At 39.7% G+C, this 65,734-nt stretch overlaps 4 protein-coding genes across 4 annotated transcripts; all 4 read left to right on the plus strand.

Annotated features, from left to right (window-relative positions):
- The first annotated feature begins 5,497 nt into the window (after positions 1-5,497).
- Positions 5,498-7,132, plus strand: LOC106430429 (protein GID8 homolog). The gene is made up of 7 exons (XM_048776954.1): positions 5,498-5,592; positions 5,660-5,728; positions 5,804-5,963; positions 6,033-6,139; positions 6,199-6,330; positions 6,408-6,564; positions 6,719-7,132. The coding sequence occupies exons 2-7, from the start codon at positions 5,726-5,728 to the stop codon at positions 6,838-6,840; spliced, it is 681 nt and encodes a 226-aa protein (XP_048632911.1). The 5' UTR covers positions 5,498-5,592; positions 5,660-5,725; the 3' UTR covers positions 6,841-7,132.
- Positions 7,133-30,213: 23,081 nt separating this feature from the next.
- BNAA03G60090D lies at positions 30,214-31,667 on the plus strand. Its single transcript, XM_013871214.3, has one exon. It carries the CDS (start codon positions 30,784-30,786, stop codon positions 31,519-31,521), a length of 738 nt encoding a protein of 245 aa, XP_013726668.1. The 5' UTR covers positions 30,214-30,783; the 3' UTR covers positions 31,522-31,667.
- Positions 31,668-41,582: 9,915 nt separating this feature from the next.
- LOC106430408 lies at positions 41,583-42,368 on the plus strand. Its single transcript, XM_013871199.1, has 4 exons — positions 41,583-41,620; positions 41,738-41,861; positions 41,930-42,145; positions 42,213-42,368. Exons 1-4 carry the CDS (start codon positions 41,583-41,585, stop codon positions 42,366-42,368), a joined length of 534 nt encoding a protein of 177 aa, XP_013726653.1.
- A 1,011-nt stretch (positions 42,369-43,379) lies between these two features.
- On the plus strand, positions 43,380-48,421 carry LOC106430407. The gene is made up of 11 exons (XM_013871198.1): positions 43,380-43,431; positions 43,536-43,643; positions 44,324-44,452; positions 44,547-44,601; positions 44,718-44,955; positions 45,075-45,996; positions 46,077-46,231; positions 46,315-46,676; positions 46,759-47,315; positions 47,518-47,637; positions 47,730-48,421. Exons 1-11 carry the CDS (start codon positions 43,380-43,382, stop codon positions 48,419-48,421), a joined length of 3,390 nt encoding a protein of 1,129 aa, XP_013726652.1.
- Positions 48,422-65,734: the final 17,313 nt, after the last annotated feature.

Here is a 65,734-nt window from a genome sequence, read left to right on the forward strand (position 1 = left end):
AATTAATCGTAGATTAATTAGAATATAATTTTAAGTGTTTTATTATATATTAGTATTTGTATGAAAATCTAATAAGTGTAATGTAGTCTGTGGTTAGTGCGCCTACAAAAACCTTCAGTAACGTACGTTCGAGGGCCCGTGTTTTGATTTTTATTTGTTTTTTTTTTCTTTAATGAATACATAATTACTAAAATAACTTCATCTTTTCCAATTTTGACATGCAAACTCTGGTTACTGCCTTTCACCATTTTCTCCACGATTTCAACCTATTTTCTTGTGTTTTCTTTGTTCAACTGTAATAGGATTTCAACTATAAATAAGATTTTAGCCTCAAAATAAAAAGTAAAAGAAAAAATCTAAAAATCAGAGTTTATGACCGAATTGATTCAATCCGCCACGGTTCATACCGAGCACCGATTAAACATCCGAGTTGCATTCATTTTAGAACAGTGCTTAAACTAATCATCTACTAAGTTAAGTTCATGAAGTTACTTCATATGAAAAGTAAATAAATTTAACAATACGTAGTAAAAAAGCGGTAACATTGACTAGTTATGTTCATCTCTTTCCCTTCCTTTAGCTACTTAGATGTTTCAGTTCGCTAAGTTTTCAAATCCAAAGAGCGCAGACTAGCCACGGAGCTTGGATACACCCCTTATATACTAAACAATAATCATTACATTATAAATTCAAATGTGTAAAAATATTTTTGACTGATTGTATTTTTGAAAAGTGGTAGATAAGGTATGTTAAACAGTTTCTTAAAATTCTCTTTTTTTTTTAACTGGAAAGGATTAAACCCGAGTCTATTAAAGACACATACCTAACTCACGGGTGGAAGGTGCAGCTCACGGATATATTCTCTCTCGGATATTCAAATGAGCCGAAATGCAGTAGCCCATATCCGTGTAAAGTGACCAGAAAAAATTTTACTTAGTTTCACATGGAAGGTGGATCGAACCTGAAATATGGTGACATCCCAAGCCCTTCACCTTACCCCTTGACCACAAGCTCTCAGTCGAGTTTCTTAAAAAAAAAATTTTTTTTTTGAAACTGGCTTTCTATTAAATTTTTTTTGTATTCTTTGGATTTATATAAAACACCCTTACAGAGACCCAGGATTGGACTCGAATATACGGCCCAAACCAAAACAATATTTCCATTAACCCAAACCAGACCAAAAATTGCAGGAAAATCCCAAGGGCAAGAAAGGCCCAAATGGGAGCTGAAAACCCTAGATACCAAAACAGACGCGCCACCGCCACTTTGACAAGAAGAGCTCCCCTACAAAAAAACTCCGGAAGCACGAATGCCAACCAGTGCCGAAGAGATACTGACCATCTCCTCGAGCCTAGACCTCGAATTGGGACCGACATGCGAAGGAGCCACCATGTCGGCACAGAGAGCCACCAACAAACCACCACACCAGATCAGAACTACATAAAAACGACGAGATCCACCACAATAGAGTGAAGAAGGTTCAAACTTACTCCATGCATGCAAAAGCGAGGGTCAAGGGAAAGAGGACCAAATAGAGGAAGGGTTGACACTGGGAGAACTCCTACGGGGCAGATCCACAGTCCCCAACACAGATCTACGACCCAAAGGCGACATCCGGCGAGCTTCCTCCACAGCCCACAAGCCTCCGCCCCACACACTCGACTTCAGGGCCACCATACCACCTCCACACGCAGCGTCAAACACCACTATAAGACCCGATCCTGGATTCCTCAATCCAACCAGACCGCAGCTTACCTAACCGTTCTACCTAGTTTGAATCCTTTACTTCTAAATTCAAGCGGAACATTATTATTATAAATTATCAAAGATTTGAGGTTTATCAATTTCATACTTAGACAATCAGATTCAAATAAAGGCAAATCGTTTCTTTCATAGATAGTAAATGAGATCCATACATCATCCATTCGTTCATACTAATAGATTACACACTTAATCAATCATAAGTTCACAAGTTGCACAATAGGCTATCAATACTTCACACTTATCAACAATGATCCAATACCCACACATCTTCCCATGGCTGGAGCCCTCACGGTGCCTTTCCTTTACCACGGTCCATGTTTGTACCTGAAACCGAGACAACACAAACACACAAGCATAAGATCAGTAACATAGCGGACGGTTCTATCAATGCATGGTTTGGTTCCTAGAATTCCCTAAACAATCATCTATCCAATCAGTTCATCAATCAAGCGGCCCTACTCAGATCTAGATCATCGAATCAACCCTTGGTGTGTCCGATCATATCTAAGGCCATCTGAGAGCCTAAGTCTTGATTCCAGACCGGCCAAAGGCCAATGTTCAGTCTATCCTTATCAGATCAATCCAATTCCACATAATTTACAGAGAGAACACAGTTTGAAAAAGAAGGGATAGAGAGGATGCAACCGGTTACACGATCAGCCCTATGGCTCGATCGGATCATCCATTGGCTAGGGCCGATGGTTCACGGTCACACCACTAACCTTAGGCGTGCGGTCTCCTTGTGCCGCCTCCTTCTCCTTCTCTTTCTCCTTCTACCTTGTATCCATCTTCACCAGTCTTGTCTCTCACGGCCAAGCCTTCGCCGGAATAGATCAAGCCTCCACACGGTTACTCCTTAGCCGACGGTTCTCTCTCTTTTGGTCTCTCTCTTTCTCACGATCTGGACAAAGTTTCCCTCAGGAATTCTGATGCCAAAATCGACCCCAGAGCCTCTTATTTATAGAGAGAGGAACCGGTAACGGCTTGGGGTGTCGGTTACAAGGGATTGGCCGAAATGGTGCCACTTGTCCCCTTGCACCTTTTCGCCCAAAACCGCTCCAAAACCGACCACAACCGGTCAACTGCTCCTTTGGCAGTTTCCTCCATCGAAAACCAACCCCTAGGCCCTTGCCCAAGCCCTGGTCCAAACCTGAATGCACCCATCCCCATCGTCCCACTTGAGCCACCGGCATGGTCTGGTAACCGCTCAGACCTGGCCACACTGGCCCAGACCGGAACACCAAGACTGAATGAGCTGGATTCACACTCTATCCAGCTGTTTGAGCTTGAACCAGAACTCGTCCAGCTCCCTAATCACTCGTCTAACTCCTTTAAACTTGTCTCCATCGTTTCCTGGTTAAGTCTCAGCTGCTAACCTTCCTTAACCTTCAGTTTGGCTATGATACGCTTGTCTTAAGGTCTTTTAGACCTGACTAGTGTGTCTCCTCGCACCATGGCCTGTCCGGACGATCCTATCTAGGATCGGGGACATGACAACCACCTTCGAGAGCACAATACGCCAAGAGGAGAGATAGAGATAACAGGAGCAACCAGAGCCGTCCTCAAGCCACCGGAGAGCCAACCAAGCCTCCTCACTCCTCTGACGCCAAACCAATCACCACCGCCTAAAGTTGATATTATACATGTTTAGACTTTCGATTCGCAGATGAAGAACCTAAGGAGAGCAAAAGAGGCGGAGGCAACAGGCTTCTCACACCGTCGGAGATGATCCATCTTGCCACAACGGGTACAAGCTCCCATGGCTTTCCAGCACTCGCCCCCGTGACGACGACCACTTTTGGAACACTCCGACTTGCCACTGGAGGATCGCCCCTCCTCAGCCGAGTCTCGTTTCCTCTTCCGGTCACTGTTGGATCCACTAGAAGCCGTGTGGCTCCTAGACTTCAACTTGGCCTCCTCAGCAAGGTTGGTCTCTACCAAGGCCTTCTTCTCAACTAACTCAGACCCGGTGTGAAAGGTACCAACGAAACAGTAGCGTCTGAGCCGATTGAACTTTTCCTCATACTCACGAACTGTCTTGCGACCCTGGGCCAGGTCCAAGAACTCCGATTCCAAACGATCCCAAGCCTCCGCTGGAAAGTATATGTGGTTGAACTCAACCTTAAAGTCCGAGAACCTCTCAATGGAACTGTTGGTGCGTTTATCCAGAGCCAACCACCAGTTGTGTGCGTCCCCTTCCAGGAAGTTAACCGCAATGTCTTTCTTGTACTCATCTGGACAACGAGTTGAGCTAAAGTTCCGAGTCAACCTGCTTATCCACTCATCGGCCTCAATGGGATCGACACTACCAGAAAAGTGCTTTGTGCCTAGCTTGGAAATGTGAGCTAACACGCTCAGGTCGATCTCCATAACCTCTAGCTCGACCCTCGACTGTCTGTGAGGCTGTCCCAGCTGCACGAGCTGCTGTCTGAGCCACCCGATGTGGGAACCGAAATTTGCACTGTCGATTTCCGTTTAAATAAGGAAAGTAGGAGAACCCTAATTTTCCAGAGATCCCGGATATCTGCTAATGCTATACGCCAAACAATCAAAACACGCAATAAAGACGAGAAAAGATAATAAATCGAAAGGAGAGCAAAGTAGATCTTATTCCGAATTCGAGTTTGAGCGTTACAACAAGGTAAGAGCCTGGGCTGCGAGAGCTGTCGGCGAAATTCCTAGTTCTAAAACCCTAAGACGGCAACAACCTAATTGAGTCGCAGCTCGAATAACAAAAACGGAAAATTGCCTAAACTGCTCTAAGTGCTAAGTTTGCTGTGAAAAAATTCTCTTCCCATGCCTCTCGCCTAGGACTCCTTATATACTCCCTCCTAGGTCGGTTTACGCTTTTCCCCTTCTGCCCGTAAGCCGTCATAGCCTAAAAATGGAGATGTTCCATTTTCCCGATCTTCGTAATTATCTTCAAAATTTCATATTTATCCGCGGAAACTTGACATTTATCTTTCCTTGCGAACCAAGCGTAAACCGCCCTACGGTTTACAGGCTGTTGGTTAAGAAATCGTAAAGTGGGCTTCGAGTCATGTCTTAAGTCCCTTTGGGCCGTCTTCTGGCTCGAAGCGTTTATTACGGCTTCTTTCGATAAAACAAACTTTCTGTGATTTTTATCGTAATGTTTGATTGATGACCTCGAATGTCGAGAAACATGAAATGGATTTGCTACGATCTTCGGAAGATAGCGTCAAAGGGTAGACGAGAATGCATGGATTCGTGTCGCATTCGATGTTTCGGAAAAGCTCGGTCGCTACATAGCGACCGAACGGTACGCATGCTCGGTTACTACGTAGCGACCGAGCTTGGCTCATAAGTTCACAAGTTGCACAATAGGCTATCAATACTTAATACTTATCAACAATGATCCAATCACCACACATCTTCCCATAGCTGGAGCCCTCATAGTGCCTTTCCTTTACCACGGTCCATGTTTGTACCTGAAACCGAGATAAGACAAACACACAAGCATAAGGTCAGATAACCTAGCGGACGATTCTATCAATGCATGGTTTGAAAAATTTAGGTATTTCAGTTAGTTTAGCTTGTTTTAAATTCAAAATTTTGGATATGATTTTAGTTTGGTTAGAGGAATGATAACTGATAATTAAACGGAATCAATAACCCATTAATTTTGTAAACCTCCCGGTGGGTTCACAATCCGTAACAAATGTTTACCGGTTTAGAAATAACCAAAGAAAGAAAACCGAGCCCCTTAATAGTATAAACCGGATGGGTTCATAATCGGTTGTTCGTCAACCTATCGTCTGAAGATACTCCATCTCCGGCTTTTGTTTCCCAGAGTCGCCTCTTCTCCAGGTACTCTTTCCCGGATAATTCGATTCGATCGCAATAGCGAATTGAATAACTCTGATCGGAGTGACAGGTAAGAAGTTGTTGAATTGAGTGGATTATATTCATCAACCAGGGTGAAGAAGACGACCCCAAGCATATGGTATAGAGATTCCTCCTCCTTCTTCTTCTCCACCTCTTGTTGTGTTCTTTGATCCAACTCTGTTCTACTGATCAGGCTACTTCAAAGAAAGTGATCACACGTGACGAGTGGGAGAAGAAGCTAAACGCTGTAAAGCTCAGGAAAGAAGACATGAACACTCTCGTCATGAATTTTCTTGTCACTGAAGGTTTTGTTGAAGCTGCTGACAAGTTCCAAAGGGAATCTGGAACCAAACGTATCCTTTGATAGTTTACTCTTCTTTGTGGTGTTAAAGGTTTCTTTCTTTTTCCTTATGGAGAAACAGCAGAGATAGATCTTGCCACCATCACAGATCGAATGGCTGTTAAAAAGGCTGTTCAAAACGGAAACGTCGAGGATGCTATTGAAAAAGTTAATGACTTAAATCCTGAGGTATACAACAACAATGCTTCTCTCTTCCTGTAAGAATCGAAAACTGATTGTGCTTGCAGATACTAGACACAAATCCAGAGCTCTTCTTTCATCTCCAGCAGCAAAGGTTGATTGAACTTATTCGACAAGGGAAGACTGAAGAAGCCTTGGAGTTTGCTCAGGAGGAGCTTGCACCACGTGGCGAAGAAAACGTAATTCTCTCTGTATATTTATTATATACACCTCTGAAACAACAACATTCATGCAATTTTGTTGGTTCTTTCTGCAGCAAGCGTTTCTTCAAGAACTGGAAAAAACTGTAGCCCTGCTTGTTTTTGAAGATGCATCTAACTGCCCTGTTAAAGATCTTCTTGACATTTCCCACCGCCTTAAGACAGCAAGTGAAGTTAATGCAGCCATTCTTACTAGCCAGAGTCATGAAAAAGGTAACTGTCTCCATGTTATACTGGTTTTGTTTTCTTAAGCATCATTGAATTCCAATCTACAGATTCTTCTCTAAGTAAGAAGACACAGCATCATTAAGTCATTAATTCTCTAGCCAATGGTTGATGTACCGACTTAATGTTTGTGAACAAACAGATCCAAAACTGCCAAGCTTGTTGAAGATGCTGATTTGGGCTCAGAATCAACTGGATGAGAAAGCAGTGTATCCACACATCAATGATTTGTCTACTGGCCAGCTCCAAAACCCGTCAGAATAATTCAAGCAAGTGGGGAAAAGCTGCAAAAGGGAACAATCAATGATGCTCTTCTCTTCCCTTCAATCTCAATAACACAAGATGATTCGTATGTTTTAGCTTTCTGCTTTTCCCTTTTTCTTCTGCATCGGAACTTGTTGGACCCGGAATTCTTTAATTACGATATGTGGAAGTATAAAGCTGTCTGTGGGCAATGAATTATCCTAGTCAAACGTTGTGATTGTCAACACATTCCATGGGTCATTGCATGTGCACATTTGTTTTGAATGAAGTTATCGATCTTCCCTTGTTTTAAGGAACTTGCGTTCCATATGGTCCTGAATTTGTAAACCAGAGAGATGGCTTGTTCCACTTAACATGTGGATATCGATCAACTTGGTAAGGTTGGTCCTGTTTCTGCTTCTGGCGGACAGGTTTGAGTCTTATAGAATGAAGAGAAAGTTCACATTTGCTGTGAATGTGGGGATTCTTCTGAGTCATTGATATTTTCTTGACAATTCTTGGAGTCCAATATGAAGTCTTGCGTTATTCCAAACCTTACAATTCCAGTTTCTTTGTTTCTCCAGAATTTCTCTTCTGCTTACACAAACCGAAACATAACTCTTTAGGTCGCTGCTCACTGCCCAAGGAACACCCCCATGCTCTTTCTTCCTCTGTTCATTGTGTATATATATGGACATTAAAGCCGTTGATATAGATAAAAAGATGATTGACCCACATCGGTTAATTTGCATGTCGATGGAACATAAACAGTTGGATATTACAACAGATTGTCAATTGGTGGGAGGATGGGAATTTGTGAGCAAACATATAAGTTAATTGATTTCTAATGCTTTTCACGCTGTCACCCATTTGGAAAATTGAAGGATTTAATAAAAATTATGAATAAATATATTTAAACTGAATAAATAAATGATGCTTTTTGTTTTATATTTTTCTAAATAACCTTGATTTTCAATAGAAACTAGATCTTTGACACGTGCTTATAAAACGTGGAATTTGTTTTTGTTCGTCAAAAATATATCAAATACACAGAAAAAATTATACATGTTATATTCCGATATGCATTTTATATTTCTGCCAACAAATAAATAGAAAATTAATATTTATGTAATTATATTTTGATTGTTTTGATTTTTATTGTAATATTATTTTATCTATCAACCAGCACTTAATGTGCTCATTATTTTTAAATAAATTATTTAAATTAGATAATATCAATATTTTCATATCTATTTTGGACATGCGGTTTCACCGATGAATTTGGTAACTAGTATATAAGCCGATTTAGAATAACAAAAATTGTTAATTAAAATTCTGTTAAGATTTAAAAATATTGTTATAAACTCTAATATGGTTAACCTTGTAAAATTATTAGAAAACACCTATAGTAATTTAAAAATATTCAATTGAACTTTTGATTTTTTTTATCAAATAAGGAAATAAGAATAATTTCTGAAAGTAAATTTATTAAATTCCAAAAGACTTTTATATAATATATGATTTAGTTTATTGTAATTCTAGAGAAAGGTATATTATTAATGGAGTTGAGCTTATCAAATTTTGAATTATTTCCATTTATCATATACTAATTTGGGCATTTTAGGCGTTGAGTGATATCTTTTTACAGAATATTCCTTTTGTATAGAAATTAAATATCAAATTTCGAAAAAATTTCGTCAGGTGAGGACACCATCTTCACCAATTGAGAACAGTCTGTTGCGAAAACTACGTCTGAAAAATCAAGGGTCTTCATGCACTCCATAGCCCATATCAAAGCTTCACATTTGGCATGCAGAGCTGATAAGCTTCTTCGGAGATTCATCGCCCCCATCATCTTCTCTTCTGATCGTACTTCTCTGCATAACCATCCATGCTCCGTGAATTTGTCATTCTCCTTCCACGCACCATCTATAAAACAGATTCTTGACTGTCCCGATGCTTGCCATTCAAAGTTTTGTGGGCCCAAAACTTCTCTTTATTAAATTAAGAAATATTTGGAAAGTTTCACATTAATTAGTTTGAAAATCAATTTAGGTATGTTTCTTTAATTGATAAAAAATAATAAATGCTAAAATGTAGGATTATGTAGTTTCTCAGTGGCATAAGAATGTAATTAAAATGTTATTTTAAGGGTAAGTTTATATTTTTACTTCAGTTTTAATAGTATAGATTTAGATTTCTTATGTTTTAAAACTAGAAATCAATAAAGTGGAACTGAAAATGCAAATAGAATAAAAACAAGATGAATTTGTGAAATCTCGAATTTACATATTTTTTAATATATGATAAGAATTTAAAATTTTGAAATTGACGAAACTTTTTATAAAATGAATAAGTAATGTTTTATGTTACTTTATAAAAATACCAAACTCTACATTATAAAATAATATATTAAGCAAAATAATGATAATTTATATTTTATTATAACTAAAGGCATCAACTTTTATTGTGTTCTAAGCGCCATGTAACTCCTAAACGGCACTAGCCATGCCTGATCCAAGAACACATTACAATGAATACAACTAACAAAAACATCAAAACAACAACAAGAAAAAACGTTTGGCCCTTGGAACACCAACACGTTTCAGATTTGATCCACCTTGTAACGGCCCGGTTCCTGGCCCATAAAATTTCCCAAAGAATATGGGCTTCTCTACGGCCCATTTGGCAAAAACCTAGGGATTCCCTTCCCCTTTCCTATAAAAAGAGATGCAGCCTCCCTTTTTGCCTCATCACAAATCTGAAGCGAAGCTCTGCAGAGAATTCCCGGAGGCCGAAAACCCTAGCCGTCGAGCTCTCTCCCCTTCTCTCCAGCGCCACCTCTCTCTCTTCTCTCTCTCTCCCGCGCGTCGCTCTCTCTCTCTCCTCGCCGTCACCTCTCTCTCTCCTCGCCGTCGCACGCTCTCTCTCTCTCTCTCCCTCTCGCCGGCGCCGTGAAGTGGTGGTGGTGACCAGATCTCAACCTTCTTAAATCCTTGTTTCCAGATCCAGATCCAGATCTAGACTAAGGTGGAGTGTCTCGATCCCAACCTTCTTTCATGATTCTGTATACTCCTATATGTTGGAGTTAGGTTTGATTAGACCCTGATTGGGAGTTAGGTTGATAGGACATGGTATTGCTAGGATGATAGATGAATGGATCATGATGTATAAGAACCCTCATACTGATAAATGGGACTTGATGAACTGAATTGAATTGTTGTGGTGATGATTGATTGGTAGTTGATTCTTGTATGTTTGGATGTGTTGTCCCATGTGTTGTTGTGATTGAAGTTAGGAGGCTAGAGAGAAATAAATACTAGGATGATAGATGAGTAATGATTATAAAAGTTATTGAAGTAGAGCTTGAATGCGATGTGTATTGTGTGTGACACCGATAACGGGTGGCGTCTAGTGATTGAGTCCCAAGTACAGGTGTGAATGAAAAAGGAAAGTAAATGAGAACGGGAAGGGATAAGTGAAAATGATAAGGAAGTGAATGGATAAGTAAAAGTATGAGAGAATGATGTTAAGGTTAAGCATGGGTGGGAAAGCATATAGAGAGTCTAAGGAAAGTATGTGGGGTAGTAGTCCACGCTAGGTATCCATAGGAGATGTGGCCAATCCACAAGAATATGGAAGCACCCATAGGAGATGTGGCCAATCCACAAGAATATGGGGTAGAAGCCTAGTTGGGGCTACCCACTGATGAAAAGGACGAAAAGATGAAAAGGATGTGCATTGTAGGGTTTTTAGCTCATGGTCGGGTGACGGGGAGTTAAAGGTGTCATAGGATCGAGTCGGAATGGTAAGATGAGTCGGTTAAGTCTAGGGTTTGACGTGTGTGGCAATGAGTGAGATCATTGTATTGATTGATCACTAGGTTGTTAGAAATGAATGGAAGTGAATGTGGAAAATTATAGATGACGTTAGGAAATGATAAAATGCATTAACTGATTGTAGTGGCTAGTCAGTCCTAGTTCCCGCATAGAGTAGTATAGAGTGTCATGCGGGCAGGCTGGTCTAGAACCACTTCACTGAGTAACTTGTTGCTCACCCCTTCATTTCCATTTTTTTCCTGTGCGCAGGACTGTAAGTAGAAGTATATGGATGTGGGTGTGACGGTATTTCAAAGAAGGTTATGCGCTCGTCTCTCGGGACCAGTAACGGGACACGTAGGGTTGTCTAAATGAGTAGACACGTGTCCATAACGCCCCTTCGATAACCCCGGTCGGACGCCGGGGGATCGGGCTGTTACAATTGGTATCAGAGCGGGTTAAGATCCCTTAGTTCTGTCCTAAGGGATCGGCATTTCCGACGTTTAAAAAAAAAAAAAAATCGTTTTCGAAAAAAAAAAAAAAAAAAAAAAAAATTTATTATTTCGTTATTACTAAGTGTTTTCGGATTGTGAAAGATTATTTGAAAATCCCACTATATCCATACTTCTATTATGGTTCTGATTAAAATTTTATTGCAGGATGTTTTCGCTTGACCATTACGAGTGGAGGATGCCGCGTATGCACTACGGACGGAGGAACACCAGGGAGTATGCCCAAAGGCGTCACTATGACATGGAGGGTAACTTGGTGCTACCCATGTTTCCGGATCCTGAAGAGCAGTACAGGGAGTTTCCATTCAGGTACCCGCACGAGCAGACTGTGAGGCATAAGGTGTTGATGCCACATTTCCAGAGGATGGCTATGGAGGAACGTCTACTGCAGGGCAATGCGAGGTTCCAGCTTGTAACCGAAGAGGGGCCCCCGAGGAAGCGTGGCCGTCCATGCAAGCCGCCAAGTGCAGCAGGGGGACCCCCAAGGGTGTTCACCGGGAAGTGCCAGTGTGGAGTGCTGATCAAGAATGCTCAGGAGGACCGATCAGTCGCTGGATACACCGAGGACTTCATTAACCAAGCCAAGCTGTGCAAACCGAAGAATGCAGAGACGTGGTGCGTATGGTATAAGAACGGGCTTCGTAAGGAACTCCAGGCGCAGTTGAGGGGTGTTTTGGAGCCCCTGGAGTTCGCGCTAGTGAGGCGGATGGCAGGCTTCGCCATGGAGGCAGAAGAGAAGATTGCAGCCGATGTGGCCGCTCTCTCGAGCATGGAAGGAGGAAACCCGGGTAGGGACGTCGATGGCCATGAGGTGCCGGTCGGGGAACTCGCTAAGGGAAAGCGGGGGCGTCCGCGAAAACCTCCTACAGTGACATGTGATTGTGACGTACTGGTCCAGATGGTTCAGAAGCCACGCAAGGTGAGAGATTACCTGGAGGAGTTCTTGGATACGGCCAAGAGGTGTCAACCGAAGCCAGCCGAGGAGTGGTGTCATCTGTTTAGGGCTGGACTACGTGGAGATATTCATGAAGAGCTCGTTGGAGTTCTAGAGCCTCTGGAATTTGCACTGGTGAGAAGGATGGCCAACCAAGCACTGCACGCGGAGGAGTGGTTGGCGGAAAGTGAGGCGGAGGCCGAGTATGATCGCGTCGCAGAGGGCGATGAAGACCTTGGATCCGAGACCCGCTGCCCCTCGCCATGTCAATGTGGCTAGACGAGATCCTAGGGACGATTCGTAGGAGTAGGACACGTGTTTTGCTATTGGTTTTATTTCATTTATTGGTTATTGGAGTTGGTGTTCTTTCCATTCGTTACGGCATTCTGTGTTTTGTGCAGATGTGCTGAGTTTTCTCTTACAAACTATTGTAGTCCTACTCCTTTTATTTATGACATTCATTCGTTGGTTTTAAGGATTCCAGTAGAGTTATCATGCTTTGTATGTCTCCCTTGATTGTTGTGTGAAGGTGTGAATTCATTTCGGTAACGAACGATTGGTCTGAAAGATGTGGGCTTTGGAATTCGGGGATGAATTCCGATTAACGGGGGAGGATTGTAACGGCCCGGTTCCTGGCCCATAAAATTTCCCAAAGAATATGGGCTTCTCTACGGCCCATTTGGCAAAAACCTAGGGCTTCCCTTCCCCTTTCCTATAAAAAGAGATGCAGCCTCCCTTTTTGCCTCATCACAAATCTGAAGCGAAGCTCTGCAGAGAATTCCCGGAGGCCGAAAACCCTAGCCGTCGAGCTCTCTCCCCTTCTCTCCAGCGCCGCCTCTCTCTCTTCTCTCTCTCTCCCGCGCGTCGCTCTCTCTCGCTCTCTCTCTCCTCGCCGTCACCTCTCTCTCTCCTCGCCGTCGCATGCTCTCTCTCTCTCTCCCTCTCGCCGGCGCCGTGAAGTGGTGGTGGTGACCAGATCTCAACCTTCTTAAATCCTTGTTTCCAGATCCAGATCCAGATCTAGACTAAGGTGGAGTGTCTCGATCCCAACCTTCTTTCATGATTCTGTATACTCCTATATGTTGGAGTTAGGTTTGATTAGACCCTGATTGGGAGTTAGGTTGATAGGACATGGTATTGCTAGGATGATAGATGAATGGATCATGATGTATAAGAACCCTCATACTGATAAATGGGACTTGATGAACTGAATTGAATTGTTGTGGTGATGATTGATTGGTAGTTGATTCTTGTATGTTTGGATGTGTTGTCCCATGTGTTGTTGTGATTGAAGTTAGGATGCTAGAGAGAAATAAATGCTAGGATGATAGATGAGTAATGATTATAAAAGTTATTGAAGTAGAGCTTGAATGCGATGTGTATTGTGTGTGACACCGATAACGGGTGGCGTCTAGTGATTGAGTCCCAAGTACAGGTGTGAATGAAAAAGGAAAGTAAATGAGAACGGGAAGGGATAAGTGAAAATGATAAGGAAGTGAATGGATAAGTAAAAGTATGAGAGAATGATGTTAAGGTTAAGCATGGGTGGGAAAGCATATAGAGAGTCTAAGGAAAGTATGTGGGGTAGTAGTCCACGCTAGGTATCCATAGGAGATGTGGCCAATCCACAAGAATATGGAAGCACCCATAGGAGATGTGGCCAATCCACAAGAATATGGGGTAGAAGCCTAGTTGGGGCTACCCATTGATGAAAAGGACGAAAAGATGAAAAGGATGTGCATTGTAGGGTTTTTAGCTCATGGTCGGGTGACGGGGAGTTAAAGGTGTCATAGGATCGAGTCGGAATGGTAAGATAAGTCGGTTAAGTCTAGGGTTTGACGTGTGTGGCAATGAGTGAGATCATTGTATTGATTGATCACTAGGTTGTTAGAAATGAATGGAAGTGAATGTGGAAAATTATAGATGACGTTAGGAAATGATAAAATGCATTAACTGATTGTAGTGGCTAGTCAGTCCTAGTTCCCGCATAGAGTAGTATAGAGTGTCATGCGGGCAGGCTGGTCTAGAACCACTTCACTGAGTAACTTGTTGCTCACCCCTCCATTTCCATTTTTTCCCTGTGCGCAGGACTGTAAGTAGAAGTATATGGATGTGGGTGTGACGGTATTTCAAAGAAGGTTATGCGCTCGTCTCTCGGGACCAGTAACGGGACACGTAGGATTGTCTAAATGAGTAGACACGTGTCCATAACGCCCCTTCGATAACCCCGGTCGGACGCCGGGGGATCGGACTGTTACACACCTGTTGTACGAAATTAAATCACATTGTTCCGAACTCCCACATGGATATATTTGAATACTTGGAGAGAAATAGTCTATCCATATGCTGCACTTCTCCTTATGAATTAGTTTAAGCCTTCCATAGATTTGAAATACTCCAGATTAAAAAAAAATCGTCATAAGAAAGCTAGAAAGCTTCAAAATGATGTAATTGTATCAGAACTATCAATAGCCGCTGGTGAGAGCTCCGACAAATCTCTGACAAGAGGAGCAATGGAGACCCCAGTTCAAAGATTCAGTCAATGTTGTTTCCTTTGGTTTGGTTGCAACCGCCATTCCCATCTCAATGTTCCTCGTCATGGGCATCTTTGAGAGCATGATTCGAACCAGCACAAAGTTAACTAACTCATATTATTTCTCCAGGTCCGGATGGGGCTCAATGGCCTTACATTTTCTAGGATTATTTGTGAATTTCCCATGGTAAGCTTTTTTCTCATTTCTTTAATTCTTAAAATATAAAAAATCGTCTTATTGTTGTAGACAGGTTTACCACCCTTATCAAAATCCTTTCTAAATTCATATCGATCCATTTAATATATGGTAATTGGAAAAGAATATGAAGACAACAAGAAAAATGAAATTGGTGCAGTAGAAAAAAGAAGTCAGCGAAAAACACCGTCTTAAACCTTATACAAAGAGAAAGGTCATCAAGTCTAAAAGATCAGCGAAAGATAACTAGAAGAATTTCTGTGAAAAAAACCGCGAACTCTCAAAAATGTCTTGTAATGAACTATGATTGGATTGATGGCTATTCAAAAGTACTTAGGCAACCTTAAATTGGGTTCAGCTATAGCATGACAAAATCTCTGTTCTGCTCATTCACCGAATCCCTAACTCATTACAGATACTTCTCCTAAACCTTAAATCGAAATCGTGATCTTATTCAGTACACTGATTTTAGATTCAACATTTATTAGATTTTTGTGTGATTGGGATGTGATCCAAATAGTTCTTTCATTGGTTGGAACACTTTTTGTTCAAAAAGAAAAAACAAAAAAAAAAATCATAGCTAGGGTTTGTGTACTCATTAGTATAAACTGACCCACACACATGCGTTGCATCATCACCATTAAACTGTATCATAAGTTTTTGCACACACGGATATTTTTGGTGATGCATTCATTGAAAATTTGAAATAATTCGTCATCATCTCTGTTTTTTCTCCCATAGTGACAAAAGAGGAGTGAAAAAGGTAAGATAGTCAGGTTGTACTGGCATTGATTGGTTTGTAAGTTTTTTTTTTTTTTGGTCAATGTTTGTAAGTATTTATGAGTGTAAAAGAAATAGTGGATTCTATGCGTATTGAGATAAAATATGTGGTCTCTACCATATTTGACTTTACATTCCTTTGACACACAAAACGGTCCACTGGCTTTTTCCTCTTATTTTACATGTTTCGTGGGAGTAGTATAGTTTCATAGATACTAGTGGTATTCCGGCGCTACGCGCCGGTTCATATGTTTCATTCTTACATGAATTTACAATTTATTTTATGGTCTTAGTGAATAGAGTATGTTCGAAAATATGAAAATGAAAATATGTTGAAAGAGAATGATATTTTTTCTGATCTATTTAAGTGGTTAGCGACTATAAGGTATTACTTTGTTTTGAAGTAGATTAGTTCAAAGTGGAATAGCATAAGTTGTAACTAATCGATTTAATAAAAGTGAATAAAAAGCCGATAATCGTAAAAAGGTTAATTTAGTTAAAATTTAAACATAAAGTAAAGTTAATATTTTATTTAAAGAACATATTTATACGGTTAAGTATCATGTGGTCAGTATATAGACGGAACAATTTTTGAATTTTTATTTTTATTAAGTACCAAATAGTACCTACAGGCGGGTGAGCGAATGAGCAAATAATATAAATATTATTTAAAATTTAGCAAACTTTTGAAATTTTAATTTATTTTAATTTAAAATAGTATTAAATTTTTACTATTTGTTGTTTTTTTCAAGGAATTTCTATCTCTTTTATTATTCCATTTAGAGATTATATACTTGTTCGACCATTAATGTGTTTCATGCAAATGAATTTGTTTTAAATTTTTAAATGTTTTTCTAATTTGACTATGGTGGTCCCAAATATTTCTTGACATTGATAACCGAGTAGTAATTGATTAGCTAGACAAACTTAACTTATTAAAAGCAGTGACATGGTTTAAGAAAAATGTCTTAGTTCATAGAAAGTGTTTTTTTCTTTAAAAAAAAAAAGCCTTCAATGCAATGTTCATGTGAGCGTGTCTTCGTAGTCAATAACAATTATCATTATATATATACCTAGAACCAAATCTTTAGTTATATCATAATTCTTTGTCTTCTTACTCTAATCACTCAGTATCATGTTTTGAAACACTATCTAAGAAGACCTGTTGTTGTCGCAGTGATTATAGTGATTATAGTGATTATAGTCAGTCAAAGATTTTTGTATCACATATACTATAATAACTTACACCTGTATCTTTTAGTGATTATAGTCAGTCAATGATATCACAGATTAACATGAAAACCGATTTTAAACGTGTTTTTTTTCCTTGTCTGTAAACAATACGACAACATGTTAAAAAACTGATGATACATCTTTAATCAAAGTGAAGCTTTGCTGTGAGACGAACTTTTAAATGGAGAAAAACATTGTTCATAAACAGCAGCCAAAGATGAGATGATAAATGATTTTTGCTTAGGTTATATGAATCCTTTGTATGGGTATTATAATAGTTTGATGCTTTGGACTCTGCCAGGTTGATTTCAAGGAATTATATTTGGTGAGCGATGCTTATGGTGATCATTTCAAATAATCAAAGCTGCCATATTAACCGCCCGTTTGTTTTAGCTCTGAATTTGTCAAAATTAAGAAGTTGTGAGGATTCCCAAAAAAAAAGATGAAGTTGTGACTATATCAATTTGACCAATCAGATGTATATTGATCGTAAAGACAGCACTCGAAGTTGGTAAGGTGTATTTTCTAAATGCTGAATCGTATTTATTACAATAAACCATAACAAAAGATTACTCATACGAAAAGGAGGTCTCTTACAACATTTTCCAATTAAAATAAATATATTACATGTTTGAATGGCATAAATTACATGGGAACAACATCTAAAGACTTTGAAACACAGAGAAGAAGAGACCAACCTCAACTCAGATCTTAAGTTCTCCTTGTTGCTACTACCCCCGTGACGTTTGAGCTCACCTTTTATATGTGGTATAGCAGGCGGCCCGCGGGACGGTTGATATAAGAACGGTTGATATAAGAACTTGTAATTCATGCATTATGGACGTGAGACCCTTGACTTTTAATTAACCAGCGAGCAACATGTCATGAGGGAGACTAAGCTTTTCCACTTGCATGTACGGTCCTAACTTAATCCTGGTGCGTGACTGACATCTAATTCTATGCCCAAAAGCTTGAAAGTCAACATGAGATCGAAAATTTTCAACATATTTAGTTCAGTTTGTCCTTGAGAAACTATATGAGACAGAATGACTGCACATAATTGGTGTTTATTAGAAACTATTGTTGTGACAATAGTGCTGTAACTTAACAGGAAGACCGAGAGAGATATGTTCTATGAGCTGATACTATACGTCTGCTCCAAAATAAAATGTAACTAAACAGGAAGATAGAGACAAGAAAAAAAAACTGACCTATGTGGCTCATCTTTGAAATAAAAGAAAAAGAATGTCAGGAGAGGAATTTGATAATCACCATGGGGTATGATACAGATTATAACATCAAGGCAAATTCAAACGCAGTTATCACAAAGAAGTCAGCTCCTGTAGGTGCAACACTTGAGCCAAAATAAAAATACGTAAGTGTAACTTATCGACATGCCAGTGAGTGTGAAGAAAACTCTTTGCGTTAGCCAATGATATGAAGAATACAGAGGAAGCACCATTAAAGTTTGCTCCTTTACGAAAGAAAGAAACATAAATTTGTAAGTTCTTTTGGATTAATAAATAAACATTTACATTGAAATTCGTGAAAATAGAGGAAGCAAAATGGACAAACCAAGTGTGTTGACCTTATTGCCATGAAGAGAGAAAGAAACACAGAGCTGTGATTGTGAGAAAAAACAAATGAAAGAACAAAATAACTTGTATTAGGAAAGTTTAAAGTTAATAGGAAAGAAGGAAGGAACTTGGAGCTATGATAGCGAGCAAAAAATATTAACCTCGTTGTGATGAAGTGTTTGTGATAATTCCTCTCTTACTTCACTCTCTGCTCTAAAAATATATTCCTTTTCAAGTGCTTATTGAGCTTCTCCTGCCTAAATACCAATGCGAATCATAGGGAGTGAGATTTAGAAAGAAAATTAAATTGGCTTTGAGATCTCCATCAAGCAAAAGGAAGATATCAAATACCTTCATAAATATCAATTTATCTAAGCATCGTGTTCTTGGCAAGAATATTGTCTACTCATGTAGCAATTAACAACCTTTGGCTGACTCCTTATTATGAACCGATGAATACTGAAATGAAAAGCCAAATTATTTGTAACCTTAAAATAGAGATCAACATATTTATAGATTGACAAATCAAGTATAACTCACCAATATTCATCGATCTATGAAGCCTGATATCCTAAATTAGTGTAACAAAATCCAGTGGCCAGAACCAGTGGTGAAGCATCAATCTAAGGTCTTCAACCCACATGCAGAAATATCAATCATCGGAATTCACCATAGTTGGAGTTGATGTTTGACAGAGAGCCACCTTTACGGATTTCGTACCGGTGGGACTATTCATCGCAGACAACAAACACATTTATAGGTGGAGCTTCAGTCGGATGGATGCTAATGGCGATTTAATGCGAGAGAGTGGGAGAAGTGGTGCTAACCACATGAATGCTTGGATTAATGTATCTGAAAGAGTAACTGAAGCCGTTTCACAGAGGGTGTTAGGATTTGGTGAGATCAGAAGGAACACGGCGACTGGACTTATGATCTCCTCCGTCAAATTAAAACAAACCCTAAATAATTGGGCCAGTATGAAAAATCATTTATAGGCTCAATAAATATCATAATTTACACAATACGTAACATAACTCAGCGAAAAAAACAAAATTTGATGTTCTATAAAATTCATGCCAGGTGGCACAATTTGCCCCAGTCTAAAATTTGAAGTGGAGGCATAAGGAGAGAGAAAAGTCTCCTTTATTGTATAAGATTACACATTCCCTTTGTCTTTCATCTCTTCGAGTTGTAGCGCTAAAGATTAGCATAATAGTATCGAAGGAATCTAGGTCGACTTCCTTGAGCGAAGATTTTATTCTTGGGATGCCAAATCTCACTGAGAACAGGGGTTTTTATTGGGTAAACTGTTATTTGGATGAAATCTTTATCCTTTTGTCTTGATATCTTAGCAATGTCTTAAGTTTTCATTTACTTTTGGTTAGGAATAGTTATCTGGGAGTGGGAGCTTAGTTGGCATATTGAACTTTCATAAGTAACCTACCATGTGATCAGAACTAGAACCATCCAAAATAGTGTTGGCTCTGAGCATGTGCTCAGTAGTCAGTAGTGTACGCATTGGGTCTCTTTATTCTTACATTCTTACAAAATAAATTTGGATCTCAATTTGTGAAATCCCAGATAATTCAAATAGAAGACGAAAAAGATTATCCTACCACAAGGCACATGTATACTATAAGCCGGGCCTGGTCCAAAACATGGGAGGGGACCATAAAGTGTAGTTATGAGTTCAAGAAAATTGTCTTTGTACAAACATCAAATTCTATTTTAATGAACCTTATAAATTTTGTTTCTCCAACACGAATGGAGGTTCAGATCTGTCAATGTCTTCCTATAGAAACTGTGTTGATATCAAATTCTTTGATTTGGAAACTAATATTGTGAGGGATTATATCGATTTGCAGTTAGGTGTGTAGTTGTGTACTCAAAAGGGGTCTCGGTGTTAATGCCAGGAGACAGTGTACCTACATTCATTGCTCGCCATGCACCCGTATCCACACCTGCAGACCGAAATTCCAACACTCGAATTCAAGGATGTTAACAATTCTTTTTTTTTTTAATTGCGAAGGTTAACAATTCGAGAATTGCATTATTCATTTTATTTGTTTTTCTGCGATTATTGCAGCTTCATTCTTAGATTTGAGGTGGCTGTTATGAGTATCTCTTAATAACTAGAGGATCCAAACTTCAGAACCTTAAGTATATATGTATTCAAGATTTGCTACATTTTAATTTTTGTTTGTTTCATAATGCGTACTACAAGAAAACTAGTTGAACGGGAGGGGAATGTGTTCACTGTCGGTGTGAACTTAAATGGGGAGGAATATGTTACTGTCGGCCGGTTCAATTATTAAGCCCTAACCCAGTAAGCATTATGTTGTTTAAAGTAGATAGATGTGGTAACATGTGTTTCTGGTCGTTAGATTCGTCTTATGTTATAATACGATCTTAGATCTCTGACATAAACTTTTGTCTCTAACCTTCATTATTATAATTGTTTTCTTCACATTCTATTATAAAAAAAAAACAGATCCTCTGTAAGTTCCAAACTGGTGTAGTGGTGTGTCAGCTATACGGATTTCATGAATTATATTGTTACAGAACAAGAGTATCGCCTGCTTTTGCAGAGTTTTTTTTTTGTCAAAATGTTTGTTATAGTAACTGAAAATGTTTTTTTTCTTTCTAGAGCTAAGTATCATCTATAATTAAAGGTATGAGTAGGTTTTTCCGCTAACACCCGCAAACGCAGCTTTTGCGGTTGGTAGCGTTGTTAGCGTTTTGAAACAATCACCCAAACCGCTTCAAACCGTTCTAAATCTCATAAATTCAAAAGTTGATTCCAGCTAGCGTTTGCGGTTGCTGGCGACAGGAGGATACAAAAAAATTCTTTTTTTAAACAATATAAATACAAAATAAAAATAAAAATATTCAATAAAAATTTTAAATTGGAATTATAAAAATACTAAAATCTGTTATATTTTAATTAATATTATATATTTCAAAATAAAACTATTTTCTATAATTTTTAAAAATATAACCTTATATATATAACTTTTATATTTATTATGATTTTTGATATTTTTGATATTTTTATAATTATATAAAATCTAAATATTATAATTTATTATTTAACTATTGCTGCATTTGCTAGTTAACCAGTCATAAATATCCTGCAAAAGCACTAATTTCTAACCGTAGAACCAGTCATACAAATCTCTTAAAACCGTTAGAAACCACAACCACCCGTGTAATACTCCGCCCTTCAGGACAAAATGGTCGAGATCGATAAAGTAAAAATTTAGAGTCAAGCTTTTGGGAATGAAAGTATGATGATGAATGTTGAATTTGATCATATAAAACTCGACATGATTCGAAGAAATTAGAAGATTGGTCGAGCATCTACTTGGAGTTCGAATCGCGGGCGATAAGGATCGATCGAGAAGTTTTGAAGTTCGAGGTGGTCGGAGAATTGATCGTGAGTGAACCATGACTCGAATAAGCTGCTGGACCATGGTTAGACAATGTGATAGATTGATCAGAAGAACGTTTTGGAAGCATCACGTTTTTGGAAGCACGGTGTTTTAGAAGCTCGACGTTTTAGAAGAATGACGTTTCTTCAGCACAAAGTTTCCCGCAAAACTTCGTATCAGTAAAATATTATGTTGGAAACATAATATGTCGGAAGCAAGACGAGAATTATGGAATTATGGAATTTCTCGGGAAAGCAAGCACGACGGGATCGAAATGCAATGGGAAAACCCCAAATGGGATGAAAACCCTAATTTCGGTATTATGGAATTTCTCGGGAAATTCGAAGACTCGAGAAATATTTTTCGTCAAGGTTAGAATTCAGATTGAAGTTTATTAAAAATATTCAGCTCAACAGAACGAGAGCGGAAAAATATTCGGGGTTAATCGCGGATCAGAAATTTGCCAAAATGATCGAAATCAGATAAATAAACCGAGAAGCTCGAGGTGGCTTCATCTATGGGATAAGAACGTGGTGGAAACCATCCAACAAGCTGAGTGTCTATAGAAGCTCGAGATGTTGCCGTGCATTGAAGCAACACATCCAGCTTGACATGTAGAAGCACGATATATCGCGATGCATGCAACCGAAAAATGCTGATCGACATGTAGGGAGTCGTGTGTAGCGTCGCATGACTCCAGCCATGCAGCAAGCCATCTGAACGTGGATGTGTCTTATTACATGTGACTGAGACATGCATGAGGGCATGTGTATGCCCGTGTGTCGCCGCACATGCAACCGGAAGCATGCGGGCTGACACACAGTCGCCGGTGTGGCTCGATATTACTGGTCGGTGGTTTCTATAAATACCCAGCCATCCCCTTCTGTTTCAGACATTCATTACACACAAAAGCCACTTCAAAAACGTGGTAAGAGAGAGAGAGAGAGAAAGAAAGTGGCCGACTTAGAGTGTAGTCAATTCTGAAGACCGATACACCACCATGAAGCCAAGTTCTCTCCAATCGATGATTCTCTAGAATATGACGTGGAAGCTCTATCCATGTCAGTCCGTCCAAGGCAGTCAGTTTCCTCTATAGTCAAGCGGAAGTGCTGTCCGGAGTTAGTTCAGGTCCACGGGTTCAGATCAGTCGAAGTTCTGCTCGATACTCTGCCGGGAAGTCCGAAGAACTGTCCAGAAGCTAAAGGAGGTTCTGTCCGAGTCCAGATCAGTCTGTCGAAGTCTGTCAGTTTCTACATGGTGAAGCCGAGGTTCTGTCCAAGTTGAGACCAGTCCAGCCCAGTCCAGTCAGTTCGTCCCTTGGGGTTTGCCATGTCCTCTCCGATCAACCAACTGTTTCTCGCCTAGAACACTGTGAGTAGGCTTGTTTGAATTCCACTTCAAATTTAGGGTAGTTTTGTGAGTTGGTTTTGTTTGAGTTCCACTTGGAGCTTAGGTTATATCACGTCGCATATAAAGTAGAATTCTCACGCTCTTGCATGGTAGAGTCCTTAGGGTTATTTTATTTATGAAACCGGACTCAGTTTAGCACGGGCTAAGCTGAGATGAAAGGAATTAAGACTGAGTTAATAACCTGACTAGGACTAGGGCTAGGTTGCATCATGTTTTCTATTATTGCGTGTTGATATAGTTGAGTGCAGGTTCCCGTTATCTTTAATGATAGTTTCTCAGCGGGAGGCTGAATTATCTGGGTAACGGTTTGATTGAGTTGTTTAGTATTGATATTGTTGCTTAGTTGTTTAGTTGTTGGTGTTAGTGGTCTTAGGCCATACAGGCCGAATTACTGGTACTATTGTTTACTGTTGTAGAGTCGAGTATCTAGTTAGGATCTGAAACTTTATCTTTTGGTTAGATACTAGATTGAGTTTGTGTTGTGTGAGTGTGCTGACAGTAGGTGCGTAACCCGCTCATACTAGGCTTGTTTAGGGGTTGATTAGTGTTTTCTCGCCCTTGTATTCAGCGGGTTCAAGGAAACCCCTTATTTGCTGGATCGTAAAGACTCTGATAGACGGGGTCATGGCCTATGATTGAGTATTACCCGACGGTGTAATGTGGCAGTAATCCGAAAGAATGTGGGCTGTCGTGCGGTGAGACGATGGACAGTGGGCCTCGGTCGGTTGAAAATTCCTTCTTTTGGTCTTTGTGGTAGGGAGATAGGATATTGCCGATAGGGCAGTAGGAATCTAACGTCACTGTGGCCCGAGTTAGTTATATATATTATATTGTATTTCGGGTTGTTAAACCCTAACTTATTTCGAGGTTGAGTTTGGTGGTGAGCTATCATAAGGCTAGTTATCTTACTATCTTTTTCCAGCTGCGTATTTCTGATATTGCTTATTATTATCCGTTGAATTGGGTTGAATTATTATTAGGTGAACTTCTCGCTTTAGATTGTTTGGGGTGGGATAGCGAGAGGTTGTATTTGTTAGTTGAGGATTGTAACTCACTGAGTAATGCTAGATTACTCACTCCTCACTCGTTGCTGTTTTCAGGTGACCAGTAGTGAGCTTGTAGAGGTCGTGGGAAGCTAGGCCGGCTGGTGTAGATTTGCATCTTTTTGGTTAAAGCGTTTTGAGATTAGAAGTATGTTTCTTTCGCTCTCTTGGCATGCCACCACTTGTATAATATTTTGTGTGTTGCGAACCATGTATTATATGAAATAAATAAAGCAAATGTTTTGTGCAAACGACTTGTTGTTACTGATATTAGCTTGTCCGAGCTAACATAACGTCAGATTGGGGTACGGGTTGAGAAGCCTTAAGCTTTGATCTGACAGGACGTGTTAGTGGGCGGACTGGCCTAGTCACGAATTGTACTTTTTGTGACCTTGGCCGGATCACCCATTAACCCCTCATGTAGCGTTCCTGAACCTTGGTAGACGGTCGGCCCGTCGGTCATGTTCTTGTTTGATTGTTGGCCGGTGGTTTAAGCTATGCCTAGGACGGTTTGGGGGTGTTATAGAGGTGGTATCAGAGCATGGTTTCATCCACCCGTGTAATACCCCGCCCTTCGGGACAAAATGGTCGAGATCGATAAAGTCAAAATTTGGAGTCAAGCTTTTGGGAATGAAAGTATGATGATGAATGTTGAGTTTTGATCATATAAAACTCGACATGATTCGAAGAAATTAGAAGATTTGTCGAGCATCTACTTGGAGGTTGAATCGCAGGCGATAAGGATCGATCGAGAAGTTTTGAAGTTCAAGGTGGTCGAAGAATTGATCGTGAGTGAACCATGAGTCGAATAAGCTGCTTGATCATGGTTAGACAATGTGATAGATTGATCAGAAGAACGTTTTGGAAGCATCACGATTTTGGAAGCACGGCGTTTTAGAAGCTCGACGTTTTAGAATAATGACGTTTCTTCAGCATGAAGTTTCCCGCAAAACTTCGTATCAGTAAAATATTATGTTGGATGTCAGAAGCAAGACCAGAATAAAGCAGAACGGGAAGCAAGCACGACGGGATTGAAGCACAACGGAAAAACCCGAAATGGGTTGGAAACCCTAATTTTGGTATTATGGAATTTCTCGGAGAAGTCAAAGACTCTGGAAATATTTTTCGTCAAGGTTAGAATGCAGATTGAAGTTTATTAAAAATATTCAGCTCAACAGAATGAGAGTAGACAAATATTCGGGGTTAATCGCGGATCAGAAATTTGCCGGAATGACCGAAATCAGATAAATAAACCGAGAAGCTCGAGGTGGCTTCATCTATGGGATAAGAACGTGGTGGAAACCATCCAACAAGCTGAGTGTCTACAGAAGCTTCAGGTGTCGCCGTGCATTGAAGCAGCACATGCAGCTTGACATGTAGAAGCACGATATGTCGCGATGCATGAAATCGAAGCATGCCGATCGACATCTAGAGAGTCATGTGTCGTGTCGCATGCACTCCAGCCATGAAGAAAGCCATCTGGACGTGGAGTTGTCCTATTACATGTGATTGAGACATGCATTAGGGCATGTGTACGCTCGTGTGTCGCTGCACTTTTAACCAGAAGCATGCGGGCTGACACACAGTCGTCGGTGTGGCTCGATATTACTGGTCAGTGGTTTCTATCAATACCCAGCCACCCCTTCAGTTTCAGACATTCATTACACACCAAAGCCACTTCAAAAACGTGGCTAGAGAGAGAGAGAAAGAAAGTGGCCGACTTAGAGTGTAGTCGATTCTGAAGACTGATACACCACCGAGAAGCCAAGTTTTGTCCAATTGATGATTCTCTATGATTGTGACATGGAAGCTCTGTACAGATCAATCCGTCCAAGGCAGTCAGTTTCCTCTATAGTCAAGCGGAAGTGCTGTCCGGAGTTAGTTCAGGTCCACGGGTTGAGATCTGATGCAGTGGATAGATAGGTTGAACGGTCGATCTAAGAATTTAGGGTTCTTCGAGACCTGTACTTGGATCGATCAAGAGTTTCTTTCGATAGCTTCTTGAGACCAACTTCCTGAATAAGATGAATTTAATCGAATCTTGTTCAAGACAACTTAAAATAGATGAATTGAATCAAATCTCTTTTAAGGTAATAAGCAAAAGCTCTATTATTAATTATCAAAGTCTGAATACAGCTTTAGGTTTCAATGCCTATTTATAATAAATCCTTAAATCAAGAAAACCCTAATCTTAACTAAAATAGGAAAACCATTAATATATAGAAAATACAAATAAAAGGTAATTATCTAAATTAATATAACTAATAAAATAAATAACAAGATATTTGGAAATATTCCAAATACTTATCTGCATCATTCTCTCTGGGTTGAAAAAGATTCGTCCTCGAATCTTGAATAGGTTTTTCGTGGCTGAAATCTTCCAATATTTATCTTCAAATCCGAAATTTTCATAAAACCGAATCTTCTGACTTTCCCCGAAATTTGCACGTAACTCGTCCTGCACGGATTTTGCATGGATCTTGTCATGCCAGAATTTTGCACGAATCTCGTCTTGTCCGATTTTTGCACAGACGAAATTTGCAAAAGAATCTTCACTGAAAACGAAGTCGACAACGCAGACATCATCTTCATAGACATCGTAGATCGGATCACCATAGATCTCTCGATAGATCTCATAGTTTTCTTCTCTCTCAACAAAGGGACTTTCGTCCTGGATAGGATAGATGTTCGCACTCACCATGACATCCAGAATCGTTCTTCGATTAAGAAATCAAAGAGACGCAGCTCTGATACCACCTGATGCAGCGGATAGATAGGTTGAACGGTCGATCTAAGAATTTAGGGTTCTTCGAGACCTGTTCTTGGATCGATCAAGAGTTTCTTTCGATAACTTCTTGAGACAAACTTCCTGAATAAGATGAATTTAATCGAATCTTGTTCAAGGCAACTCAAAATAGATGAATTGAATCAAATCTCTTTTACGGTACTAAGCAAAAGCTCTATTATTAATTATCAAAGTCTGAATACAACTTTAGGCTTCAATGCCTATTTATAATAAATCCTTAAATCAAGAAAACCCTAATCTTAACTAAAATAGGAAAACCATTAAAATATAGAAAATACAAATAAAAGGTAATTATCTAAATTAATATAACTAATAAAATAAATAACAAGATATTTGGAAATATTCCAAATACTTATCTGCATCATCCTGATGCAGCGGATAGATAGGTTGAACGGTCGATCTAAGAATTTAGGGTTCTTCGAGACCTGTTCTTGGATCGATCAAGAGTTTTTTTCGATAGCTTCTTGAGACCAACTTCCTGAATAAGATGAATTTAATCGAATCTTGTTCTAGGCAACTCAAAATAGATGAATTGAATCAAATCTCTTTTAAGGTAATAAGCAAAAGCTCTATTATTAATTATCAAAGTCTGAATACAACTTTAGGCTTCAATGCCTATTCATAATAAATCCTTAAATCAAGAAAACCCTAATCTTAACTAAAATAGGAAAACCATTAAAATATAGAAAATACAAATAAAAGGTAATTATCTAAATTAATATAACTATAAAATAAATAACAAGATATTTGGAAATATTCCAAATACTTATCTGCATCAAGATCAGTCGAAGTTCTGCTCGATACTCCGCCGGGAAGTCCGAAGAACTGTCCAGAAGCTAAAGGAGGTTCTGTCCGAGTCCAGATCAGTCTATCGAAGTTTGTCAGTTTCTACATGTTGAAGCCGAGGTTCTGTCCAAGTCGAGACCAGTCCAGCCCAGTCTAGTCAATTCGTCCCTTGGGTTTGGCCATGTCCTCTCCGATCAACCAGCTGCTTCTCGCCTAGAACACTGTGAGTTGGCTTGTTTGAATCCACTTGGAATTTAGGGTAGTTTTGTGAGTTGGTTTTGTTTGAGTTCCACTTGGAGCTTAGGATATATCGAGTCGCATACAAAGTAGAATTATCACGCTGTTGCATGGTAGAGTCCTTTTGGTTATTTTATTTATGGAACCGGACTCAGTTTAGCACGGGCTAAGCTGAGATGAAAGGAACTAAGACTGAGTTAATAACCTGACTAGGACTAGGGCTAGGTTGCATCATGTTTTCTATTCTTGCGTGTTGATATAGTTGAGTGCAGGTTCCCGTTATCTTTAAAGATCGTTTCTCAGCGGGAGGCTGAACTATCTGGGTAACAGTTTGATTAAGTTGTTTAGTATTGATATTGTTGCTTAGTTATTTAGTTATTGGTGATAGTGGTCTTAGGCCATACAGGCCGGATTACTGGTACTATTGTTTACTTTTGTAGAGTCGAGTGTCTAGTTAGGATCTGGAACTTTATCTTTAGGTTAGGTACTAGATTGAGTTTGTGTTGTGTGAGTGTGCCAACAGTAGGTGTGTAACCCACTCATACTAGGCGTGTCTAGGGGTTGATTAGTGTTTCCTCGCCCTTGTATTCAGTGGGTTCAAAGAAACCCCTTATTCGTTGGATCAGGAAGACTCAGATAGACGGGTCATGGCCTATGACTGAGTATTACACGATGGTGTAATGTGGCAGTGACCCGAAGGACTGTGGGCTGTCGCGCGGTGACCCGATGAACAGTGGGCCCCGGTCGGTTGAAAGTTCCTTCTTCTGGTCTTTGTGGTAGGAAGATAGGATATTGTCGATAGAGAGGAGGAACACGAAGTCACCAGGGCCCAGGTTAGAGTGTTGTGTTATTGTCTCGTAAGGGTTATGGAACCCACGAGTTAGCGTAGCACCGATATACGGTGTTACGAGTTAGATCGAGTCGTAGTTACTCATAGTTATTATTGTGGTTGTGGTTGATTTATTTGCTTGGAGGTTCTGACATTAAGTTCTAAGTCTGGCTTAGGTACCAGATTAGGCTTTTGGTGTATTTCGTTTGTGTAGACCTGACATTGGCTTGTATGTGTTTGAGGGATTGCTTGTGAAGGGTGGTGAATATTATAAGCTATGCGGTATCATTGGTTGGTCGATCATGTTCTTGTCTGATTGTTGGTCGACCGGTTAATGATACTTGTATAGTCTAAGTGTCTAACACTACATGAGTACTGAACTCAGGCGTATATATGGTTAACTAGGAATCGATTGTTGACTTGTTTTAAATGCATATTCTCATTACTTGAAGCTAGATCATGGTAAGAGGCCAAGTCTAACTTAGCCTTAGCTTTTGATTGCATGATAGGGGTAGAGTGATTGTTATTTTGGGTTGTCTGGGTTAGATTCTAGGTTGCGGGTAAAGGCCGCCAGCTCACTGAGTAACATTAGGTTACTCATCCAACTCCGTTGTCCTTTTTGCTGGTTGCTTTAGGTAAGGATGATCGGATCGCTTGGAGTTGGACGTTAGGACTGCCGGTGTAGATTTTCATGCCTTTTGTAAACGGTATTGTGAATTGTGTTATGTTGACTCGATTTGGCATTAGGTCGGGCTCAGTCTTGAATTATTCAATGTATGAATATTTCCTAAATCAATAAAATTAATTGTTTTATATGCGCTTCATGAGTACTCTGATATTTGACTAGTCCGGTATAACACAACGTTAGGTCTTGGTACGTGTTGAAAAGCCTTAGGCCTCGATCTAACGGAAAACACTAACTCTAGGTACGGGTTGCAAAGCCTTGTGCCTTGACGCAGCGGGACGAATTAGTGAATGAACTGGTCTATGTCGTGAAGTAAATTTTGCGATTCTGACCGAATCATCCCTAACCCATCACGTAGTGCTTTCAGACCATGGTGTTGGATTGGACGGTTAGTCATATTCTTGTTTAATTGTTGGCTGGCCGGTTGGCTCATTCATCTCTAACCCTGGGTGTTGGAATATCGATCGGTCATGTTCCTGTTTGATTGTTGGCTGGACGGTTCGGGAGTGTTACAACCCGCATCCGCAAACTTCCACAACTGCAGCCGCAGCTGTTGCGTTTAAACTAGTCAAACTCTAAAATAATTGTTGTGTGGAAGATAAAGAATATTGACAAAAAAAAATATAAGTTTCAAAAAAAAATGTAAAGTTTCGTGATATTATATAAGAGAGATGAATTATCTTTATGGTAGTATAGATCTGAAACCATGTTATGCATGTGACTAGAAAAATATATAGATAGTATAATTTTAGATCTTTACACATTTCTTTAGCTTCTTCTAAACTATTTTGAGAAGTTTTTTTCAACTAAGCAAATTCATTGTGTAAAGAGATTTTTCTTACCTGGACTAAAATTTAACATACCTTTTTATCAACGTAAATATACCAAGATTCAAGAAATTGAAATTTGCATGGGTATTATTCATCAATCATCATTACTATTGAATTATTATTATAAATTAAAGCTACTTTGGGGTAGTTGGTAGTATTATTTTACACTCATATAAATTTATCAACTGTCCCAAGATATCACAATAAATACTCTTCGAAGTCTCTCCCTTCACAATCATCTTCTCTCTTGCTGTCACCTAAAAGAGTAGTACTAATCTCTTTCTCCGATCAAACAACATCGTCTTCTCTCTCCCTTTCTCTCACATGGGTTGCTGCGTTAGCTCCGGCACCGCTAATCGGACCAACGAGAACGTGTCTGATAAGAACACAAACAATGTCGAAGAAGAAACGGTCGTCAAAGAAGTCTTGTCCGAGACAACATTTCACAGTAGTTCCTTTAATGTCCAAAACTCAGCCATGGATGATCCGATGAACAGGAAGATTCTGGAGACAGAGAAGGAAAAGTTCAAAGTTGATCCGGGCTTGTGTATGAACCGACCCGTTTCGATTGACCCTGAAGAAGGATCAGAGGTTTCGGAGATATGTAGCTTGAGGTTGAGCGAGAGTGTTTCTTCAATGACTGTGATGAATGGTTACGGTGAGGAAGAAGTGAAGCAGAGGAAATCTCAAAGATCTCCGACAAAAACTCGGACCCGGGTCACGAGTAATAATTATCCGACCCGAAGAACCGATCAATCTCCTCGAAAGAGAATCAACGGAGTTTGTAATACTGGAGCGAGAGTCGGGTCGGGTATGAGAGACCCGCGTGAGAGATCCGGAAGAAGGTCGAGATCGCCGGCTACAAATAGATCCGTGATGGATTCGAGTCAGACTTGGGTGGGTGGGGCAAGGACTCGGAAGAATAGTCCGTCTCCGGGTCGGCTTAGGGTAGATCCGAATAAAAACACGTCGGATCAGCAACAACATCAAAACTACGGTTATACCCCTGAAGAGTTGTTAGAGAACCCACTTGTTTCATTAGAATGTTTCATATTTCTCTGAAGAAAATAATATTCCGAGAAAGACGTTTTTCTTTTGTTTTAAAAACAAATTGTTGACGCTGGTTCTAACATGTAACTAGATCTCGATCCGCACAATTACGCGAATTTTTGTTTTTATTTATTTTTATATAAATATTTTGTTTTCAATTCTAAACTAGGTGGACCGCCCGCACGCATGTGCCGACATTAACATTAATATTAAATTGATATTATATTTACAACTATATAATACTTATGTTACGTGTATATGGTTAATATGAAAGATTTGATGTTACATATTGATATTTATATTGTGTTCATATGAACAAAGAATACATTAGAACGTTTAGAAAACGATCACATTTAACAATAATTTTAAAACATCAGAAAAATATAATTGAGAAAAAAATAAATATTTCACGCATACCCCAATAAAAAAATCTGCCATGAAATATTAAAGAGAGATTTGAATTACCTGAGATTTATTATCATTGGTTTCATTGTAACAACAAAGATGATTTACGGTTTCCTTCTCTAAGCCTTGAGTCAGAAAAGAGGTAATTCTAACAAAAATATTTAAAGATGTAAACAATCCTCAAAAGATAACAAATTATATAATTGATAGGACAACGTCAATGAGTTTCAAAGTTTTTAAAAATCTTTGAGATTACCTTTGGCTCTCAGACGTACCGAAGAGGATCACGCACAATAAATAAATTGCACTTGATTAGCATACATATCTTATATTATATTCTTAATAAGTGATTTAACTTTATAAAAAAAAAATTACCTTTTTCGAAAGGGATGATCAGTTTCTGGATAAACAGAGTCATCTCTTTTTGTTAGTTGAATCACTACTGATGCAAAAATATAGATAGAGATACAGCATGGAGAGGAAGAAAACAAAAATAAACCGAGAAGAAGAATCCCCCATAAATTTACCAGTAATTGTGTTCCTGTCTATGAGTTACTTATTGATTATCATACACCTGCGCAAGATCACAAAAGTAGAATTTAAATTAGAACGATCAAAAACATATGAAAACTTAAAAGATAGATGCGTGAAACTAATGGGGATGGCGTGATATTTATATAGCAAATTAGCTTCTTTTTTTTGACAACAACACATTCACAGACTCATATTGACTCTGTAAACCAAATCGGTAACTCTGCATCCATATGAACGACGAAAGACGGTTGTTTCCTAGCACTACGTGCCAAGCTATCCGCCTTTATGTTCTCCGTTCGGGATACATGGATGACGTCTGAGTTGATGAAGCTTCTTCGTAAAAGCTTAATATCTTCCAAGTAGCTTTCAAAATATAGCAAATTAGTTTAAGTTTCTAAATGACCTAGCTTTCAAGAGAAGCTATGAGATATAATATCCTCTAATAAATTTTAATTCATTTATGAGTTAGAATATCTTCTAATAAAATTTTAAATATTAAATGGATGATATTAGGAAAGAAGATATCTCGTCAGTTGATTACAACTGGTTTTTTGATAAAACAAATCCCACTATAAGGATTTAAATAATAGATAATAAGGAAAGAATAAGGAATTTTAACGTTAAAACCATCCAACTAAGTTTGTTTTGGGTAAAAACCCCACAAACTAAGTATTTAACGAAAAACTCCCTAAACTAATGAATTAAACTCTGATAGGTCATAATTACTATTAAACCAGTAAATCTTTAGTTTAGGGGTTTCTACACTAAGTAAACATAGTTGAGGAATTTTACCATTAAAATGAAAAAATTCAAAATATTGTAATAGGAGGATAAATTTTAAAAATACATTTTATAAATTAATGTGTAAGCTTCTATAAATGACTTAGAACCTCTTATAATAATATAAAACGTCTGATTTTTATAAATGTATTTATAATTTTATAAATGATTTATAAAGCATGCATTGAATTATTAGACATTAATAGTTATTATGATACTTTATATACAAATATAATTCTTTCTATACGAATATAAAATCATTATATCAATTCAAATAAACACTTTTGTTTATTATTTTATGTAATTTGTAAATATATAAAAAAATTGATCGCATTATTACTCTTTCATAGTTTCAACAATTAGTTACCATAAATAATTATTTCTAATACTATGTAGATTATTTGAAAAGCTATAATTGAATTATCCTTTCCTTTTAGATATAATTATAATAAATAAAATTAAAAATCATCGGTCAATCAAATTATAATAATTTGAAGAGTTTATTTATGTTCAACACGTAATAAAAAATCACTTATGTGACTTCTCAATCAATAAATACTAGGATTTATATTTTTTATAAATAATTTATAACATTAAATAAATAATTTTAAAATTCTGATAAATTTATTTTTTAAACAACGATAAATAATTTAAAAATAATATTAATAAACATGTTTGGATTTTGTAATATTTAAAATAGTTATTATATAATTATATTCGAATACAATTCATCAAGTAGAGTATAAAACTATTATAATTATCTTATATAAAAATTCGTTCATTATATTTTATAGTTTATAAATATTAAAAGTAATAAATATAACATTATTACTCTTTCTATAATTTCAAGATTTAGTTGCCATAAATTGTTTTTTGTAATATTCTTTAGATTATATGGCAAGTGATGTTAAATGTTTTTAGACTTACCTTAAATTTTTTGATTTAATTTAAATAAATAAAAATTAAAAACAATCGACCAATCAAATTATAACAACTTTTGAAACTTCACCTATGAGCGACACGTCACCAGATCTCACTAAAGTGACTTTTCTTTTAATATATAGGAGGATTGATATATATTATAATATATATGTGTCTATCAATTTTTAAAACATTATAAGTTTACGGTATATCTTTTTTATTGAATTGATTGTTTCAAACTTTCACATATATTTGTATCTTCTTCTATATATATATATATATATATTCAGATTATTATTTCATAATTAAAATCGTAACTATATATATAAAGATTAGTAAAATATTGTTTTATTGTCATATTCAAAGATATTGTAACATTTCATAAATTTAGAAAGTTTTTTAAAAAATAGACTTTTCGCTTCATAGAGTTATATTATCGAGTAAATATTTAATCATTTAGTTTTTGTTTCATTTTTAAAATAAACTAAATAGTTTAAAATTTGTTTTCATTGGTTTAAGGTAGTAAAGATTAATCATTGTTAGATAATATGATTTTTGTTATTTAAAAAAATCTTTAGAATTTTAAAAGTTAACATCGACAAATATTTAAATATTTAACATATGGAGGTATAGTATTACAACATTAAATTATATCTACTTAATTTATACTATCTATAAATCTAATGGATCATCTATTGTTTAAATTTAATTATTGATAGCCCAATAAAAATTTCTGGTAGACTTAAAATTTAAATTATAAGATTAGGGATTAAATATAGCATGACTTTCTAGGGATAAGTCCATTAGGTCCATTTTTTATAAAATCACACATGAATCAAGATTGTGACTTCTGTTTTAATATATAAGTCCATTACCTCTGTATTTCTTTTTTTTTCATAATAGAATTTATCATTAAAATTGAAATGAATAATTTTACAAATAAATTACCCAAAAAATAGTTTATGTAATTCATCTATCTATCCTATTAAAAGTGAAGTACAAATGAGAATTTACCCTCACTTCTTCTCATTATTTACAACAGACTGCCACTGGTTTTAATTAAAGAGTTTTTACTTATTTATCCATCTACCATCTCTAGTGATCGGGCCAAACCTCATTAACCAAGCCCATTTCATTTTTTCTACTTTTTAATGGGCTACGTTATGTTTTAAGTGAATTAATCTGTAGCTGGGCCTAATTACCTTCTATCTAACCATCTTTAACCAGCTATAATCTCTAACCATAAAATTTGACTCATAATCATATTTCACATAAGCACAAACTTATAACAACTTTTTGTAAAGATATTTTTAAAAGGACATCGTAACAAGTAGTTAACAAAAATATTCCTATACTGGACTTTGTTTATTGCATAATATATTCCAATGAAAACCAGTTGGTTTGGCAAATTCACATTATAGTAGAAAGCATTTGGTTTTCTTATTTATTAAATCATTATATTATAGATCAATATTACTCGAGAAAAAACAAATTTTCAAAAATAAGATCAAGATTTTCGAATATCGTCCTTCCACATGTCATTAAAACAATATATCTGATAATATCAATTCAAAATCTTAACAAATCAACTAACTATCCTTTAAATCTTAAAATATCTTAAATGCTTAACATAACAATCTGAAATGGACCTTGGTTTATGATAGGTGATTTTAATGAAATAACATGCCACGAAAAGAAAGCGGGAGGAAGACAACGCGCTGATAGTTCCTTCCTTCCTTTTAAGCAGATGCTTAATGATTGTGGAATGCTAGAATTTCCTTTCACAGGGGACATGCTTTCTTGGGTGGGGAAGAGAGCAGGAGGATCAACAGTTCGATGTCGTTTAGACAGAGCAGTTGGAAATGCGGATTGGCATGAGAGGTTTCCCCACTCTTCTGTGAAGTATATGAGGCTATGGAGATCGGACCATCGTCTGATTCTTGCAGATATACTCACAAAGCCAACGAGAAGGTCCAAGAAGTTTAAGTTTGATAAGAGATGGCTGGATAATGAAGAGCTGCGGCAAGTTATCCTTGAGGGATGGAAGTCTCCTGATCTTCCTTCCAATGCGACTATCATGGAACATATTTCAAGTTGCAGGAAAGCTTTGAGTGAATGGAGGAGGCAAAATAATGTCAATTCGGCAAAACTAGTAGAGGACCTTAAAGAAAAAGTGGAAGGCTTGTATGCCGATGATAGTGCCACGACTGAGGAGATTGCAGCAGCCCTGAAGGAACTCTCGGATGCGCTTAAATCAGAAGAAATGTTCTGGAAACAGAAGAGTCAGGTGTTTTGGCTGAGAGAAGGAGATAGGAATACAAAATTCTTTCATGCCTTGACGAAGCAACGAAGAGCAAGAAATAAGATCACGCAGCTTGTAGATGAGAATGGAAATATTGTTGAGGACGACGAGGGTCTAGTAGCCATTGCTACTATTTATTTTAGGCAGATTTTCGAATCATCTAATCCGGAGGAAATTGAGGAGGCACTAGCTCATGTTCCAACGACGATCACTGGGGCTATGAATGACAACCTTACAGCTCCGGTCTCTGAATGGGAGGTCAAATTAGCGCTTTTTGCCATGCATCCAGAGAAGGCCCCAGGACCAGATGGGATGACTGCGCTTTTCTACCAGAAATTCTGGGATATTGTAAAGGAGGATTTAACTCTTATGGTTAACAAATTCCTTTTTGAGGGAACGATGGCGAACGGACTAAATGATACAAATATATGCCTTATCCCGAAGGTAACGAAGCCCAATGCGATGACTCAGTTCAGGCCCATTAGTCTGTGCAATGTCAGCTACAAGATAATCTCTAAAGTCTTATGTCAGAGGTTAAAGAAAGTGCTTCCTGGTTTGATATCAGAAACCCAGTCAGCCTTTGTTGCTGGGAGACAGATTTCAGATAATGTCATGATTGCTCAGGAGATGTTTCACTCTCTGAGAACCAAACCAAGTGGGCGCAATAAAAGGATGGCCATCAAGACAGATATGAGCAAAGCATATGACAGGATGTAATGGTCCTTTATCGAAGCTGTTCTGCGTAAGATGGGATTCTCAGAAATCTGGACCAGCTGGGTCATGCGATGCATTACATCGGTAAAGTATAAGGTCCTTATGAATGGAGAGCCAAGAGGAAATATTACTCCAGGTAGAGGACTACGTCAAGGAGATCCTTTGTCTCCTTTCATTTTTATTCTATGCACGGAAGCGCTCGCTAGCCTTCTTAATCATGCAGAGAATCAAGGGAGGATAACGGGGATGCGTGTCACACGCACGTGTCCGTCGGTATCCCACCTTCTCTTTGCTGATGATAGCCTTTTCTTCTGTAAGGCGGAGCCCCGTGAATGTGAAGAAATAATGAAAGTAGTCAGGAAATATGGTCATGCATCAGGTCAATGTATCAACTTTGATAAATCGTCCTTACTCTTTGGTAAGCGGATTAGTGCAATTGTTAGACAAGAGATAAAAGATGTGCTTGGGATACAGAATGAAGGAGGAATGGGAACTTATTAAGGCATTCCCGAAGACATAAGTGGTTCTAAATGCAAACTTTTTGCATTCCTGAAGGATAAGCTGATGCATAGAGTAAATGGATGGACAGGTAGATGGCTTTCAAAAGGTGGAAAAGAAGTGCTGATTAAATCCATTCTGCTCGCTCTTCCGACATACGTCATGTCGACTTTCCTTATCCCATTGGAGATATGTGAAAACTTAGCTAGTGCTATCGCTCAGTTCTGGTGGAGCTCGAATCCACCAAAAAGAGGGATACACTGGGCGAAATGGGGCAAGGTTTGCCTACCCAGAGAGGAGGGGGGGGATTGGTTTCCGCATGATCCATGAGTTTAATCTGGCTTTGTTGGCAAAACAACTATGGAGACTAGTACAATTCCCTGATTCTCTGGTGGCCCGTGTACTACGGGGGAGATATTATAGGCTGAGTTCTCCACTGAGAGTAAACGCTGCTACTGGCCCATCCTATGTGTGGACGAGCATTTCTGCTGCAAGGAATCTGCTATTACTGGGCATTCGACAGAAGATACACTCTGGCTATGAGGTCAAGGTTTGGGAGGATCCATGGATTCCAACGAATCCCGCGAGGCCAGCCGCCCCAATGGCACCAGTGATGCACCCTAACATGCGGGTAAGCGATCTTATTAATCAGGAATCGAAGGATTGGGATGTGGGATTACTGGAGAACTATCTTCATCCTGATGATATACCATTCATAAGGAGTTTGGCCATAAGCTCAACTCATCGTCGAGACTCTTACTGCTGGAACTTCACAAGGAATGGTCAGTACACGGTCAAGTCTGGATATTGGGTGGCTCAGAATTTATTGAATAAAACAGAGGAAAGGGAAGTTTTGGACCCAAGTATTATAAAGCTCCAAGCGTTTGCGTGGAAACTGAAGGCTCCTACGAAAATATGTCATCTTATATGGCAGTTGTTAACTGGTCATGTGGCAGTAACAAGGAACCTGGTAAGACGCAATATGAGATGTGATAACTACTGCCCAAGATGTGGAGAAGTAGAGGAGACTGTTACACATGCAATTTTTGAATGTCCACCAGCTCTTCAAGTTTGGTCTTTAGCTTCGACTCCGACAAGCCCGAACATCTTTCCAGTATCAAGCATCTACACAAATATGGACTATCTTTTTTGGAGGAAAAATAGCATTATTGAGCCTGATCGTGATAGGGACCCTTATCCCTGGATAATATGGTACATTTGGAAGGCTAGGAATGAGAAACTCTTCAGGGGAATAGATCGAGATCCTTTGGAATTAGTCCGACATGCGGAGAGCGAATGCCAAGCCTGGTTTGATGCTAATGATGTGGTACAACCTGTGGCACAAACTAATACAGATGAGGAGCCCCAAGTTATAAGCTTGGGAAATATTTGCTTGTTAGATGGATCTTGGACATCTTCTGCTAACTTTAGTGGATGCGGATGGACGTGGATGGATAGTTCTGGGAATGCACAGCTTATGGGGACAAGGAATTTCCCTAGGCGCGAATCAGCCTTGCATTCGGAAGTCGAGGCACTGCGATGGGTGATGGAGAATATGCTGCAACATTCGACCTGCCAGAGCTTTGGGACAAACTGTAAGGAACTGATAGCAATGGTGAAGGACCCTCAGGCGTGGCCAAGCTTTGCGATGGAATTGGAGAGGATAGAGACGCTACAGATATGCTTTCCGGATTTTAAAATCACTCACGTTCCACGGACACGCAATCAGACTGCTGATTTTTTGGCTAAGACTGCTAGATCCTTCCATAGGGAGTTATGTTTTATTGGTTGTTCTATTCCGGTTTGGTTACCCAGGCCACCTCAAGTTTGAGTAATAGAATAGCCTTTTGACTTCAAAAAAAAAAAAAAAAAAAAAACAATCCTCTACATTTAAGGTCTCACATTTATAATAATTAAAAGAAATACTTGCTAATCACGATAATATAGGTCTGATTGATTACAACCAATTTTAAATATCAAAATTTTAACCTCCCTAATTACGTGATCAAAATTGTAACGACAAAAATCTTTAAAAAATATTCGAATATTAAGTATATTCCTTATCTTGAACGACTTGCTCATCAAATTTTATAATAATTAGTTTAGATTTACCTATCATCAATATATCACACACAAATATATATATATATATATCCTTCATTCTACGTTCAATAACAACATTCATTTTGCGATCTAAACCAAAACACATAAAATGGCAAACAATGTAAGTCTCACGCCTGTCAAAGACTTGAAACCATTTAAGACTAAATGGCGATCTCAAGTGAAAGTGCTACTACATTCATGGCTGCAAAACACTGGTTTTGGTCTTCAAATTCTTCTGACCGATGAACAAGTAAGTTTCAAAACGCAATAAATCATTACTTTAGTGTTCCTTAATATGCGAAACTTACATTATGAGTGTGATTGGTTATTCTTAGAGTAAATGAGAGAAGTATATATAAGTGGAAAATGGAGAAAAAGTAAAAGTGGGAAAAAGAAAAAAGTAGAGTAAATATGTTTACTCTTGAATAGGATAGAGTAAATATGTGTCTATGTTTTACTCTATTTAAATAGTAATCAGAGGAAAAAAATCAATACATATTTTCGCTTGATTGGTAGTTTTGTAGAGTAACCAAGAGTAAAACATTTTTCATCTTAAAGTTTTACTCCAGAAGTGACATTCAGTTACACCCTATGTGGTGCTTCTTTTGTAGGGTGAAAAGATTAGTGCTACGTGCAAAAGGAATCACATTTTGAGTGTCCAACGAAAACTACCCCTGGGAAAATGGCGTGTTCTCACAACGTTTTCCGTTTCGCAAGCATCAGGCCAATATCGGCCAACAAGCCATCCATACAAGATAACGATCAGTGACGAAACTGTGATAACAAATTCTGACCTAATTCAAGATAGCATCTTCCTGTCTCTTGCCAGATACGAAGACATCATTGATGGGACCGTAAAGACCAACTTCCTTATTGGTAATACCTATATGTCAATGTTTCGGATATTTAGTTTCAGTTTCTGGTTTTGAATGTTCTTCTGTATACTAATGTGTTTTGTTCATCTTACAAATGTTATGGGGAAAATCGTAAGCCTTGAACCAGTTCAAACCGTCCAAGTTAAAGGACAGGACCGGAAAAAGTTCAATTTTGTTTGGTTGATGCAAAGTAAGTTTTTTATAAATTTTTTTTGGCTTGCATACACGATTTTCTGATTTACTTGCGCTAATAGCTGTGCTTTTTTAGTGGTAAGGACCTTGCATGTTGTTTATGGGGGAAATATGCAGAGCAATTAGAGGCTTATGTTGAACATGAACCACTGATCTGTTTGATCAGGTTCTCCAAAATCAGTTTTTACAAAGGTATTTTTTATGCGTTTTCATATTATTGTATTCTTTTTATGTGCCTAATTCTATCTGGGTGTTAATGGGTGAGGTGCAAATCAAAAATACTTTTGATGCATCCATTGTTTATCTTGATCCAACTATGGAGGAAGCATTACAGTTCAAGGAGAAGTAAGTTTTGATAAACTTATTTTTTTGTTATATCTTGGTAATTTCCTTAGACAGTTGATATTTTCTACATATATGTATAGGCTGGTGGAAGACGAGCTTCCTCTTGCTGTTATTGAGAAGAAAAATGGAAAGAAAGAAATCTTTTTTACAAGAAGATGACTGGAACAAGCTTGAGATCAATATGATTTCAGAACTCTTTGTTTCAAATTAAGTTATATTCCTAAAGAAGAGTTTTTATTTAGTAAAGTGCCACTAATCTTATTGTAATATAAACGTGATCATATATTCCTAGGTGGAGAACTGCAAAATCATTTGTTCAATTGAAGCTGTTGACACTGATTGGGCATGATTCTACTTTGGGCATGAAGGTTGCAAACATCGTGCCATAAAACTTGCATCAAACCATGACGACAACCAACTTCGGCGTTGTGAGAAGTGCCAAGTAAAAATCACAGAAAGTGATACCTGTGGAAGAGCATATTTTCAAGTCTTTTGTTTCTTATTCGAGTTTTCAATATATTTTCACACCACTCTAAATTAATTTTGTGAACTTTAATAGGTTCAAGCTTCATTTGATTGTGAGGGATGACACAGAAACATGCAAGTTGATGTCGCTAAACACTGTTGCTAAGACCATTGTTGGACATGAAGCTGTTGATCTGTGGGATGGCTCCTATAATGAGGTATGTTTGGTTTCTGCTCTTAAGCATTTGATTTAATATGCGCAAATCCTAATTTTACATGTTTACAGATTGAAGATCCAGAGCTCCTACCAGAACCTATCAGAGCTTTAGAAGGAAAATCTTTTTGTTTTGGCATTTCTGTGAACTCTGACAATGTGAGGGATGGGGCAGGAACATATAAAGTTCTTGAGGTCTGGTCTGGAGATCACATTCTTAAAGTGGAATCTCAATCCGAGCCAACCTCAATGATTGGCACATCATCTTCTACCCTGTCTTCTGGTGATGTGAGTTTGTAATAAATTAAAGTTTCGTATGTTATAGTTTTGCTAACTGTATAATTCTGTATATTAGGTGCTCATGCTGGAAGGAAACAGCCAGAATGATCCAGAAGAATGCAAAACACCTTTTGCAAAATGGAAAGAGGAAGATGCTGATCTCCCAGACATAACTTCTACTTCTAAGAAGTTGTGCACCTCCATCAAAGTAGAAAAAGAAAAGGAAGAGTAACACTGCAGAAGAAGAATGTTTTTCATTTTATGTTGGTTTTTTTTTCTATTTTTAATCTTGGTTTATTCATTAGTTTATTCAGAAACAATAAATTATTTTCCTATTTATTTGTTTTATTTATTTTAGCGATTTGAATAAGATGGATGAATGAGAATCTTGATATTTTCGCACAAAATAAATGAGTTATAAGTTTGTGCTTTCATATTATAATATTTAGTTAAGTAAATATTTAAATTCTTACACTCTTCCTAATCTACTATATTAATATGAAAGAGTCTATATTAATACAGATAAGATTATCCTATCACTAACCAAGTATCAATCTCACTGAAACAAAACAGTTTCCCTTTCAGTCCTAGCAGTTTCTAACTATATACATAAATATAGACTCTTTTTGACATACCTTATGGTCAGATATAATCTTATGATGCAAGATGAAGCTTGACTCGAAATTCCTTAGTCCATTGATCTTCGACCTGTTTTTTTTTAAAACATAAACATATTAGTACCTAGCATGGATGCTCCAGAAAAATTTTTAGAATTACAAATTTAAAACAACTAATTCTTAGCTATATATCAAAGCAATACGTTTTATATACTTCTGTAAAAGAAAGATGTATCAATTATGTAAATTTCTGTTCCAGAATATTAACATATATTATTTACTTCTATCTCTATATTATAAACAAATAAATATATTCCTAATTATTAGGTTATTGAAAATCCTATTTTGGATTTTGACACCAAAAACAAAAAAACTTTGAAACCTTCTCCTGCCACTTCCATATTCTATCGATTACATCTCAGTTTTTCCAAAAAAAAAAAACAGGATTTTCAGACTATGAAGAGGAAAAAAAACAGATTATCACCCTGGAGATCGAGCTAACAACAATCACTCCAGAAACCTTGAAGGATAAGAGAACATTCAGCAATGCAAGTCAATTTTGTTCAAATTCCATCACAAATAAAGAATTTCCATTGCGATCAGTCTATTACAGGCTGTTTGACGCTATGGAAGGAAGGAATGTTCCACCTAATACACATTCCTTATATCAGCAAATCAGTATGCTATCACCCCAGACACCAAGAAATAAACGCAGATGTGTACTTGGTAAGTGTATCATCCAAGCTTTTTTAGTCTTTTTATAAATAAGTGCTTTTTGACAGGCTCTGACATGGAAGTTATATTCGGGATTTTCCTTTTAGGACTTGATATTTTGACTAACCAAACATCAGACTCACCAAAACAGAGCAGCTGTTTGACGAATTTGACATGTAAGTGATGAAAAATTACCTGTTGCTTTGTATAGAGAATGGCGATGCCTTGATTTCAGGCATTGAAAAGATAACACCTTTTTTATTCTCTTTTGTTTAGCTCAAGTCCTGCAGCCACAGAAGCCATTCTCAACTGGTCTCTCATTTGAGCAGAGAAAAAAAAATAACACACGTAATGTTTCTGTTTTGGTCAATGCTTGCAGGCTTTTAAATTATTTTGAATGTATTCTATTCTGTACACCAATTTTTTTGTGGTATATAGATTTCTCTAGCCCAAGATTTGATGCAAAACAATTCTCAAGGACAGCAAGTCAGAAAAATTGTTTCAGAACTCCATCATGTAAGTTTGAACTTTCAATACCTGTTTTGGTTTCATTACGAGCTTGGCAGTAATCACTTCCATGCCCTTCATGCCTTTAGCATCTATTCTGCAAAAAACAAAGGATAACTCATTTAAGAAGTTGCCTGATAAGCGTCAAAGGAAAAGGACATCAAATATTTTGAAAGACATTACAAATATTGCCTTTTCTTTGGGTTCTGAAAATCAATAATCACCTTCTCCTACGGTTATTCCAAAACCCGACTTTGGAGGTTTGTTTTCACATTTTAATTAATTTATATTTTTAATCAGTCCTATAACCAATAACTTCATCTAAGCTACATTTGCATTTGTTTTGCAGCAATTGTCGATGAAACTGGCAAACTTGAATTTGATTGTAGCTCTCTAGATACTACTGATTCAGAATATGAAACTGACGATGTTGATGGACCTTCGTCTACAGCAACTACAAAAGGACAAAACAAAGATGGTATTGTCTTTTTTAAATAAAACTATTGATCATGATTGTATGATCCTTTTTTAAAGTATGTGCCTAATTTCTCAGTTGTTTTTTGTAAACTCAGAAACTGATGAAGGTGATCCAAAATATACATGTTCACATTGTGGTGCAATGATGTGGTATGGAGAACGGTTGAACAACGCCAAATTGCTAAGAATCCTACATTTTCACTATGTTGTATGCAAGGACAAGTGCAATTGCCTTTATTGAAAGAACCACCAAATGTTCTAAAAAGGTTGATGGAAGGTGATGATTCAAAAAGCAAGCATTTCCAGAAGAATATGAGACCTTATAACATGATTTTTTCATTTACTTCACTTGGTGGGAAAGTAGAGAGATCTGCTCAAAAGGGAAAAGGACCACCAATGTTGGTTCTACAAGGTGAAAATCATCATCTGATCGGCAGCTTAACTCCTAATAATGACAGTCAAGCAAAGTTCGGACAGCTTTACATAGCTGACACAGAAAATGAAGTTGAGAACCGAGCAAAATGTTTGAGGTAATAACTCTGTTATATAACGTGGTTTACATGAAATTTGTATTAAATAATCAGTGTACTTAGAATTCTGATCTTTTATTCACTGTTTTGCAGACCAATAAGAAGGCTAATCTGAGGAAAGATATTATTGAGAAGTTGATGAAGATGTTGGATGAAGTGAATCCATGTGTTAAGAAGTTTAGAACAGCGAGAGGTCGATTTAAAATACAACCAGAAGATTCATTTCATATGAGGATTGTAAGTGATCGATCTAAGGATGGGAGGACATATAATACTCCCACAGCTTCTGAAGTTGCTGCTCTCATACCAGGAGATTTATCTCTAGATATGGATAACATGGATACTGTACTACAACAAAAATCAGGAAACCTACTGCGAATAAGCGAGATACATGCTTCTTATCTTGCCATTCAATACCCTCTGTTATTTACTTACGGAGAAGATGGATTCAGACTTGGTATCAAGAAAGGTGTAACAAAAGCTACAAAGAAACAAAAGAAGCCTAATATAAGTATGCGGCAGTTCTTTGCTTTCCACCTTCATGAACGTAAGAATGAGTCTCATTCTCTGTTGCATTCGAGAAGACTATTTAAGCAGTCCTTGGTGGATGCCTACACTACTATAGAGTCTAATCGGCTACGCTATCTGAGATTTAATCAACCTACTTTGCGATCTGATAGTTATGACTCTATCAAAGACTCTGAGAATGCAGGAAAGGTTGATATGAGTGATCAAGGATCAGAGTTCGTGTCACCAGCTTCATTCATAGGGAGTCCTAGATATATGAAGAATCTTTACTTGGATGCTATGACCGTATGTAAGAATTTTGGATTTCCAGATCTTTTCATTACTTTCACTTGTAATCCGAAATGGTCGAACATCACAAGATATGTTAAGTCTCAGAAGGTAAAGGCAGAAGATAGATCAGATATTGTTTGTAGGATCTTCAAGATGAAGCTTGATTCATTGATGGATGACTTAACCAAAAAAAATCTTCTTGGAAAGACTGTTTCATGTAAGTTATAAATAGTGTTATATTTTTTAAAAACATGTTTTGACTTCGTTGATCATATGTCTAATAAGTGTTTTTTACAGCAATGTACACAGTCGAGTTCCAGAAACGTGGTCTACCACACACACACATTCTCTTATTCATGGATCCTTTGCACAAGTTTTCTACAACCGATGACATTGACAATATCATTTCTGCGGAGATTCCTGATAAATTGGAAGAACCTGAGCTTTATGAAGTATTAAGGATATGATGATTCATGGTCCTTGGGGAGCAGCTAATATGAATTCTCCATGTATGGAGAATGGTTTGTGCTCTAAGGCGTATCCTAAACCATTTGCTGAGAATACCACTATTAATAAAGAAGGATTTCCCGTTTTTACGAGGCGAGAACAGTCAGAGAACTTTGTCCTCAAGAATGGATTGAAATGTGACAATCGGTTTGTTATTCCATATAACAAGAGACTATCTCTATGTTTCCGAGCTCATAGTAATGTGGAGTGGTGCAACCAAGATGGATCTATCAAGTACTTATTCAAGTACATAAATAAGGGACAAGATCGTGTGACTATTGCCGTGGAACCGCCAGATCACATTGTCTCTAACGAGTTGAGCAATGAAGAGATTACTATGGAAAATATAGAAAAGAAAAGAAATGAACTGAAGTACTTTTTCGATTGCAGGTATGTAATTAATACAAAACGTTTTATAATTGTTCGATGTGATCAATTTTTCTGTTTCTAATGAGCTTTTTCTGTTATGCAGATATGTGTCTTCTTGTGAATCAGCTTGGCGAATCTTCAAATTTCCTATTCACTATCGATCAACTGCTGTCGAGAAGCTTAGTTTTCATCTACCAGGAAAACAAGTGATTACTTTTAAGGGAAATGACAAGCTGAAAGCAGTGATCAGTTGTAAGCTCATTAAAAATACAATGTTCTTAGCATGGTTCGAGTTGAATAAAATCGATGAGTTTACAAGAACACTAACTTATGCTCAGATTCCTATCTTCTATATCTTTGACAAGCGGTCTAAGAAGTTCAAGAAGTGGAAAAGAGATTTCTGTTTAGGAAGAATAAATTATGCTCCTCGGAAACAAAAAACCGCTTATTTCTTGCGCATATTGTTGAACATTGTCAGAGGGCCTACCAGTTATGATGACATTAATACCTTTGAGGGAGTTCTCTATCCTGAATACAAAGATGCGTGTTTTGCTCATGGATTATTAGATGATGATCAGGAGTACATTGATGATCTTGTAAGGAGAAGCTACGAATGCTCTGCAAGTGATCTAGGAGAGGTGTTTGTTATTATGCTTATGAGTAACACACTCTCTCAGCCAGAGGTCGTATGGGAAAACACTTGGCAGTTTTGTCTGAAGGTATAGAGCATAATAGAAGAAAATATTTGAATAGGCCAGGTATGAATAATCATTCCGGAATCATCTTTATATTAGTTTTACCTACAATTTCAATAGAAAATTTGACTAACCATGTATCTCTTATCTACAATTTTTTTCTGTAGGATTATTGTTGAGTGACGACGACAAAAAGAAGTATGCTTTACTAGAGATTGAGAAGCTCTTGAGATGTAATGGTACGTCTCTACCAAGATTGACGAAGAAGCCAAAGCTGCCAAAGACAAGTGCTTAGGATTTCAATATCTTGATAGTGGATGAGCGCATTTATTCTCGAGAAACATTGAAACTCTTGATAGAGATATTCCGAAAATGACAGATGAGCAAAAGGAAATTTATGATCGGATCCTTGCTGCTGTGAATGAAAGAAATGGTGGAATGTTTTTTGTTTATGGATTTGGTGGAACTGATAAAACCTTTCTCTGGAAGTTATTTTCTGCAGCTATTAGATGTCGAGGACATATTGTTCTAAACGTTGCATCAAGTGGCATTGCTTCTTTATTACTACCTGGTGGTAGGACTGCTCATTCAAGATTTGGTATTCCATTAAATCCAGATGACTTTTCATTGTGTACTATGGAGCCTGGAACTGATCAAGCTAATTTGGTAAAAGAATCCTCACTTATTATATGCGACGAAGCGCCGATGATGGGCAAACATTGTTTTGAAGCTTTGGATAGGAGCTTATCTGATATAGTTGGGAAGCATGCAAACCACCCATTTGGTGGAAAGTTTATTGTCTTCGGGGGTGACTTTAGGCAGGTTCTTCTTGTTAAAAACAGAGCTGGTAGGGCTCAGATAGTCTTTGCTTCTCTGAATTCGTCATATCTTTGGGAGTACTGCAAAGTTCTGAAGCTCACCAAGAACATGTGTTTGTTATCGAATGGTTTGTCACCAGAAGAGGCTGCAGATCTTAGGGATTTTTCGGATTGGATATTAAAAATTGGAGATGGTAAACTTGCAGAGCCTAATGATGGTGAAGCGGATATAAATTATGTTGATTTTTATTAGCTGGTCTCGGACGAGTGGTTGGGAGCCATGGATCGTTCCATACAGATATAGAAGAGCCCGTTCCCACCCTTTTGATTAGTCCTTTGCTTACCAGAGATCTAGCAGAGACAATACTCCACCACCCATAGGATGGAGAATATGAGCGAATCGGTTCCAGGGTTGAAGCATTCCTGTAATACCGACCTTTAAAAACTCGGGCAAATAAAGTGTTTGGATTCTCTATGATACGCCAAAGCTGTTTGCCAAGCATCACTGTATTAAAATCAGTGATGTGTTTAAACCCCAAACCTCCTTCTTTTTTATCAATACATACTTTGTCCCATAATTTCCAATGCAAACCCCTGGTACTTCCCCCTGGACTCCACCAGAATTGTGCTACCGCACTCGTCAACTTTTTTTCAGTTGCCTTAGGTAATCGATAGCATGACATCACATGATTAGGTAGGGCTGTGACCACTGATTTAATGATCACCTCTTTTCCTCCTTTTGTGGAAAACCAAAAAGCCCATCCGGTAACGCTACAATTTAACCTATCCTGGACAAAGCTGAAAACTTGTATCTTAGATCCCCCAAATTTTCAGGCAGACCCAGATAAGAGCCCATTCCGCCTAAATTATGAATCCCCTGAATATCCTTTAATTCCTGTCTGGTTGCTTCCTCAATCTTATGACCAAATTGAATCGATGACTTATCAAAAGTTATAAGCTGACCAGATACTTGCTCATATTCCTTTAAAATCCTAAGAATGGTTTGACATTCTTCTTTTTGAGCCTTACAAAAGAAAAACCTGTCATCCGCAAAAAAAACAAATGAGATATTGATGGACATTCTCTTGCCACCTTCATTCCCGTTAACTGTTTCTCTGCCTCTGCCTTTTTTATGTTTGAGATCAAAGCCTCAGTGCAAAGAATAAATAAGTAGGGAGATAGAAGATCCCCCTGGCGTAATCCTTTATGTGAAACAACAGACCGCGCGGTTGTCCATTTAGTAGAACCCGATATTGAACTGAGGTTAAACATTCCATCATCAATTTGATCCAGTGAGGGTCAAAGCCCATCTTTCGAAGTAATGCCTTAATAAAATCCTATTCCACTCTATCATACGCCTTACTCATATATGTTTTAATTGCCATAACTTTTCCTTGGCATGCTTTATTAGTCCGCAACCCATGAAACATTTCCTGCGCTATAAGAATATTATCCGAAATCAACCGTCCTGCCACAAATGCCGATTGAGTTTCTGAGATGAGCATGGGAAGATATAATTTCAATCTCTGACACAATACCTTCGAAATAATTTTATATCTTACATTAAAAAGACTGATTGGTCTCAATTCTGTCATCCTTGTAGGTCTCTCCGTTTTTGGAATCATACATATATTAGTAATATTTAGTCTAGCATCCATTTCTCCAGAAACCAAAAAATCATTCACCAGCTCCACCAAATCTTCCTTAATAATGTGCCAAGAGTGTTGAAAAAATAACGCTGTCATACCGTCCGGTCTAGGTGCCTTTTCTGGGTGCATCAAAAAAAGAGCCTCTTTAACCTCCTCCTCCATAGCTATTCACAACAATCGTTGATTTATTTGAGGGGTGATAGTCGGTGCAATTTCCATCAGGAAATCATCAAACTCTGATGGTGAAGAAGATGTAAATAAATCCTCAAAATAACTAACTGTCACCTTTTCTACCCCATTATCCTCTGTAATCCAATTCCCATCGACATCATGTAATCCAACAATTCTGTTACGTATCCGTCGCTGTTTTGTCAAAGAATGATAGAATTTTGTGTTGAGATCTCCAGATGAGTGCCATATATTCCTACTTTTCTGGTGCCAATATTCTTCTTCTTCCCTATAAGCATCTTGTAATTTCCTAGACACTTCCAGTATATCCTCTTGAGTCCTTGTGTTATCTGTCTGTACCTCCTCCAGAGCTTGCTGTAATTCATTTATTTTTTCCTTTCCATAAGGTGGATTGTTTTTCCGCCATTTAGCAATTTCATGACGACAATTACTAATTTTTGCCACGATATTCTTCACTGTACCCTCATTTCTGTCTCCCCTAGAATCCGACCATCCCATTGATATTGATTCCATGAAAACCTCTCTTCCAATCCATCTCTTATCAAATCGGAATTGTCCTTTCTTCCTAGGAACTTTATCTTCTAAATAAGCCACCACTGGTCTATGATCAAATGCCACCATTTTTAAATATTCTGTATAAGAGCATGGGAATAAAGTATGCCATTCTTTATTTGCGAAAACACGATCAAGACGACATCGAACCATCACTGCCTCTTTCCCTTTTCCTCTTCTCCCTTGCCATGACATTTTATTTCCCCTCGCCGGAAATTCCAGTAATCCACTGTTTCTGATCATATTATTGAAAGGAATAAAAGAATCTGCGTTTCTTAAAGCTCCTCCGTCTTTTTCATGGTTCCCTGTGATCTCATTTAGATCGCCAATAACGAACCAGGACTCGGATCGTGAAAGTCCATATCTAGTTAAGCGCTCCCATACGTGTTCCTTCAGTTGTTGATTTGGATCTCCATACACAAAAGTTATATAAGCTGTTTTCCCCATGACCTCTGTTTCCACATCTATCATCCGGTTACTAGAATATAGCACTTTAACTTGATACTCATTATTATAATAAAGTGCTAATCCACCACTTCTTCCCATTGGATCCACTGTGACCAAATTATCGAAACCCAAGTGGGCTTGAAAATTCTGAACAAACTCTTTCTCTTGTTTTGTTTCTGATAAAAAGAGAAAGTCAGGTTTATGCTTATGCCTTATCTCTTGTAAATAACTTATTGTTCATTTACTTCCCATTCCTCTACATTTCCAGCTTAGTACTCTCATTAAAAACGATTTTATATGGTTAGAAAAGCCAATTTGATGGGTGTAAAGAAGCCAAAAATACTCAACCCAAATCTTGTCCTTGTGTAGTAACTTGGCATATAATAGCTCCATGCCATTTTTCCAAACTGTATCATAAACAATTTCATGTATTTGCCAATCCAATATCTCCCTCGTTCCAAAATAAGCGTGATTTAATATACCATTTCTAGTGATGTACCATACTAAAAGATAACTTTCAATTTTTATAAATCCCATATATCCATTATCATAACCGTTGTAACCCCAGCACCAAAGCAATATACAGATAAAATACATATACTCCATCACATAACCAATAATTAATATTGTGAGAGCCATCGAAAAGATTTTTTTCTATCCAATGGGCTCCATACATTCCTCTCCGTACTTGTGACTGTCCTGCTTTATGTACCTTGATCAACAATCCCATCGCATAAGAGCCAAATCTCTCGTAACCATGTTTGAAGCTATCAACCTCGATCTACTCTCTCGGCTTAAGCCCATTCTCCGCATGGCAAGTACCCTCTGTGTTGGGTTAAATGAGACCCAACAGAGTGAATGCATCCAGAAAGGGAGTCTGAAATCATCATCCCAGTATCCAAACCAGTAAACCGTTCCAAGAAGCCACAGTAGTCCCCTTATATCAATGCTCCACATATTTTCTTCGTCTTGTGACCACGATTTTGTACCATACGAAGACCCAAATGTTGTATGCTGGCCCGCTTTCTTAAAACAACAAGCTCTCTCCCTAACTCCTGCCCATAGTATCAACGTGCTGTTCCTGCACCAAAGACAATACCCAATGCAATACAACATATTGTCATATGATGCTACTTGAAAAAACCATAATGCCTTAGTGCCAATCAAACATAGATCCATGCAAGTAACCTCATACTGTAAGCCCTCATTCTCCTGCGATCCACGAACTTGATAATAAACAAAATCAACAAGGGAGAATACTTCATACCATGAGACCAAAAACCATAAAACCGAGAACCAACAGACCCAATTTTTATTCCAATAGTTAATCATATTTAAAACTGAACTGACAATCATAAAAATATGAAAAACCATAACAATAATAAAATCCATAACCCTTATGCTTACTATGATAATACTCATAGAGCTTAATAAAAAACCGAGACTACTAATACCACGAGCGAACCCCTGCTCTCTCCATCTCCTTCTTATACTCTGATCCATAAAATTATGGTTTAGGAGGTCCCATATTCGGGTTTGAGGGGCCCTTATTCTCCATCTGCTTACCAGGTTCACCATGGCGCGTTCCAGTTTTACCTACAGCTCTTTTACGTGGGGAAACCAGAGCCTTGGCAAGTCTCATTTTTGTGCTAGCTGTAGTGCTTATCGTCGGCTCGAACAGCCTTTTGCGAGATCCATTTTTCTTCCCCACATCACCATCAGCCATATCCTTATCATCCTCAACCTTAGTCACTTCTTCAACCTCGCGATTCTCCTCTCCACTTGCCTGCTCTAACTCTCTCAATGCTTCCTCCATCTCCCCTTCAGAGCATTCCTTGAGATCAGCCGCGTCCATGTCAACACCATGCTCTAGAAAAACCCCCCTTATCTCATCCATTTCCATGATCCTGTCTGTATCAGCACCATCATCAACCTCAGTTACATTGCCTATCAAACTCTTCACTACTTGTAACCCACTCTCTGTGTCCATTGGATCCGAAATGACAGCTGCTCCTGTAGCTTGAGTCTTAGCGAGCTCCTCCTGAAACTCAAGTGAAGGTACATTCTGTTGAGCTATCTCAACTGTCTGATTACCTTTGCCCACTTTGGCTTCAGAGCGTTGTAGCTGCCCCCTCCTCCCGTTCTTCCACGTGAGAGCCTTGCATCACTTGTTGATCTCCTACTTGTCCAGTTACTTGTCCAGGTATGCCCCTACCCCTTTCTTCCTGAGCAACCACTCTTGCTTCATCCATACGTGGCATTCTCTGCCTAGACCCCTCTCCATCTCCTCTGTAATTTCCCCGGTTATTAAGCGAGATCTTGTTCCCTTTCTCAGTTACACGCCTCCATTTGTGATCATTTTCCTCCACCATCTTCCCTTTGCCCTTACCATAATACTCCCTTCCATCTCTTTCCTTCTGCTGATTGCCCGTGTTCCCGTTGATGACAACGCCCTTGTAACTCCTGGCCCTCTCCTCATGCTTTCCACCTTCAAACCACCCGCTATTACCATCTCTATTCTCCCTCTTCCTCTCCGGACCCTGCTTCACCTCTGGTTTAGCATGAAGACACCTCTCTTCCTTATGGCACAAACTAGCACAGATTGAGCAAAATCCAAACAGTTTCTTGTACCGTAGAGTGATCGCCGCTTCCTCCCCATCATAAAACTTCCTCCTTTGAAGTCCACAGTGGTCTACAAACAGAGTTGTTGAAAACCATCTACTACCACTTGAACTCTTGAAAGCTCAAGATCCACCCTCCCAAGTGTGCCACCAATGCTCTCGAAAGTGGGAAGCGTCTTGAACTCCATTGGAACACCTCGCACCCGAACCCAAAATGGTATTTCTGACGGGAACAATTGTGACTTCCTAGGTTGCCACCTTGCAAGAGCCAGCATCCAAGAGTCAAAATGATATGGTTGCAGCTTCAGCACGGCTTCAATCTCTTCCTCCGTCTGAAAATCGAACTGGAACTCCCTGTGACCCAAATCTGTGCCCACCACACGGTCCTCCAACTTCCAAATCTTTGGGATGTTCTGTAGCAGCGCCTGCATCTCTTGCTCAGCTGGATTCATGCACCTCCCAATCAAAGTCTTTGCATATGTCTTGATGAGAGCCGAATTATCAAAATGCGGAACCGATGTCTTTAATCTTTTCCGAGTGTTCTCTCCCTCCTTCATGGCTCCACCAGTTCCCAATAGCTGTCCCTGTGTCATGATGAACCACACAACACCCAAATCTAGTTTTTTATCAAAGCGAAAAGCTAGGAAATTTGAGAGTGTGATGTAATAAACACCACCCCCACCACGCGTTTTATATTGTCTCCACATTCCTATTTCCTCTACCAAAACTATGCTGTCATTAGTACCAAATCTGTCAATAGTAAAGGCATGATTATCTATACGAATCCAAATAATCCTCAGTATCTTCAACCCACACTTAACCCGTATCAAATCAAATCCATAAGGATTGATTGCAATCCTCGCATAAAAGAGTAGTATTCCTTTAGTTATGCGATCCAAAATAATACCTGAATATTCTTGTGATCGCAAATTGAAGAAGATCCATATCACAATCCATACGAGGCCGTCATCTCTTTCCTTAAATTGAGATGCTCTGAATCTTGTATCCATAAACCCGAATCGTGTATCCATTTACATCAATCGCTGGGTCGTCCTCACCAGAACCTTCCCAAGATCTGATTGATTACCTTCCCAAATCAGCCGAGATCCCTCGATTCCTCTCGAGGAGATCATCCCAAACCAACCATAATCCCCACTCCTCCATCGATTTCCTGGATCCCAATCTCGAAACTCCATCAAAACCCTAAACATGAATCGCCATCGCCGTCGCTTTTGTTGAGAGCATTTTTTTTCTAGGAGAACGGATTTAGCAACCGATTATGTTCTTCGCCCAAAAATATTATATATCCACTTTTAAAATTTATAAATATTTTCTTTTTAATATATGTGATTTGAAAATCCAATATGAGAAAAACGAGGTTAAACTTAAAAATATACAAAACTATATAAAAAGAAAATAGAAATAGAATTTTTAATAATAGTAATAGATAATATTTTAAATTCATTAAAAATATTTTTATAATTAACCGCCTTGAAAATTAACGTAACAACAACGTAGAACTTCCTAAATAATATTGTAGAGACTAGGTTCACCATCCACACTACAAGCAGAGATATATTAATATATTAATTTATTCTTAGGTGACGTAGAAATTATTAATACATAATATTTACAAAATTGTATTATACGAAAATAGGTTAAAAAGTGTCTTGTTTTCTTATATACTATTTTACCTTGGTCAATCGATTCACTTGTCTCTAACATATCCAACATCTAACGATTTTCCAGAAAGTGGTGGCGAAAAGTATATGTAGTTGATTGTTAGTGTCCCACGTTCGAGATACTTATGGTTTTCGTTGTTTCGTTTACTTTCAATGTCACCATCCTGTTTTTTTTTCAAAAAAAAGGTATATGTACGTTTAAAGAATATATCTTGTTAATTCTTTTATAACTTAAGCATTTGATTTGTGATTAGTTATGTTACTAAATTTCCATTTTTATGTTTTCTTAACAAATTTGAGCTGTATGCTACATGTGTATAATCATAATTGAAGAAGTCTAGTTTATTACCGCTTCCTCTGTTTTTTCTATGTTCAAATTTCATTTTGTAATAAAATTAAAACTAATTATAAGGAAAATAATTTACATAATTTAGTTGAAATACAAATTTGATCTAAAATTTTTGGTTTAAAATTTTATATAAGTGATATATTTCATAAATAAGTTTTGGTAATGTATCGTATATAATCTGTGGTTATAACTTTTTTTGGACATTACTGGTTACAATGTTATATAGTGATTACATATTAGCATTCTATTAGAAATTGAACCAATAAACCTCGTGGCCATATATAATTCAGACCGTCTTATGTTTTTCATGTATAATTCTTTCAGAAGATTATGAATAGCATAATGGATTATACCACCGGATTTTTGTGTAATTTACATACAACTGATTTTGTTATGTTATTTATTGCAATATTAAGTTACAAAGATGTCCATTAGTGTATGCATATCTTTGTAAATAACATAACAAAATCAGTTGTATGTAAATTGCACAGAAAGACAATAATAAAACATTATTTGGGATTTAAAAGGGAAGTGTAACCATTAAAACTTAATCTTCTAAATCCTTTGGTCGGTGGTAGATTAGATCATTAAAGAAAGGTGTTTGTACAGGATTCGGTCGATTAGAATGATAACTTAGAAAATGGGGTGACTAAAGACGTTTTTTTTAGAATCAACACAGTGGGTTACAAGACTGATCAAAGGTAAGGAGACAAGATCAGAGATTCAAACGACAAGATCAAAGAGATGATTAGGAAACCCTAAATCTAGCCGCTTAGTATGTGATTTCTCCCAAAGTCCTCTTCTCGTTCTCCTTTGTTCCCTTCTTATAGTACCCTTGTCCGTGATGCCCTAATCGCCTTGTCTTTTGGGCCCAGTCGCCAAAGGCCGAGTATGCGGGCCTTGGCACTGTTCCCTCTAAGCCGAGTATCGTCGATCGGCTTGACTGATCGGCTAAAAGTACTCTGGAGCCGAGTCAACACCTCTAGCCGCTAAGCCGACTAAACCAGCTAAGTTCATTGGGCTAGGGCCTGTTATTTGACGGGCTTTGTGGAGGGATGTAATCCATCTCCTACAATAAGTCCCCCCCCCCCCCCCAGTTCACTTGTGAGCGGCATAGCGGTCTTAGTGAATTTGTGGGTTAGGTTCGTTCGGATAATAGGTCCTAGCGTGTTTAGTCGTACGCTGTTTGATCGACGTTCCTAGTCGCTCAGAGTGATACTTCCTTATGACCCGGTTTACTCGTCGAGGTTTTTATCGTGGGGAAACGTTTCACTCGGTTAGAGCGGTCTCACCGGTTTGCGTTAGAAAGCCGGTTCGAGCGAGAAACTGAACTGTCATGAGCAAGCCTTTGGTCGTATGCTGCTCGATTGACGTTTCCAGTCGCTCAGAATGATGCTTCTTCATGACCCGTTTTACTCGTTGAGGTTTTTATCGTGGGGACACGTTTTACTCGGTCAGAGCGATCTCGCCGGTTTACGTTAGAAAACCGGTTCATACCGAAATCAGGGATTGAATTTGGTAGAGCGCCTTGATTGAAAGTCGGTTTGAGCGAGAAACTGAACCGTCACGAGTAAGCCTTTGGGTATTTAGGCGGCCCTTGAGGCCCATTTAGGCTTCTGTAGACCTAATGATTGCGCTTCGGAGGTCGTGCCCTCGTTTTTGCTATAAATAGGTTCTTCCCCTTTGCTTCCGTCATTCTTCTCTGCAAGCTCAGGTATTACACTTTCTCTCCCTTCTCTCTAGATTTACTTTCTCTCTCTAGATACGCCTCTAGGATAGCGTAGTTTGCTTTAATTGCCGATCTAGTCGTCCCCGAGTCGACGGTCATGACTTTGAAGAGTCGATTATCTCGCGAAGAGAAAGGGAAAGATATCGCTGATTCTCCGAGTCCGGCCAAAGACACGGACGGTAACCCGCTAGACGAGTTTGAGTTGATCCATCGGGATGCTCTCAGAGACACGGAGAATATGAGTCTTTCTCAACGCCTTCTAGTCGCCGACGCTCACCGACAATTTCGAGAGGAGGAAAGAGGGCAGATTGAAGACGAGGAAGACGCCGAGGGCGGAAGAAGCCTTGAAGACGATGCTGGTAATGGCTCTGAGGCACTTGGAGCAGTCGCAGGGTCCAGTAAGCGAGCTCGTCGAGTAGTTGGTTCTAACCGATCGGAGCGTCTCCCTGTGATTCGGAATATCCCCTACGACCAGATCGACTGCCGTCCTGTTATTTACCATCCAGGCGGGATCTTTGAGGAGCTCCCCCGTCTTTCTCCCGAAGTGCTGCGTGATCCGCGGGTTCAGTCGTGGGAGAACGTGTTTAGCTCTTGCTCCTCCGACAAGACCGTGAAGGATTTGCTGAGGCGATGCGGCGGTGCCGGTGTTACTTACCTTATCCCTTCTACTGAGCAGCGTCCTTGGTCGCCCCCGGTGGGATATCAGTGTGTATACGAGTCTTACTTCAGCGACCATACGAAGCTCTGGTTTCCTATTCCTCGGCTGATTACGTCGTACGCGTTCCGCAGAGATATTGCTATCTCTCAGTTGTTAAATGGATCGCTACGCATAGCCGTGATGCTGATGGTTATGGCGGCGGAGCTGGATATCTCGATGAGCGTGAGGGTATTTGAAGAGTTAACCACCACGAAAGCGGAGCCGAATGGGATTTTCTCGGTGAAAATGCGTGCGAGCTACAACGTCTTAACTGGTCATCCAAACAAGACGCAGGACTGGCAGCGCGCGTACTTTTACATCAAATCTGACGAACACGCTTTTGAGGAGCCGCCTGGGGACGACTATCGCGTTTTATGGAATAAAGAACTTGGTAGAGATCTCTTAGTTTGTTTGTTCTTTACTTGACGATGCTAACTATCTTTGTTGCTTTCTTTTTGTGCAGTCCGTCACCCAAATACGATCGCTTACCCGGAGAAGTTCTTTGAGAGTGCACAGGCGATAGCAGCACACAGTCATCTTCGTTGGGCTGACCTTAGTCGCGAGTGGATCCGTCGTCAACAAGCTAGAATCGCTAGAGGTAAACTCCATTGTTTTCTTTTCTGAAAATCTTCTGACTTGTCGAGGCCAGGTTCTGCGGTTTTCTAAACTTAAACTTTTGTCTTTTGCAGTTGACTGGGAATCGAGACTTCCGTGTGTACTCGGTCCCCGTAAGTCGCGTCTTTCTTTGTTCTCTCGCAAACAACAGAAGCTCCTCAACAAAGCAAGGGAGATGGAAGGAGTCCCGGATCTGAGTGCCTTGCTGAAGGGACGACTACAGCTGTTGTCGAAGGAGTCGGCTCCTGTTGGTCCTTCTGGGGTCCCCGACTCTGGAGATCAAGGGGGTTCAAAGGAGGGAGCTTCTAATTCGAACGACGAGGGTGTTAGCGTCGAACCCCCAGCCCCGAGTCCTAAGAAGAAGAAGAAAGATAAGAGGACGACGGGAAAGTCGTCGGATGAGACCTCGCTGCCTTTGTCCGCTTCTCTTGCTACGTCGTCTGAAGGTCAAGGGACAAAGAAGAAGAAGAAGAAGAAGAGGACCCGCGACGAGGCGACTTCGCGGGACGAGGCTACCGCTATGGATGACGCGACACCCGTAGAGCGTCCCAAAAAGAAAGTTAAGAAGAAGGCCGCTGGAACTGAGCCTGGTTCTTCGGTCGTTGTGCCATCCTCGACTGATGCCGCTAGGGAGGGTGAGGTCACTCCTAACGTTCCTTTAGAGGAGAAGAGAAAGGCCTTGGTGCAAAGGAGTGGCTCTGGATCCGAGTCCGCTGGTGGCGAGAAGTCTGTCCCTGGCTCCTCTATGAGCGGAGGTCTTCGTCTCGAGGGTACTCCTTCAAAGACAGGGAGGATTGAATATCCCGATCGTGTGGAGTTTCTCTACGACGAAGCGACTCCGTTGGTTCTTAATCCACTTCGGTGTGCTGAACTGACTCGTCAGATTCGTGGCGGAACCAAAGAGTTGCCGCCGGTCGACGACCTATACTTCAAAAAGGAGTACATTGACGCGGCTATGGCGGGCAGACGGGTAAACTCGCTTTCCCCTTATTTCCCTTTCTTTTTCTTAAAAATTTTTCTAAGTTTTTATTGCTTTACGCAGAGCGACGGGAGCATGAATTATCTCGTGGAGAAGTACGACAGCACTTTGAAGCAGACGATGATCCAGCTGGGCACCTCGGATAAACTTGCACGGACCAGATTGGGCGTGATCGAGAGGTTACGCGCTGAGAACAAAAAGGCCAGCGACAAAGCGGCCAAAGAGAAAGAGGTCCTCCGAGTTAAGTTCGAGGAGTTGGAAGGCAAGCTGAAGTCTGACCGTCTTGCGAAGAAGGACGCTCTCCGCGAGAAAACCCGCTTAGAGCGATTGGTCGCTTCCCTTGAGAAGGAGAAGGCTGAGCTCGAGGGAGAGAGGGACGCCGTCGTCGGGACGCTGGTCAAAGAGAGGCAACGCCTGAGGGATTCCAGGGTTCAGGAGGTTACCCGCGAGAGGATCAGGGTCCAAACGGCTATGGCGGACAAGTCTACTCGCTGCATCGGTAAGATGAAGGGCTATATGGATCGCCTTATCGCGCGAGAGAAAGCCAAGAACTTATATGGGCAGGCTTCAGGAACCAAAAAGTGCCTCGAGATGGTTAAAGATAGCGGGATCGCGATTCCGCCGAGTATGATCAACATTTTCTCGGAGCAGGAGAAGATGTATGAGGCTGAAGTCGCCAATCTTTATCTCGAGCCGTTCTCTGAGGATGACTATGCTCTCTCTCCTCTCAACCTCCCTTCTCGATTCGTGAATGAAGAGCTCGTGGGGGTACTTGACCCGTACGGATCAAACGTTGGTCTGATTGGCCATGAATCAGCCTCCCAGTTGATCACTTCCCGCGAGGCGACTGAAGATCCAGTCGATGAGCCGATGGTAGACATTACTTCTGCTTTGTCGGAGCGTATTGTCGTTCCTGAAGGAACTACCATCGAGGAGCGCCCTGACGGGAGCGATCCCGAGGAGACCGGGGGCGCGATTCAAACAGACACGGGGGATGTAGCCGCTGAAGATCCGGTCTTGGTTTCTTCATCTGAGGAGCGGGAAGAGGACGAAGTGGGCGAGGAAGAGAACAGGTCATCATCGGTGCTTGTTGAAGGGATGGTTCCGAACCTGCCAGTTTCAGACCCTCCTGCTCAGGTCGAAGGCCTTGGCGATCAAGTTCGTGAAGAACAAACCATCGAAGCGCTTGACCCGAGTAGGGACGATCAAGACGTTGTCGTCTGATCTTGTTGTATGTTATATTTAGGATGCTTTCATCGGTGGTCTTGATAGACCTTGTTGTTGTACTTTAAACTCTTTCTATTTTGTGTTTCTTGTCAGTATTTGCAACCCTTAAGCGATTTCATTTATCTGTTGTGTTTTGAAACATCAGATTTTCATATCTTTAATTTTTGCAAATAGACAAGTGATGAACCGGTAATTGGTTTTACTCGGCTGTCATCATGTTTCGATTTGGAGTTGTCCAAAAGTCGATAACAAAGAATTGAGTATAAGAGTGAAAGGTCCTTCTGTCCGTTTTCTCAATGACAATTAAGCAATCGGGTAGCTAAGCCGTTACATTTTAGTCGAGAAAAGGCAAAGATTCACTCTGTTTAGTCGGTTCAATGCTTAGGCATAGGTGAACCGTGACTGTTAGGGTCCTGGAGCCAAGTGTCTGATCAGGACATAGCTGCGAGCAAAGGAGCGTGAGTGTCCGCGTATCCTCTGCTGGAGGCACGGGAACCCTGATGTGAAAGTCATTGTTTATTAAATTGAGACCTAGGTAAGGTTTTGACTTTGGTTTTGTTACAGCTGGACCTGTTAAGGCTGCCTACGTACCTCGGTTGAGGATCAAGCCATTCGTAGTTCGTTTTTCCCGAGTAAAAGTGACTGTGAGTGGCGCATTTACTCGGTCGAGTAGAAGTGACTACGGGGGTGCATCTACTCTGTTTTTTTTTGTTACAGCTGGACCTGTTAAGGCTGCCTACGTACCTCGGTTGAGGATCAAGCCATCCGTAGTTCGTTTTTCTCCCGAGTAAAAGTGGCCGTGAGTGGCGCATTTACTCGGTCGAGTAGAAGTGACTACGGGGGTGCATCTACTCTGTTTTTTTTTGTTACAGCTGGACCTGTTAAGGCTGCCTACGTACCTCGGTTGAGGATCAAGCCATCCGTAGTTCGTTTTTCTCCCGAGTAAAAGTGGCCGTGAGGGGCGCATTTACTCGATCGAGTAGAAGTGACCACGGGGGTGCATCTACTCGGTTTTTTTTTTTTTTTTTTTTTTTTTTTTTTTTTTTTTTTAGACGTAAATACTTCTACGAGTAGAAACGTCATAGATGCATTGAGTTCCATGATCGCGGGACTTCTTCTCCGCGCGAGGTTTGGAGCCGGTATACGCCAGGTTTAACAACTTTGATGATTTTGTAAGGTCCTTCCCACCTGGCGCCGAGTTTACCGGCGTTAAGCTCTTTAGTGTTTTCAAACACTTTGCGCATGACGAGATCACCGAGTTCTAAAGGTCGGGCCCGGACCTTTTTGTTATAGTAGCTCTCAATCTGATGTTGGTAATTCTGGATGCGCAGTAGGGCTTGATCTCTCCGTTCTTCTATCTCATCGAGGGCGTCGAGTAGCATCTCCTTGTTTAGCTCGATGTATTGAGGCATTTTGGAACGTCTGAGGCTCGAAACGTTAACTTCTGCAGGAGCCATGGCTTCAACACCGTAAGCGAGAGAGAAGGGTGTCGATTTAGTCGATCCTCGTGGAGTCGTGCGATGGCTCCATAGGACTCCGTCGAGTTCGTCAGCCCAGTGACCTTTTTTGAGGTCCAGACGCTTTTTAATGCCATCGATGATGAGTTTGTTGGAGGATTCGGCTTGGCCATTACCTTGCGGGTAACGTGGAGTGGACGGGCTTAGTCGAATGTTCCACTTGCTACAAAATTCCTTAAAGTTGCCTGACATGAACTGTGACCCGTTGTCGGTGACGATCTCGTAGGGCAGTCCGTGGCGGCAAATAATGTTTTTCCAGACGAAACCGCGGACTTCTTTGTCTGTGACTTGAGCGTATGCTTCAGCTTCGATCCATTTGGTGAAGTAGTCGGTGAGGACGAGGATGAAGCGTCTTTGGCGGGAACAGGGGAGTGGTCCTATGATGTCCATCGCCCATCGCATGAACGGGTAGGGAGCAGTGGTTGTTCGCAACAGTTCGGTTGGACAATGGATGCTGGGTGCGTGCCGTTGGCACTTGTCACAGCTTCTCGCATAAGACTCACAATCCGCGTTCATTGTTGGCCAGAAGAAGCCTAAGCTCCTTACTTTTATTGCTAACGCGCGTCCGCCTGAATGATTTCCACCGGCGCCTTCATGCGTTTCCGCCATAACCCTTGCTGTCTCGTCGCCATGGATGCATTTTAAGAGCACCTTACTCGCAGTCCATCTGTGCAGTTCATTGTCGAGAAACGTAATGGGCGCTGCGGGTTTTTAGCCGGCGAGCTGCCCATTTTTCTGCTGGGAGTTCCCCTTTCGAGAGGTAGTCGATGAATTCAGTTCTCCAGTCAGGGCCAAACCCATCGTCGTCTGGAGTGGCGGGTTCAACGACTTGGGCGATGAGGGTTTGATCGGTTAGGACGTCGATGCTTGGTTTCTCGATACGATGTATCGGGATGGTTCTTTTCACTTGATCACGAAGCTTGCTGCCAAGGGCGGCGAGGGCATCGGCGCAGACGTTCTCGCCTCTCGGAACTTTGATGAGTTCGAAGAATTCGAACTCTGCTGCCAGGCTTTGCACTATTTTGAGATAGGCGTCCATTCGATCGTTGCGGGCGTCGTAGTCGCCACTGAACTGACTGGCGACTAACTGGGAGTCGCAATAAGCGCTTAGTCGTTTAGCTTTGACGGCTTTTGCTAAGCGGAGTCCTGCGATCAGAGATTCATATTCTGCCTCGTTGTTTGACGCGGGGAAGCCAAAGCTGAAAGATTGTCTGATTAGCTCACCGGTCGGGGACTGCAATTGGACACCGGCGCCTGCCCCCTTGTTGGTCGACGATCCGTCGACGTGCAGTGTCCAGTTTGAGTTTGGGAGTGTGAGATCCTGCTCTAATTCCGGGGCCAGTTCGACCAAGAAGTCGGCCAGAACCTGGGATTTCGCTGCCGTGCGGTTCTTGTAGATGATATCGAGCTCGCCGAGTTCGATGGCCCACTTTGTGAGTCTGCCGGATCTGTTAGTGTTCTGGAGTATCGTTCGGAGAGGCTGATCAGTCAGTACTTCCACAGAGTGCGACTGGAAATACGGTCGTAGTTTTCGCGCTGCTTCAACGACTGCTAAAGCCATCTTTTCTAGCGTTGGGTAACGCGTTTCTGGTGCTGTCATGCGTCGGCTCGTGTAGAAGATGGGCTTTTGCTCGCCGCGGTCTTCTTTTATCAGAACGCTGCTGACTGCAGCCTGTGATACTGCGACATAGAGAGATAGAACATCACCGACGTCTGGCTTAGCGAGTACTGGGGGCGTGGTCAGGTACTGTTTGAGTTGAGTGAACGCTTCCTCGCACTTCTCATCCCAAATGAACTTTTTGTTTCCTCGCAGGAGATCGTAGAATGGCAGGCACTTGTCGGTGGATCTGGAGATGAATCGATTTAGAGCGGCTATCCTGCCCGTGAGCCGCTGCACTTCTCTGCTGTTCTTCGGACTCGGGAGGTTTAGAACCGCGGATATTTGCTTTGGGTTCGCCTCGATTCCTCGCTGTGTGACAATGTACCCAAGGAACTCGCCAGAAGAGACCCCGAACGTGCACTTTGCTGGGTTTAGCTTCATGCCGTACTTGTTGAGAGTTTCGAAGCATTCTTGTAGATGGCGGAGGTGATCGGTGGCATGGAGCGACTTAACCAGCATGTCGTCTATGTACACTTCCATGGTGGTACCCAGCTTATCTGCGAACATTTTGTTCACAAGCCTTTGGTAGGTTGCTCCGGCGTTCTTCAGGCCGAATGGCATGACCTTGTAGCAATAGGTTCCCCTATCTGTGATGAAGGCCGTCTTCTCGCGGTCATCCGGGTGCATCATTATTTGGTTGTAACCGGAGAAGGCGTCCATGAAGGTTAGCATCTCGTTTCCAGCTGTAGACTCGACTAAGCGGTCGATGTTGGGAAGAGGGTAGCTATCCTTTGGGCAGGCTTTATTCAGGTCGGTGAAGTCGACGCAGACGCGCCACTTGCCGTTTTTCTTTTTGACGACTACTGGGTTTGCCAACCATTCGGGGTAGCGGACCTCGGCAATCGAACCTGCACCGAGTAGCCTGTCGACTTCCTCGTTCACGGCCTTCGACCTATCGGGGCCGAGCTTACGTCTCTTCTGTCGGATAGGTTTGAAAGTTGGGTCGACATTTAGCTCGTGCGTCGTTATAGTCGGGTCAATGCCTTTCATGTCTGCCATAGACCAAGCGAATGTGGATACGTTCTGTCTGAGGAAATCCAGGACTGACTGCTGCATTTCATCGGAGAGGTATGCGCCAACTCTCACGGTGCGACTCTGGTCGGCATCATCAACAGGTAACTCGAGAACCTCGTTTTCCTGGGAGTAGACTTTTGGGGTTGGAGGGGACACTGAGTTCACGGGTAGCGACGCTCGTTGGAGTTTGACCGTGGCGACTAGGAGATCCCTAGCGGCCTTTTGGTCCCCACGCAATGTTTTTATCTTCCCGTCCACTCCGGGAAACTTGACGCACTGATGGTAGGTGGAGGGGACAGCCTGCATCGAGTGTAACCAAGGAGTACCGAGTATAGCGTGATACGGAGCTTTCGTGCTAACGACGGCGAATTTGACCGTTCGAGTAACGCCGCATGCGCGCACCGGGAGACGGATCGTTCCCAAAATGGTTTCGGATGACCCGTTGAATCCTGTTAGCGTTCTGGAGGACGCTTTTATGTCGTCGAGGTCGACTCCCATCTTCTGCAGAGTTCCTCGGAAGATGAGGTCAACGGAACTCCCGGTGTCAAAGAAGCTTTTGGTGACATCATACTCTCCAATTCCGAGACGACGAGGAGGGGATCATTATGGGGCGCGTGAACACCTTCAGCGTCATCATGA

The sequence above is a fragment of the Brassica napus genome, chromosome A3 (assembly GCF_020379485.1).
Source record: "Brassica napus cultivar Da-Ae chromosome A3, Da-Ae, whole genome shotgun sequence".
Lineage (NCBI taxonomy): Eukaryota > Viridiplantae > Streptophyta > Magnoliopsida > Brassicales > Brassicaceae > Brassica > Brassica napus.

Coding starts and splice junctions, on each gene's coding strand:
- LOC106430429 (XM_048776954.1), top strand. Junction 6,331..6,407: donor CACCACGTGGCGAAGAAAAC/GTAATTCTCTCT, acceptor TTCTTTCTGCAG/CAAGCGTTTCTTCAAGAACT. Junction 6,565..6,718: donor TAGCCAGAGTCATGAAAAAG/GTAACTGTCTCC, acceptor GTGAACAAACAG/ATCCAAAACTGCCAAGCTTG.
- BNAA03G60090D (XM_013871214.3), top strand. CDS start 30,784: ATGGGTTGCTGCGTTAGCTCCGGCACCGCTAATCGGACCAACGAGAAC.
- LOC106430408 (XM_013871199.1), top strand. CDS start 41,583: ATGACGACAACCAACTTCGGCGTTGTGAGAAGTGCCAA. Junction 41,621..41,737: donor GGCGTTGTGAGAAGTGCCAA/GTAAAAATCACA, acceptor GAACTTTAATAG/GTTCAAGCTTCATTTGATTG. Junction 42,146..42,212: donor CTACCCTGTCTTCTGGTGAT/GTGAGTTTGTAA, acceptor TCTGTATATTAG/GTGCTCATGCTGGAAGGAAA.
- LOC106430407 (XM_013871198.1), top strand. CDS start 43,380: ATGGAAGGAAGGAATGTTCCACCTAATACACATTCCTTATATCAGCAA. Junction 44,453..44,546: donor AAAAGGACAAAACAAAGATG/GTATTGTCTTTT, acceptor TTGTAAACTCAG/AAACTGATGAAGGTGATCCA. Junction 46,232..46,314: donor AAGAACCTGAGCTTTATGAA/GTATTAAGGATA, acceptor TTGTGCTCTAAG/GCGTATCCTAAACCATTTGC.